General features: G+C 37.9%; 4 protein-coding genes, 1 pseudogene and 1 gene segment (V, D, J or C); 5 read left to right on the top strand and 1 right to left on the bottom strand.

The window, feature by feature from the left end:
* Window positions 1-9,814: 9,814 nt before the first annotated feature.
* Window positions 9,815-20,346, top strand: LOC120300472 (vomeronasal type-2 receptor 26-like). The gene is made up of 6 exons (XM_039326545.1): window positions 9,815-10,603; window positions 12,834-13,061; window positions 14,202-14,328; window positions 15,521-16,427; window positions 19,882-20,173; window positions 20,269-20,346. Exons 1-6 carry the CDS (start codon window positions 9,815-9,817, stop codon window positions 20,344-20,346), a joined length of 2,421 nt encoding a protein of 806 aa, XP_039182479.1.
* A 123-nt stretch (window positions 20,347-20,469) lies between these two features.
* On the top strand, window positions 20,470-24,440 carry LOC120300468 (annotated as a pseudogene).
* Window positions 24,441-29,430: 4,990 nt separating this feature from the next.
* LOC120300463 lies at window positions 29,431-30,669 on the bottom strand. The segment is given in 2 exon segments: window positions 29,431-29,819; window positions 30,566-30,669. Coding segments are annotated over 2 exon segments (435 nt in total).
* A 7,427-nt stretch (window positions 30,670-38,096) lies between these two features.
* On the top strand, window positions 38,097-45,740 carry LOC120300456 (vomeronasal type-2 receptor 26-like). The gene is made up of 5 exons (XM_039326509.1): window positions 38,097-38,318; window positions 39,172-39,888; window positions 43,295-43,522; window positions 44,093-44,219; window positions 44,812-45,740. Exons 1-5 carry the CDS (start codon window positions 38,097-38,099, stop codon window positions 45,738-45,740), a joined length of 2,223 nt encoding a protein of 740 aa, XP_039182443.1.
* A 5,129-nt stretch (window positions 45,741-50,869) lies between these two features.
* Window positions 50,870-57,488, top strand: LOC120300453 (vomeronasal type-2 receptor 26-like). The gene is made up of 4 exons (XM_039326496.1): window positions 50,870-51,646; window positions 53,923-54,150; window positions 55,305-55,431; window positions 56,560-57,488. Exons 1-4 carry the CDS (start codon window positions 50,870-50,872, stop codon window positions 57,486-57,488), a joined length of 2,061 nt encoding a protein of 686 aa, XP_039182430.1.
* Window positions 57,489-60,488: 3,000 nt separating this feature from the next.
* Window positions 60,489-68,247, top strand: LOC120300451 (vomeronasal type-2 receptor 26-like). The gene is made up of 5 exons (XM_039326484.1): window positions 60,489-60,718; window positions 62,057-62,348; window positions 62,673-63,473; window positions 65,863-65,887; window positions 67,319-68,247. The coding sequence occupies exons 1-5, from the start codon at window positions 60,489-60,491 to the stop codon at window positions 68,245-68,247; spliced, it is 2,277 nt and encodes a 758-aa protein (XP_039182418.1).
* The last annotated feature ends 1,065 nt before the right edge of the window (window positions 68,248-69,312 follow it).

Below are 69,312 nucleotides of genomic sequence, written 5' to 3'. Positions count from 1 at the left end.
TATATTTTTAAGCTCTGGCACCAACATATCACTCTTCTGAGGCATTTGAAATGGTTTCACAATAGTTTTAAATATTTTGAATGACCTTATCAATACTGGTTATTAAACAATGTTTTCCTCTCGTGGCGCATCACTTGAGTGGCCATATATTTCTTCTAAATTAGTAAATAAAATAATAAATATATTAAAGCTGGACTGGTAATAAAAGTTCCAATAGTTATTGTCTTATTGTTTTCTCAATGGGAACCACAGCTGAATTTTATACAATTTCAAAATTGAAACCTATCACTTTAAACAAATATTTAACGTTTTTGATAAAGGGGGATTTCGTTGTCAATAATTTTGGTACACATATTAAAAGAAAGATTTAAAGTAGATAATAAAATTTTTGCAATGATATAGCAGAAACCAGAATTTGGACTGTGTAAAAGTGATTAATGTGTCCTGGCTAAAGTGGATCAGTTTTTTTTTTACATTATTATTTTTTTTAATTGAAAATTTTATAACTTTTTACAATAAAATACCTCCCCCCCACCCCTATGACCCTCCCCCTTCCTTCCCAGAGCTGAATACAGGGTTAAAAAAAACATAGAAATTAAAGGAACATCAATCAACTATACATACATCCCAAAAATTTAAAGTACTTTAACTCCAATACATAGAAACAAGAAGTCCAACCATAACATAACAATAAGAAGAAAAAAGAAAAATACCCACTTTAAACTATAAATTATTCAAAAGCTAAATAATACTTTCTAATCCCATATTTATTCTGTAGAGAATTTACCCATCTTTTCCACACCGAGATATCCTATCCATTTTCACTCCTTTCCTTATCCCCTCTATTGCATGCCCAGGAATTCCCCACAACGGTATTCTAAAATTTAATCTATAATATTTCTTCCAGACACGCAATAAAGCAATTCTTAAAACATGGGACTTAAAAACTCTATCCACCCTTTTATTATAAATTAAATATGCATGCCATCCAAATAATAAATCCCATCCCTCCAAAAAAAGTATATTTGAATTTGTTAAATTAACCCAATCACTAATCAACGTTAAAACCACCGCATCATAATACAATTTCAAATTCGGCATTTTGAGTCCTCCTCTCTCTTGAACATCTTATATAATTTTAAGCTTAACTCTTGGTTTTTTCCCAGCCCAAATGAATCTATTAATACCCTTGTGCCATTTTTCTAAATTTACCTCTTTCTTTAAGATAGGTATCATTTGAAACAAAAAAAAAAAGAAATTTTGGCAGAACATTCATTTTAACTGCAGCAATTCTCCCTAACAAAGATAATTGCAATTTTTTCCAATCATTCAAATCCTTCTACATTTTAAGCCATAACATTTCATAATTGTTTTTATACAGTTTTACATTAGAAGCAGTTATATAAACCCCCAAGTATTTAACCTTTTTTACAATTTCAAAACCTGTCAAATTAACTAAGATCTCCTTATCCGAATTAGTCATATTTTTAGATAATATTTTAGTCTTGTTATTATTGACTTTAAAACCAGAAACTTGCCCATACTGATTTATAATCTGTAACAACTCCAATATCGAATCAGCAAAAGCTCTTAATTTATAATCTTTCTTATTAATCATTATTCCCTTTATTTTAAATGATTCATGAATTTTAATCAACAAAATTTCTAATGTTAAAACAAGCAACAAAGGGGACAATGAACATCCCTGTCTTGTACTCTTTCCGATTTGAAAAACATCGGATAAGCCTCCATTAATTATAAGTTGTGCCGATTGTTTTTGATAAATACCTCTAAGAGCTTGCAAAATTTTATCCCAAAAATTCATCTCTTCGACCAACCTTAACATAAATTGCCAATTTAACTGATCAAAAGCTTTCTCAGCATCTAAAAAAATCAAATCTGCAGGAATCTGATTATTTTTATCCAAATATTCTATTAAGTTAATGATTTGTCTAACATTATTCTTCATATATCTCCCAGTTATAAAACCTGTTTGATAAGTATGTATCACTTGGTTCAGAACAATCATAAGTCTATTCGCTAAAATTTTTGAAAAAAATTTATAATCTATATTCAAAAGAGATATAGGTCTATATTTGTCATATTTTATGACAAAATGTACTCAAAACTTTGGACAAAAAATACGGAGGAAAAAAATGGGAAAATATGTGGTTAAGGGGATAAAAATTTCATTATGTTGCAGTTCAAAAGAGAATGTTTATAGGATGATGTACCCTCCATACATAACTCCAAAAAAAGGTTTGAATGTAAAAAGATATATAAAGTTTATGTTTGAAACAACAACTTGACTCCAGAAGTTCTGGGTGCTCCAACACTGGAGGTTTTTTTTTTTTTTTTTTTTTTTTTTTTTTATTAAGTTTTATAAATTTTACAAGAAAAACAAGAACAATACAAAACAAAAAACAACATATACAGAAGAAAAAGAAAATTAAACAATACATATAAAAAAAAAAAAAAAACCCCACCCCACACCCCTCCCAAAAACCCTCCCTTCCCCCCCCCTGAGCTTCCCAGAGCAGAATATAGGCTTAAGCAATAAAAAAAATAAAAATTAAATTAAAAACTTTATATTTATATATACAAAAAAGATATCTATAATATATATAAAAATAAAACTTATGAAAAAGCTATATGATATTTTTGTATACCCAATCTAAATTGTATAAATTTTATCCATTTGTCCCAAACAGCAAGGAACTTCTCTTGCGTTTGTTGCTTTAAGAAAGCCGAAATCTTTGCCATTTCCGCCAGATAAGCTACTTTAAAAAACCATTCCTGCAATGTAGGCAAAGATTCCTTCTTCCAATATTGTCCAACTAACAGCCTTGCGGCTGTGATCAAATTTAACATCAATACAACCTCCTTTGTATCACAATCTGTAACAATACCTAACAAAAATAATTGCGGAGTAAATTTTACCCTCCTTCTAAAAATTCTCTGGATATTCCACCATATTTTAATCCAAAATGCTTTTATCTCTCTGCATGACCACCAAAATATGATAATAGGAAGCCTCCTTATAACCACATCTCCAACATTTGGGTTGCACGTCAGGGTACATATAAGACATTTTTTGTGGATCAAGGTGCCATCTATAAAACATTTTATAAAAATTCTCCACTTAAGTTCTGTGCTTGAGTAAATTTGACATTTCTCACCCAAATAGTTTCCCAGGTGTCCAATGAAACTGGCTCACCAAAGTTCTGCGCCCATCTAATCATACAATCTTTAATTAGTTCCGTTTCTGAGTCCAATTCAACTAAAAACCCATAAATTCTCTTAATGTGGGTTTGTCTTTGATCCTTCAGTTGCTTAATAAGATTTTCATCTTCTCTAAGAAAACCCACCTTACAATCCATCTTCCATCTATCTAGTAGTTGCCTATATTTGAACCAAGAATAAGTAAAATTTTCTTGTGCTAATTCTTCCCGTGATTTTAATTGCCAGTTTTGTCCATCCCATTTAAGTAAATGTCTGTAAGACACCATATCCATTTTAACCCCTCTTTTTATTCCTTCTATCGCATGCCAAGGTATAGCCCATAATGGTACTTTAAAATCACTTTTATAATATTTTCTCCAGATCCTAAGTAAAGAAATTCTTAAAATATGAGATTTAAAAGCCCAATCTATTTTTTTATTAAATATTAAATAGGCATGCCACCCATAAAGTAAATCCCATCCCTCTAGATAAAGTATCTCAGAGTTTGTCAAATTTACCCAGTCACTAATTAATGTTAAAACCACCGCATCATAATATAATTTCAAATTTGGTACCTTGAGTCCGCCCCTCTCACGGAAGTCTTGCATAATTTTGAACTTAACCCTTGGTTTTTTCCCTGCCCAAATAAATTTATTGAGACCCTTCTGCCACTCATTTAAATTAATCTCATTTTTCAAAATTGGTAACATTTGAAACAAAAAAAGAAACTTGGGTAGAATATTCATTTTTATCACTGCAATTCTTCCCATGAGGGATAATTGCAGCTTTTCCCAATTCTTCAAGTCTTTCTGTACCCGACCCACAACCTTTCATAATTATTTTTAAATAGTTTTGCATTAGAAACAGACAGCATCACCCCCAAATATTTTACCTTATTAACAATCTCAAAACCCGTCGAGTTAACCAAAATCTGCTTCTCCTGACTCGACAAATTTTTAGGTAAAATTTTAGTCTTATTTACATTAATCTTAAAACCCGAGACCAAACCATAATGGTGAATCAACTGTAATAAGTTTACTACAGAATAATCAGGTTGCGACAAAGTAACAACCAAGTCATCCGCAAAAGCTCTCAACTTATATTCTTTTTTATTAACATATATTCCTTTAATTTCCTGAGACTCTCGAATTTTAATCAATAATATTTCCAATGTTAAAACAAACAACAATGGCGATAAAGGACACCCCTGTCTAGTACCTTTCTCTATTGTGAAAACCTCCGACAAACCTCCATTAACAATAAGTTGTGCTGTTTGTTTTTGATATATTACCTTAAGGGCTTGTAATATGTTTTCACCAAAATTCATTTCTTCCATTACTCTTAGCATAAAATGCCAATTCAGTTGGTCAAATGCTTTTTCAGCATCTAAAAATATGAGCCCTGCAGGAACTTGGTTGTTCTTATCTAAGTATTCTAATAAGTTAATAATTTGTCTAACATTGTTTTTCATATACCTTCCTGTTATAAACCCTGATTGAACACTGGAGGTTTTTAAGAAGAAACTGGACAGCCATTTGTCTGAGATGGTATAGGGTCTCCTGCTTGAGCAGGGAGTTGGATTAGATGACCTCCAAAGTCCCTTCCAGCTCTGTTATTCTGTAACATGGACAACATGAAGAATTATTTTATCATGCCTGGCAGATTTTTTAAAAAAATGTCAAAAATTTCTGGGTTCAAGTTATACAAAGGATTTTAAAGATCGACTTTCAACTGAAACTAGTTGGGTAATATAGAAAAAAAAAATAGAAAAAACCCAAGGAAGATTATTTTTGTAAATGAATATTGCTGTAAAACTATTGTATGTGCAAACACAGAAAGACTCTGAAATACCCACAATGATGGAATGATTAGTGAAGATGACCAAAAAAAGAAGTTCTGCAAAGACTGGAGAAAGACAACAGCTAATTTCATTTATAAGTGATTGGTTTTGTTTGCTAGAATGCAGTGTTTGCCTTTTGCCAAATATAATGTGATACATTCAGGCCCAAAAGTTCGCTTTTCGTCCCATCCATCAAGAAACTATTCTTCCAGTAGCTCTTATGGAACACCTGTCTCACTATATAGCACTAATTTATTCCCCTTTCTACAGTATCTCCTTAATTCTGTTGGTGCATTGGAAAACTTTCTCTCTGTGATGATTCTGCCTTCATTCGTCCCTACATCCCACAATGCATCCTGAATATACAAGGGTAGAGGTGGCCTCACTCTTTTGTTTTCTCAATAAGCCATGACAATGATAGATAAGAAATTGAATACTGCATCCAGTTTTGATCACCACAATGTGAAAAAGTTGTTAAGACTCTAGAAAGAGCAACAAAGATGATTAGGGGACTGGAGGCTAAAATGTATAAGGAACGGATGCAGGAACTGGGTATGTCTAGTTTAATGAAAAGAAGGACTAGGGGACAAACAACAATAGTGTTCCAATATTTAAGGGACTGCCACAAAGAAGAGGGGGTCAACTTATTTTCCAAAGCACCTGAAGGCAGGACAAGAAGCAAAGGATGGAAACCAATCAAGGAGAGAAACAATCTAGAGCAGCGGTTCTCAACCTGTGGGTCAGGACCCCATTTGGGGTCGAACGACCATTTCATGGGGGTCGCCAAACAATGCAGTCCGCCATTTTTTCCACCATTTCCCCCCTCTTTTCCTTAGCTCTGCTACTCCCTCTTATTCTATTGCCTTTCAAAAGACAATAGAATAGACTCTCTTGAACAGAGTCTAATTCTATTGGCCTTCAAAAGCCAATAGGAATTGTCCAGGGCTATCTCTGCCCTGCTGAGCCTGCCAAAAGCCCCAGTCTGCAAACGGTGCTACAAGGGAACAGTCTGAAGAGCTTCCCTCCCTGCTGAGCAACTAAAAAGTAAGTAAAAGAGGACCATGGGTGGGAGGTGGGAGGCCAGTGGGCGCAGGGAAGGTTGCTGGCACGCATGGGGCAGGGCAGGTGCCTTACCTGCCTTGGGCTGGGCCAGCTGGTGGCCCAGCCAGTGGTCGGCCTGTGCCGCTGCTGCCATGGCTGCCCGGGAGCGCCTGGGCCTGCCAGCCACCGCCCCAAATGGGTGGAGGCCAAGGTAAGCCTAGCGGGGTAGCAGCGGGAGCAGGAAGGGTTGCTGGCGTGCGTGGCGCCCGGCGGGTGCCTTACAGGTGCCTGAGGCGGCTGCCCGGGAGCGCCTGGGCCTGCCTGTCGCTGCCCCTTGCCGGCTATGCCTCAGCTGGTGCAGGGGACAGCACCACGCATACACAGCGCTCCCAGGCCGGTAGTCCTCGACTTACGACTGGGGTCGCGGCTATTAAAAGGTTGAAAACCACTGATCTAGAGCTAAGGAGAAACTTACTGACAGTGAGAACAATTAATCAGCGGAATGACTTGCCTCCAGAAATTGTGGATGCTCCATCACTGGAGGTTTTTAAGAATAGATTGGATGACCACTTGTCTAAAATAGTACAGGGTCTCCTGCCTGAGCAGGGGATTGGACTAGAAGGCTTCCAAGGTCCCTTCCAACCCTGTTATTCTGTTATTCTGAATTAGATTGACCTAACTTCATATTATTTAGATCAATATTTCTATTCTTAGTTGAAATTATTAAATCTAAATTTTGATCTATTTGAAGACATGTCCAGGAACGCATTCTAGTATTATTCCTGTTTGAAGAAAACCAAAGTTTCAAACTCAGTTCTCTTATTAGATATAAGACCAGAAGAAACGGTTCCAACTAATTGTGGGACATAAGGATCAGCAGAATATTGACTTAGCATTTCCCTTCAGGTTCAGAGTTGTTTACCTTGGTCCAACTGCACCCATGGGCTATGCTAATCTGTTCATATTTAATCAATGTGATCCTCTTGGAGCCCATCTCTGACTGGTGTCCCATTAGGGAGGCCATCAAGGACAACACACACACAAAAAGAATATCTACTTACAATGTGTTATCCCTAATACACAGCAGAGTTAATTGTTTCTCTTATAATTGCTGCATACTTATAATTAGTTTCGTTGATCAGACCTTCAACAATTATCCACAAGATAACAAGACAGAAATCAGTATGTGATGTGCAGTTGAGAAAGAGTTTATAATATACAAGTATCCTTCAACTGGTTTCATGGAAAAGAGGCAAGCCCAGGCTTTGTCCATGTGAAACTATCCAGTTCTCCACTGTTTTGGACAGAAATGGCTTCAGATCATTGAACTGCTTTGTGGAGTTTTTAAAATTTCTTTCTGTGTTGGTTGTGCCATGTAATATTGAGATAGGTTGCTGCTTTCTCTTTAAAACAGGTGACAAAGCAGAAATCAGATGCAGAAGACTCTTTTCTCCAGGAAAACAAATCTGCAGGGATGGTGAAATTCCTGGCACTGTTTCTTTTTCTATCCCTTGAAGAGTGCGAAAGAGTGACCACAAAGTGCCCTCAAACCCAATTCTTCACTGTTCCTCATGACTGGTATCAGCCAGGGACACTTCTCATTGGTGGGATGGCATCTCAAGTCATTTATGTATTTAATGAAGTTTCCTTCAAAAATATCCCTTCACAAGATATCGGCTTTGATCTTCCAGTGTAAGACACTCAACCTTCCCTTCCTAAATCAAGTACTACTCAACTCCTAGAAATAGTCATGTATAGTAAATAAAAATGTAAAACATGTTATTTCTCCCATCCCTGTTACAGGGTATCTTCAGGTGGTCTTATTTCCATCAATGTCATTTTTCTAGACTGCTGACAGTCACCTACTACTTTGATATAAACTTTAGTCTCTTGCTATTATTCCTTCTTTCTTGAAAAATATTAATTCAATGTTATCTTCACTTTGTTGCACAGGCAGTATTGTGTTGAATTGCAGAGAAAGTGAGGAGTTTTGATAAATTGGAGAAAGCAGTGTTCCATGGCTCGGAAGACTATATGAAACCTGGAATTATGGATGAAAAAGACTTTAAAATTGACATAGATTAAAAAAGAATGGAACAGAACAGAATAGAACAGAATTCTTTATTGGCTAAGTATGATTGAATGCACAAGGAATTTGTCTCCTGTGCATAATTTGCCTCTCAGTGTACAAGCAAGCCACAAGTGTTAAGATTGATTAGCAGGAACTTAATTAGTTAAGACTGATAGCAACCAGACTAACTATTTCATGCTTTCCTCTATGAAGAAATTAACAAGTTATTCTATTCTATTCTATTCTATTCTATTCTATTCTATTCTATTCTATTCTATTCTATTCTATTCTGGATAAAGAGAGAAAGGGAGAGAAGGAGAACATTAAAAATTGTGATAAAGACACATTTTTCTTTTAGAAAAATGTTTCCTATAGCTTAATAATAGTAGGGCATGGTTTAGTTTTTGGAAAGTCATTGACTACAGGATTGGAAATCTTTTCCCTGAGAATTGCTCATTTGGTTTGTGTGTTCAGGAAAGACTTTTCATATCACATGTATTGTGGTTGGAGGTATTTCACTGATTTTTAAATATTGATTCCTATTCAGTTGAATTTCATAATGCATATATTGAAAGCACTCTCACTTTATCTGCTCCCCTCTTTTCCATCCATTAAGATGGAAACTAATCAAGGAGAAAACCTGCCTAGAACTAAGGAGAAATTTCCTCACACTTAGAACCATTAATCAGTAGAATGAGTTGCCTCCAGAAGTTGTGGGTGCTCCAATAGTGGAGGTTTTTAAGAAGACACTGGACAGCCATTTGTCTGGGATGGTATAGGGTTTTCTGTCTGAGCAGGGGGCTGGACTAAAGGACCTCCAAAGTCCCTTACAACTCTGTTATTCTGTTAGTCTTAACCTTAATTCATCTTCATAATTCTGATCACATTGCATCAGCCCAAGAGTTGTGCTGGTCAAGATGATTAATTTCATATGTAAAAAGCCTTGCAACTCTATTTGCAGGATGCTGACCAAGTTCTACCAGAATTCTTTGGCTTTGGCATTTGCTGTAAATACAATCAATAAGTCACCAACAATTTTGCCAAATATCACAGTGGGATTCCACATCTATGACACCTACTATGATCAGAGGATGACCTATTACAATCTTCTCAATTTGCTCTTTAAATTGCACCATTTTCTTCCTAATTATGCATGTGGACTCCCTAAAAACTTAATTGCTGTTCTGGGAGGTCTTGCATCTGACACCTCTTTTCACATGGCAGACATTTTGGGACTCTACAAGATTCCACAGGTGAGGATGATGCATATCTGCAGGGACCAGCTTTTGCTACTTTTATTAATGTTATATTCATCACACGGGTGGTTTTTAAATATAAAAGAGAAGCTAGAAAATAAAAGAAATTAAGCTTAGACAATTTGAGAAGTAAGGACTCCTGGGAGGATTAGAGAGGTTCAGAACCCTTCTTTCTAATTCAAGTTGTTCATATTTCTCCATCTCTGTTAAATAGGTAAAGGCAAAATTTTTAATTTTAGCAAAGGGAAATTGAAAGGTAGGAATTTCATTTCTGCAGGTATGATTGATTTATGAAAATGCACCATGCACTTTACCTTTAAGCTCACATATGGATCATTTGCTCCCGAGGACACTGTAAAACCCAAGGATCCTATTTTTTATCGCATGGTCCCAAATGATGAAAACCAGTACATGGGAATTATCCGTTTGCTTCTACACTTTGGCTGGACATGGGTGGGTCTTTTTACAGGAGATGATGATAGTGGAAAATATTTCTTGCAAAGCATGGAAGCATTGTTTTCCCAGTATCGAATCTGTTTAGCCTTCGTTCAGGTGTTTCCACGCCAAGGCCGTGTCTTGTCCAGTGATGATATGGGTACATTTGGAAATCTCCATGTATCTGTTATGGATCAGAGGGCCAGAGCATTTATCATCTATGGAGATACCATGAATCTTATGTGGTTAATTAACTATAATATTCTTCTAGTTTCTGATCATGCATATTTTGGGAAGGTGTGGATCATGACAGCTCAGATGGTATTTGCAGTAACAGGAGTGACCAGACGGATGGATTTTCAAATGTTCCAGGGTGCCATATCCTTGGCAATTCATTCCAAACAACCTCAGGAATTCCAGATGTATTTTCAGAAGAAAAATCCATACAAGCCTGAAGGTGATGGTTTTGTCCAGTTGTTCTGGGAACAGGTTTTTGAATGTTCATTTCCAAATTCTGGGGAATCATTGGAGCAGGATGAACTATGTACTGGGAAGGAGAACCTGGCTAAGCCTCCTCAGTCTGTTTTTGAAGTGAGAATGAATGGCCACAGCTACAGTATTTACAATGCTGTCTATGCGGTAGCCCATGCTCTTCACGCAATGCATTCATCAAAGACTAAATACAGAGTAAGAATGGGGGAGCAAAGATCTGAGTTTGAAGACATGCAACCTTGGCAGGTAATATTCCCATAACAGAATGATATAACCAAATAACAGAGTTGGAAGGGATATTGGAGGTCTTCTAGTCCAATCCCCTGCTCAGGCAGGAAACCCTATATCATCCCAGACAAATGGTTGCCTAATCTCTGATAATTTCAATGATCCTGCTGCCAGAAAATAACTAGCATATCAATGTATCCAATCATCAATGAAATATACATTGATGATTAGAATTAATAATTGCATCCTGGGGACTTATGTCCATTATTTGCTTTTATAACAAACCAAATGCTTGCCTTATTAGAGAAAAAATATTTTGATCACTAATTAATAAAGGCAGTCTTCATTATCGACCACAATTGGGACTGCAACTTGGATGTTAAGGAAAACAATCAATATGATCTTACTTCAACTTTCCTTTGCTTTACAGACTTCTGAAGGTTGTAAATTTGAGAACTGGTGGCAAAGTAATATTTTAGCATTATTGTAACTGTAAATATTTAGTAAATGAGGCAGTTATTAATGAAGACTGTAATCTGTAATCACTATCAGCTATCATAGATAAATATTTGTTGTCCAGCAGCTATATTTTAATGAATGGTTAAAATAGAATGTAATAGAATTGAAAATAGTGAAACAATATTTTAAAACCTTATAGAACTAGGAATAGAAAAGCAGTATAGGGAAACAGACTGAATATATGAATTAATAATACAAGATAATATTAAGCCACCCAGAGTCACATGATGGTGAGATGGGAGGCAAATAATTTTAAGAATCAATGAATAATCCAGAATTTTGGTCTAACCAGTGGAAATTTCCAATTTGTACATTTATCTGCCGAATGAGAAAAAAACAAAGTTCTGGGGGGGGGGGGAATCTCTGACTTTTTTATGCAATGTCTTCTCACAGTATTTTTTTTTTTGTTCTGTTTATTAATCTTGCAAGAAAAATAAACCAAAATTTGATGGAAATTTACTACCATTTTCCTGTCTTCCTTTCCCCCTCCTTTCCTGGTTGCCAACAATTTCACTTCACAGAGTCTTAAGCGCACAAATGGTGTTAAAAATGACCATCTCTTTCAGTTTTATTATAGAAAATTAAAAATAGATCGGACTCCAAAAGGATGTAGAACAATTTGTTTGCTCTACAATACCCAAATTTTGAGATAGATGGGTAGATGGATAGATGGATGGATGGATGGATGGATAGATAGATAGATAGATAGATAGATAGATAGATAGATAGATAGATAGATTCCTCCTAACACCAATTAAAGTCCTGTGGCATTTATGGAGGAGAGAGAGAGAGAGAGAAAGAGAGAGAGAGAGAGGGAGGGAGGGAGGGAGGGAGAGAGAGAGAGAGAGAAAGAGAGAATCCATTCTTAAGGCCATAGCAGCCCATGTCAGCAGAAAACAATTATATATTAAGAACATTTCTCTAAAATATCTTATTAACAGAATGGCTTTCACTTTTATAAGCCATCTGTCACTCTGTTACTGGAAATCAGGAATTGGGAGGAGACTTATATCTTAACTCGCAAGAGAGGATTGTCTATTTGTGAATAGAAGGGAATAACTCTTAAGATCTAAGTGAAGTATTGCATCCATTTCAATTTCTGAGACAGGGTTGGGGCTACAGCTTAAATTTCTTGCCTGCTGGACTTAGCTATTTTCGTACATTGGTCCTTCCTTCCTTCCTTCCTTCCTTCCTTCCTTCCTTCCTTCCTTCCTTCCTTCCTTCCTTCCTTCCTTCCTTCCTTCCTCCCTCCCCCCTCCCTCCCTCCCTCCCTCCCTCCCTCCCTCTCTTCTAAATTTATCCTTTTTTGAACTTATAATTCTATAGACAGCAATGGTAACTGGAATTCATGTGTATGGTGCTTGCATTTGATAAATCACTGATATAACAATCACAGATAAAAGCAACAATATGTATCAGGGTCAAAGACTGTCCATAAATTGCATCAAATTAAATTGCCCACAAAATTAATTAAAGTATCTACTTCATCTGTACCCAAAGATGTTTTTGAGTTTGTCCCATTGTTCGATAATAATGAAATTCTGACAGCGTAGCTTGATGGTACATAGCAGAATTTGGCAATTAGAAAGAGATCTTTGAGATCATCCTATCATACATAAAATAATCTCCTAGAATAAATTGTGTTGAATTTAATTGCTTCCAACATGTCATGAAATGACATTGTACACTTAATTTTATTATCCCTCTACTATTTTTTCCCTCCTTCCAGTTACATGCATTTCTTCAAGGGATATCATTTAACAATTCAGCAGGAGAGAACATTAATTTTAATGGAAAAAGAGAAATTGTTGCTGGATTTGATATAATGCACATGATTTTATTTGCAAATAACTCCTTCCGTAAAGTCAAAATTGGATGGTTGGAACCAATGGCTTTTGAAAGAGAACAATTCTTCATAGATGATGAAATTATTGAATGGCCAAGCTCCTTTAATCAGGTATGCATTCTTAGATTTCCTTGACAGATTTAACTTCAATAAGACAAACCATTGGTGGTTACACATTTCCACTACTGTAAACTTTGTCCATGCCAAAAGATATAGCAGTGGGGTCTAGGACAATTCACCATGGTTGACTAGCCCCAGCTGTCTCACTCTGGTTGTCAATGTCCAGCTTGAGTATCCAAAATAAAGTCCCGGATTTTTTTCATTTCTGAAGTTCTTGCTGTTTTATTGAATACATGACATAGCATAGGTGAAGGAAAACTAACTCTAAAATCCCAAGATATCTACCCAAAGCATATAACAATGACATTCCCAGCCAAATCTCCCAGCTGTCCATGTGGTGCATGTAAACCCCTTTCTGTTGTTTTGAGAACCTTCTGTTATCTTCATCCGCAAGGTTAGAATGTCCTCAAAAAGTTTCCACACGTCTGTGTTTCAGCAAATGTCTGCAGAACTGGAGAGGTTTCATTTCTCTAACTAGCCCATTCAAAGCCTCGTCTCTCCCTCTCTCCCTTACTCTAATGACAAGATGAAAACAATAAGGCACATTATGGCTGCCAAATTTTTACTGTTGACATTGGTTAATTGGCAACAGACAAATCTCCAAAGGACAGCTCACTGTGGGACAATTCAATGTAGGATAATTCAAGAGAGGGACAAGTGAATTGCAGCTGGTCTTGTCTTGCTTTAGGTTTGAACCTTCTCAAGTTAGAAGTCTTCAAGGCTGGGGTGAGCTGCAATTCTATTTGTCCCTCTCTTCATTTATCCTGTGCTGAATTGTCCTCCAGCAAATTGTCCCATGGTGAGATGACCAGGATGAGTTGGCCAGGGTGAGTTGGCCAAGACGAGTTGTCCATTCTGATTGCAGTGCTAGTATAAATTCAGTATTGTTATTGCTTTATTAAATATTACTATTATTTCTAGTAACAATATTTTGAAAGCAATATATATTTAAATAGAAACATAATACAATTTGAGTCCACTTTAAAAAACATGCTTACATTATAGTATATACTACACATATGCTCATCTATGCTGACCAATTACCTATTTCCTGATTTTCAGTTGTGTATGCCCCCCACAATAACTAAATGCTATCAACTTCCTTACAACTCTTTTGATTTTTATGGACAGGTATGTCCTATTTCTGTGTGTAGTGACTCATGCCCACCGGGGTTTCAGAAACGAAAGAAGGAAGGGCAGAAATTTTGTTGCTATGACTGTTCACCTTGTCCAGAAGGAAAGATCTCAAACAAGACAGGTAAGTGACGTAGAATTGATTGATTGACTCCCCCTCACAAACTCCTTTTGTTTCCCTGCATTATATTAGGCCCAACCCCCCAAAAAATCAGCTGGGAGTTACTTTCTGGGGAGGGCGTACTTTTGGAAAAAAAACAGTAAAATAGTTGTGAAAGTCATCCAGATATTCTATCTACTTCTACTTAAGTATGATAAAATCTAGTAAATTATATTGTTGTCGTCGTTGTTGTTGTTGTTGTTTTTGGGTTTTTTTTTTTTTTTTTTTTTGTAGCATTTGTTGAGATTCTGATATCACTCTGAGAGTCAGTCTGGTATTCCATCACAGGTGGTGGCTTGTCTTTGAAAATAAAGACATGGAACTTTGATGGCTCCTCCATGGCATTCAACTGAGCTGTCTTGATTTGGCTTCCAATTCAATAACAGACACAGCCTAAGAGGCTCAACATACTCTTCCATTTTCTGACAGTCAGTATGATATTTTATTACAATGGTTCCTATATAACTGTCTGATTTGGAACAGTAACCAAAAACAATGAATAGTTAGGACTGTAGAAAAAGCAATCACAACCAGCCTGCCTTCATTGAGAATCTGTATACTGCATGAACCAAAAAAGAGGGCTGAGAAAATACTTATAGAACCCTCATATCCTAAACATAATCTATTTCAACTTCTCCCCTCAGGATGCTGCTTTAAACAATTAGACATAAATTTGGTTTTTTCCCCATGCTGTCACCATCGGATTGGATTCTTATGCTTTATCAGTTGTTGTTTGTAACTTACGATTAATGATTGTAACTATGATGTATCATCTATGATGTATTACTTGCTGCTAATATATACACTGTGAGTTTATGCACTGGAGACAAATTCCTTATATGTCAAATCACAGTTGGCGAATAAATCTATTCTATTCTATTCTATTCTATTCTATTCTATTCTACTCTACTCTACTCTACTCTACTCTACTCTACTCTACTCTACTCTACTCTACTCTACTCTACTCTATTCTATTCTATTCTATTCTATTCTATTCTATTCTATTCTATATTATTCTATTCTATTCTATTCTGTTCTGTTCTGTTCTGTTCTGTTCTTATTATGAAGTAAGCTGTTTTCATTTGGGTTCTGATCCAGTTAAAGTCTAATAGATACACTTATTTTTCTTGACAATTTTTCTCCCTTTTCTTTTCAGACACGGATGAATGTATGCAGTGCCAAGATGATCAGTATCGAAGCCAGAGCAATGACAGCTGTTTCCCCAAAATAATAACCTTTCTTTCGTATGAAGAACCATTAGGAATGGGTTTAGTCTCAATTGTCCTTTGTTTTTCACTGGTCACGGTCTTGGTGTTTATTACTTTTATTAAACACAGTGATACCGCCATAGTCAAAGCCAATAACCGAGAACTCACCTATATTCTTCTTTCCTCTCTCCTGCTCTGCTTCCTCTGCTCTCTTTTATTCCTTGGCCATCCCCACAAAGTCACTTGCCTCATTCGTCATGTTGCTTTTGGTATCATCTTTACTGTAGCAGTTTCTTGTGTGTTGGCCAAAACCAGCACTGTGGTTCTTGCTTTCATGGCCACTAAACCAGGATCCAATGTGAGGAGGTGGGTGGGAAAAAGTCTGGCCAACACCATTATCCTTTTCTGCTCTCTCATTCAAGCTAACATTTGCACTGTATGGCTTGCCATTGCTCCTCCATACCCCAGGTTGGACATGAAATCCCTGCCAAGCGAGATGATAGCAGAATGCAATGAAGGCTCTACCTTTATGTTTTACTTTGTCTTAGGCTACATGGGACTTCTGTCCATCATCAGCTTCATAGTGGCTTTCTTAGCTAGAAATCTGCCAGATGCTTTCAATGAAGCCAAATTCATCACTTTTAGCATGCTCATGTTTTGCAGTGTTTGGCTAACTTTTATCCCAACTTATTTGAGCACTAAAGGCAAATATATGGTAGCTGTGGAGATCTTTTCCATTTTGGCCTCTGGGGCTGCCTTATTATTCTGTATCTTTTCTCCAAAAGTTTATATTATCCTGCTGAGACCTGAGCTGAATAATAAGGAGGGATTGATAAGGACAAATAATAAACCAATGTAATTGCATCCTATTGCCTTATGTTATGATTGACATCAAATAACTCACTTTCATAACCAGTATATCTGCTAATCGTTTATTATTTGAGATCACCCAACAAATATATAAAAAAATAAATATAATAAAGTACTTTTCTTTAATTATATAATTGCAAGTTTCAACAAAGAACCACTTTCTAATGCAAAATTCTTTGTAAAATTATTCATTAGTAAATCCTACTGAACCTATAGAGTGACGACTGGGATGACACGTAAAGAATTAACTGTTGGATAGGAACTCTGAATTGCATTTTTTTTACCACTTGAGCTAACTGGTGGAAATTTTATTTGAACCCTTATTTGTTTCTATTGGTGAAAAGCAAATTTGAACAGAAATTATATTCATGTGTAAGTCAATTCCTTTGTTAAAAAGATTGATGAGTTTCATGCTGTCCTGCTACTTACTGTAATTAAGATGGTTATCTTTTTGACCTTTACGAGGATGTCATAATGTAATCTCTGATGGAATATTTTTAGGAAATATTTTTTCATTGTTAGCATTGCTGCTAAATCACTCATAACTGTAGTTCAAAAAATATCAAAAATAACTTTCAAAACTTTAACATGAATCTAATATTTTTGAAAATGAATTTATATTTCTGCCCTAGTGAGATGACCAATTGAGATTTGGTTTCTTAAGATCTGGAATAATATCTTACATGAGATTTTACTGGTCTCATGTGCTGCTTTTATTTGGCAACATTTAAATTGCTTTAGATTATATTTTTCATTATAACCTGAGTTGATTTACATATTGTTGATAGCTTTCTCATATTTCATTTCTAAAGAAGAGATGATACAAAAAAGTTATAATAAACAAGGAAATAAATAAATAATAAATAAATAACAGCATTTGTATATATTTCAGTTTATGTGTGTGTGTCAGTGTGTTAATGATTCTTCTGAGAAAAAATGTTTACATATATAGGAAACTTTATTGATTGATTGATATCAAATCCATACTGTACATGAAACCAGATCCAAAGACTTATTGTGTTTATTAGTTTTAGAATGAGAAAGAAATGTGCTTGAATCAGTAGTTGCTGAGTAAGGGTGCACTGCCTTTTGGTCTGTGAATAAAAAGATAAGTGGTTGCTTTGTGTTTTCAAAGATTTTAAATTTGGACAATCTAAACCTGAAATTTAATTTGTAGAATAACATTTCAAATAAGCAGATGAAAGATAGCTAAAATCCTAAAAATGAAATATGTTGATAATAAAAACCATGATAATGTCAAGATGAAGACAAGTCTGTTATGGTGGGTTGCTATGGTGTCATAATATCAGATGCACATTCCTAAGTCATGCCAATTGAGTGATAACATTATTACACATATATGATTTACCTTCCTTACACAACTTTAGATACATATATTATTTCAATTCTTATTTCCCAACTCTCTGCCTGAAAACAAACAGAAAGAAAAAGAAGAGATAAGAATGGGAAAAAAATAATTAGCTGTCAAGTATACGCCCTGAGGCCAAATTATGATCCTTGAAATTTTCAACCATTAATTTGCTTTGGCACAATGCCAACAACTTTCTGGAAAATAATACAGAAACCACAAACCATTTCTTCTTCAGCTTAAGATGTGATTAACAAATTCCCCCAGGTTTTATCTGTCATAGCCATAATCATGAGCAGAACAGAGACACAGTTCTGTAACACATAACTACGGTTCCTTCAAATTATTCTGCAGCATTCATTCAGGGACTAATGCATTCTCAAGGATGTTGATATTCAGGTTAAGGTTGAGACCCTTTTCCAAGCCAGGTCTTCACCCTTTCAGTGCAACTTAGGTGAAAGTGGCCAATGCAAGGGATGAGGCAGCAATGGCTACGTCCAGAGAAAAGGTCTTCTCATGGGCTCTGATGTTAGTAATATTGCTCCTGCTGTTGCCCCAAATATCATGCACAAAGTCCAGCAAGAACTGTCCTTTGCTTGAGGTGCAACCGGTTCCTCATGAATGGCATAAACCTGGGGATCTCAATATTGGTGGCATGGCTTCTCAAATAATTTGCTTTTTCCCTGCAGTTAACTTTGAGCGATATCCTTATGTGGACCTAGATATTGAACTTGCAGTGTAAGGTTATCTCTCTCCCTCTCACTCTCTCTCTCTCTCTCTCTCTCTCTCTCTCTCTCTCTCTCTCTCTCTCTCTCTCTCTCTGTATGTATTTTTCTTGGAATTTGAGCTTGGAATTTCAGTAATATGCTGGAATGACTAGGATGTGATTTGTGGATTTTTCCTTTTATAAGGCAAAATGGAAAACCACAGAAGATGAGATGGTCAGTCTTGGTTAGGGCTTAGATAGGGGGTGCCAGGGAATACAAAGGATAAAAGGTTAAAAAGAAAATATCTAAAGATCTGCTTCGGTATTATGCCAAGAAAACTTCATGGATGACTCCACACAGATAATCTGAACTTGACTGAAAGGCCACTGTATAATACCCCACAATTTTAATAAGAACAGCTGTATTCTCAATTTATATTATGTAATACTTCCGTCATCATTATTATCACTGGTTTCAAATTTTCACCACATCCTCTTTGTTCTTATTCATATTCCCATTTTATTGCTTCTTTGTTTCTTCTTTCATTCTTCTTTTTAATACAACCCATCTGAAATGATCTACATTAAAAGCACTTCACCACCATCCTTGATGGGGAAAATAATTAAAAGCATCATGAACTAGGGAAAATCAGCTATATGTAATTATTTAGATTTTAATATAAGTTACATTGCATTCAATTTTGGTTCTACTTATTCTGCCACTGCATACCTGATTCGTGCTCTGAGTTGCCTGAATCATGAACTGGGTGGCTGATAAATTTGATCAATAAATATATACATAAATGAATGGAGGTCATCCTTCCCATCCAACTCAAGGCCCAAATATAGCTTTTGGCATTGAACAAGTAATACATAAGCATGTTCAGTTCTCAGGTTTTGAAAATGTGTTCACCATATTTCATTAATGGTTATAAAAAGTTGCTTAGAAAGTTTTCTAAATCATAAATCTTCATGATTATTCAAAAGGAAAATAGCCTCCTTGCGTAGCTGGCCTCCATGAATTTATTTTGAGATGCTACCATATTCAGTAGTCGTCACCAGATCATGTAATAAATTAATCTTACTATTCAGGTACATGTTATGTTATGTAAAAGAATGCCTTCTCTGACTCTGTTCTATATTGCCTTCCAATTATATCTTTGATTCCAATGATACCCACTCTCATTGGATGATCCCTTTTTCTAATGCTTTGAAAATGAGTCAACAAGATCTCTCTGCCTATTTTCTCCAACTATTATACATTTTAATTCTTCTTCAACCCAGTATTTTTTTTGTAAACAAATAGTCTAGAAATTCTACTTCTTTCAGCCCTGCATTATTTGGCCATATACTTGTCTTTGCAGGATGGTGACAAAGTTCTATCAGCATGTTCTGACTTTGGCATTTGCTGTGAATGAGATCAATGAAAATGCAAACATCTTGCCAAATCTAACACTAGGATTTCACATATATGATAGCTATTATGATGCACGTATGACCTACTGGACCACCCTTGACCTGCTTTTCAAATCACAGAGATTCCTCCCAAATTACAAATGTGATCCAGAAAGACATCTTATAGCTGTCATTGGCAGAATGAGTTTGGACATCTCAACCCATATGGCAGACTTCTTAAATCTCTACAAGATTCCACAGGTAAAAACTAATGTTGACTAATATTTTTAATGTGCCATAATTGCATTCCTTTTCCTGTTATATTGGGTTAGGTTTAGGGTTATATTGATTTTAAGAAAGAGCAGGAAGAACTGATGAAGAGAGTGACTAATTCATGGATTGATTATCCAAATGTAGTTTCTGAAGTAAAGTAAATGGATGTTCCTTGTTTTTTTTTTCATGTATCATTTTTTTTAAAAAAATCTTACATTTCTTTTTAGCTTAGTTATGGTTCATTTGCCTCAGAAGACAAAACTTATCCTCTTTCCTTTTATTGCATGGTCCCAAACGAAAGTCTCCTGTATAAGGGTATGGTCCAATTGCTTCTACATTTCAGATGGACATGGGTTGGGCTCCTTGCTGTGGATGATGACACAGGCGAACAATTCTTGGACATCTTGGAAAAGATGTTGCATGAAAATGGAATCTGTTCTGCTTTCAGAAGAATGCTCCCTAAACAAGGTCTCTTTCTTCCACTTGATGAACTTGGAGATATGGCATCAATTATCTATCAAACATTCATGGATAGGCAAGCTAGAGCATGCATCATTTATGGTGAAAGTATGACTCTTCTGTGGCTGAGTACTTTAGTGCCTCTAGCAGATCTTCAATATGGAGCAAACATATCTCTTGGAAAGGTATGGATTACAACTTTCCAGATTGATTTTATAGTCACATCCTTCATTACTCGTAATTTTTTTAGAATTTTCCAAGGGACTATTTCCTTCTCTATTCATTAAAATAAGCCTCTAGGGTTTCAAGCCTATCTTCAGAACATAAAGCCTTTTAAGAAAGATGGAGGTGGCTTTCTGAAGAAATTCTGGGAGCAAGCCTTCGAGTGTTCACTTCCAAATTTGCAAGAAGCAGATGATGTTAATGGGATATGCAATGGCAACGAGAACTTAGGAGATCTTCCTAGCCCTGTTTTTGAGACGAGCATGACTGGTCACAGTTACAGTGTGTACAATGCAGTCTATTCCATAGCACATGCTCTACATGCTATGTTATCATCTAGATCTCCATACAGAGAAATAGTGGGAAGCCAAAGTTTTCATGATCTCCAACCTTGGCAGGTAATATTTCAGCAACAGTCCTTTATAAAGCTATAACTTGCTCCCACAGAACTGAAACAGTTCTTTTTGTCCAGGTGATGCATAGTGATTTTACTCATTGAGGTATCACATCACTCCAAGGTCTAGGAGAATTCAAAAGAGGGTTTGGTATATATGCAAAGGAACTACTTGTGATTTTCCGGTAATATAGCATAAGAGTTGAAAGATTTCTGCTTCGTATGATTGCCTAATGAAATCTTGAAGTAAGGTACAGTGTAATAAAGTCACAAACAAATTAAATGGATGTGAAAGAATGCACTGAGCTGTGTATCAATTCATGGAAATATCCAAGAGTAATTTGGAAGAAGGATAGAAGCTGTCCTTGCAAGTCTCATGAAAACGTCAGACTGGAGATGGCCAATTATTTGCAGAAAATAGCAGTGAAAGTTATGGCTATTTTGAATTACACATTTTCAAAGCCCCCTTTTCCAGTTCTGCATCACTATACAACACCTGTATCTACTGAGAATTCTTGCCCAAAATTCTCTATATTTGAAGTACCTCGGGAGATATCTCTTGAATCCATCAACTTCTCTTTTCCTCTTTCATCTAGCTCCACCCAGTTCTTTCAAGCACTGGGTTTAACAACTCAGTTGGAGAAACAGTGTCTTTTAATGAAAAGAGAGAGCTGGTTGCTGAATTTGATATTATCAATTTGATTATATTCCCCAACAACTCCTTTATTAGAATGAAAATTGGAGAACTGAATCCTCAAGATTTTGAAGAACAAATATTCACCATCCACGAAAATAACATTTTCTGGCCAGAGTTTTATAATCAGGTATGAGTTCTGATCTTAGAGATGGTCTTCATTTGTAATGTAAGGTATGGAAGACCTTGAGGAACAGGGGGAAGAGACAATCAGACATGACATGTAGGAGTCTACAGTGGCTCAATTGTTGGAGAAGGAAATTTAGGATGGATCTGTCCAAATATCTATGGAGAGTCTCAATCATTCATATCATGGTTGTCTCAAAGGTTCTTTTTCAAAAGGCAACTAGACTATGTTTTTCCTTGAGGAAGAAGCAAAACTTCATCCATTCTGATAGTTCTGATAATTCTTCATCAGTTAGAACTGATGAAACTTCTTGGATGAGAAGCAAAAGGTCTTCTTCCTCAAGGAAAAACATAGTCCAGTTTCCTTTTGAAAAAGCACCTTTGAGACAACCTACCCTAATGGATCAAGTATAGGAAGAAAATGGGACCATTTGGATTCTGAATTGTCATTTCCAAAATTTTAAAATATCAATCATCTTTTTTTTTCTGGTTAGACGATTCCTCTTTCTGTGTGCACAAATTCCTGCAAACCAGGTTATCATAAAAAAAAGAAGGATAGGAAGAAATTTTGCTGCTATGACTGTGTCCAGTGCCCTGAAAGAATGATTTCAAGATGGGAAGGTGGGTTGATTTTTACTACAAATGGTTTGTAGGAGGAATGTACATGGTCCAAAAATAGAAGTTATACAATAATTTGGCAAATGAAAGAAATAAAAATGCATTAGTTTTCCTTGAATGAACTTCTTTGTTTCCTCTTAATTAATTTTGGTTACTATAGAAGTTCATATTACTAACTCTTCAATAGCAACATTCTCCTAATATAGTCTTTCTCAATATGATGTTCTTCAGAATGTGTAAATTTGATAGATACGTGAAAGTAATTTGCCGGAATTTTTAAGACCAAGGAAAATCAAAAGTAGCATACTTAAATAATAATACAAGAATCTTTTAGAAGGCCATATTTATAATGGACGAGAAAGAAAGAGGAAAAGACAGCAGAAAATATAAAGACTGTAAATTAATCAAGTGGTTGTTCAAGCAGGAAACCCTATAAGATTTCAGATAAGTGGCTATACAGTCTCTTCTTAAAAGCCTCCAGTGATGGATCACCTACAACTTCTGAAGGCAAGTCATTCTATGGTTAATTGTTCTCACTGTCAGAAATGGATAGAGGCTTCCACAGAAAACATATTCATACAATCATATATTAATCCAAGTCTGTTTATCTCTTTTTAGACACGGTCAATTGTTTCCATTGTCCAGAAGATCACTATGCAAGCAGAACTAGAGACAGATGCTTTCCTAAAGTAATAACCTTCCTTTCCTACACAGAACCTTTGGGGATTATTCTCTCCTCAGCAGCCTTTTGCTTTTCTTTTACTACAGTCTTGGTACTTGGAATATTTATTACATACCAAAATACTCCCATTGTCAAAGCCAACAACCGAGATCTCACCTACATTCTCCTCCTTTCCCTCCTCCTCTGCTTCCTTTCTTCTTTGCTATTTCTTGGAAAACCTAACAAGTGGTGACCTGTTTTCTCCAGCAATCTGATTTTGGCATCGTCCTCTCAGTAGCTATTTCTTGTGTGTTAACCAAAACTATCATGGTAGTTGTAGCTTTTATGGCAGTGGTTCTCAACTTGTGGGTCGGTCGGGACCCCATTTGGGGTCAAACGACCATTTCATGGGGGTCGCCAAACAAGGCTGTCCGCCATTTTTCCCCCTTTTCTTTGGCCACGCCCCTGGCACCCAGTGATGTATAAGTGGTTGGGGGTCACCACAACATGAGGAACTGTATTATGGGGTCGCGGCATTAGAAAGGTTGAGAACCACTGTTTTATGGCTTCCAAACCAGGGTCTAACATGAGAAGGTGGCTTGGAAGAAAAGTTTCTATCTTCACTATTCTTGTAAGCTCCCTTATCCAAGCAGGCATTTGTGTAGTGTGGATGACAACTTCTACACCTTATCCAGATTTGGATATGCAGTCACTAGCCAAAGAGATCATAGCAAAGTGCAATGAAGGGTCTATCATCATGTTTTATTTTGTCCTGGGCTATATGGGATTTCTATCCATCATCAGCTTCACTGTAGCTTTCCTCGCCAGAAAGTTGCCAGACACTTTCAATGAAGCAAAGTTCATTACATTTAGCATGTTGGTGTTTTGCAGTGTTTGGCTGAGCTTTGTGCCAACGTATCTGAGCAGTAACGGAAAATACATGGTAGCTGTGGAGATCTTCTCTATCCTAGTCTCCACTGCTGGGTTACTTGGTTGCATCTTTTTCCCCAAATGCTATATAATCATATTGCATCCTGAACTGAACACTAAGGTACAACTGATAAAGAGGAAGAAGACCTGAGATTCCAGGTTACATTTTTTTCCTATGGGGAAGCCATTCAGCAGGAAGACTTAGATAGTCCAGTTTCATTGCTGGATTAGATATGTGCCTTCAACTGCAGTTATGTACTTGAAATTAGTATTCTTTATAAAGTACAAGGAATGAACTAAACTGTGGATGAGCATGGTCTTCTCTGCAGGAAAGCAATGAACTATATTTTAATTCACATACAGTAATGGTCCTTGCTTGGTTTTGATGGAGATCAACAGCATTTTAATGTAACTTTGGTTGAAGTGAAGTATGTTAAAGATGCATGAGATATTAAAACTATGGGTTTTAAGGAGAGTTCCCATGCAAAAATAAACATTTACAGCCTGGCTTATAAGGAGAAACACAAAGGGGGACATTAGAAACTGAATAGTTGTTTTCTCTTCTTTTTTCCCTTCCTCTTTGTCCCTTTTTTCTTCTTTATTTTCCAGTATTTTAATTGCAGTTAAATTTGCTTTATCTTCAATTCTCCTTTTTTTCAATATGTACAAAGAACATTAAGTGACAATACAGACTTCAAAGCTGAATGCTTAAGACAAAAATCTTTATTTGCAACAAATACTATAATGAAGTCTATAGAATTTTTTTTCAAAGTTACATTCACTTCTGGGTGGAAAAAATATATACCATATTTTCCAGCATATAAGGCAATCCAGCGTATAAGACGACCTCCAACTTCAGCACCGAGTTGCATGCCTAGAAAGTCATCTTATATGCAGGAAACTACCATTATTTCCGGCATATAAGATGACTCAGCGTATAAGATGACCTCCAAGTTCGGCGCCGATTTCAATGCTTTCGAAAGTCGTCTTATACGCCGGAAAGTACAGTAATTTACATTTATTAACACTAACATTATAAATATAATTTATATAGTTATAATAGTTTTTGTCTTTTTAAATCCTCAATGTCCTAAGTTATCCAGGCACTGGTGTGCTAATCATTTTAAACATCATTGTATAAATAGTATTGTGTCAAAACAATACAATGTAGTATGCAAGTTTCACAACAATATAAATAAATATAGGGCAATATTGGAAGAAGGATTGTTTGCCTACCATAGAAGAATGGACGCTTAAAGTGTCAAACTTAGCAGAAATGGCTAAGATTTCTGCTTATTTGAAGGATTATTCACAAGAAAGATACATTTCAGTTTGGAGAAAATGGATAGATTACATTCAGAATAAATATAGGACTAAAAAGTTTCATTTATTTTAAGAATAAATTTTAGAGTATTATTATTGTTATTATTATTAATAGCTTAGTATAGTGGAAATTTTATGATATTGTGTTGTTTAGATATTAGGATTTTAATTTGTTTATATGATTAAGTTTATTCTTAAATTGTGTTAAAAGAGAGTTAAAGCACATTATATTTGTTTATCTATATAGTTGGTTAATGTTAGTTAGATTATGATTATTATATTTATTACCCTGTATTCAGCTCTGGGAAGTGGGGGGGGGTGTCAGGGGGGTGGGTTTGGGATATATTTTGTATTTTTTTGTAAAACTTTTCAATAAAAAAACAATATAAATAAAAAGAAATTGCTTACAAAAAGAACTGCAGATTTTGATACATAGTGATTCAAAGTAATAATATTTAATCTTTAAAGAATAAAAATGCTGATATATGGATGTTCCCTTGTAACTACGTTGAGTAACTCCAATGTAGATGAAGTATATCAGACTTGCAACAATAGTCTGCCCCCACCTATTTGGTGTTTGAATGTTGGTGTTGTTATTGTTTTTGACATAGAGATGAGATTAATCAATAGAGTTAGCATATTTAGATTTCTTTTGCCTGGAAGATAATTTTTGACACGATTTCTTTCTCTTTTATTTTGCTTCTCTTTTTTTGATGATGGTGATGATAATCAAAGCAGTATCATTTTATTAACACTGTTTTATATTTAACACAATAGAAATGGAATAAAAATATGTGCTGAATGGATTTTATTTATTCTGTGGGTGCAATTTGAGGGAAGTTAACCAGATGATCCTCATTTGCAGGTTAATAATGGGAATGAAATACAAATTTCAGTGGGGAACAAAACACTTGCATAAAATATCTACATTTTGATATATTTCCTATTTAGCAGTCACTTCTTAGAAAATTAAACTAAATAAATCCCCCCTCATCGACACACTACAGTGATTTTGGAAAACACAGTTTTTGTGGTTTATAAATTTCATGAAGGAACAAAACAGTGAAAGAAAATTTTGGTCATGCTCCAAGAAAATGTTTCCCTTCTTCCTTCTACATTTTATTAACCTGCAGTCTAATGCAATTCCTCCATATTTCATTTTGTTGTTGTTCAATTGCTAAGTTGTTGTCCTACTCTTTGTGACCTTTGTGTACTCCATGGACCACAGCATGAGATGTGGATTTTTTCCTCAGACAAACATGTGCCATAGATTAGGCTGGATTCTTCCTGGTGCATCTGCTTCCTTCCAAATGCTAAAGAAAATGGAGTCTGGCTTCCCAGCATGCATTTGTTTTGGGAGTAAGGGCTGATGGGTAAAAATCCAAACAATACAGATTGGTATTTGCCCCCTAGCCACTAGATGGGTCTAAAGAACAAAAACAGTATATACACATATTATATGCTGGGGCCTGACAAATTTCTTGAGAAATTAAGTTCTCTTGAGGCCATTCTCAGTGAGTTTTCAAAGGAGCAACAAAGAAAATGATTACAATTTCAGAATATTAGAACTACAGAAACTAGTCCTCAGACTTGTATCATCTCCATGATCACATGATCAAAATTACTAACAAGGGGCAAAGCATCAGTGGAATTAAGAATTTCTATGTCTTCAATATACATAGAAAATTAGCAGTACCTGCTCAGCCAACAATCTTAGTGGCTGCAGAATTGTTCATTGCAATGTGAGGATTCCAATGTGAATTCAGATCTCCTCGTACAAAAATAGCTAGGCAAATGATTGAAGTCTTGAAAATGGGCCCCTTGTCGGTCAACAGGAGTGCGTATCAGATATTTAGGAGCTGAGGGCTTGGCAGCACAGAGAAAAAACAGCCAACAACTTAATAGCTGGCCATCAACAACTAACAGGCCATCTATATTAACAACATCTATAGATTATGCAAAAGAGACAGTCAATAAGCTCACAAGAAAAACAGACTCCAGCACCTCTCCACCAGTAATCAGTCCTCAGATCAGCAAAGATTAACTCCAAGGTCAACTTCAGACCATCAGTCAAGGAAGCAACACCCCAATCAAGAAACTGCCACAGAGCAATCAGTAAATAGCCCAATCAAAGAATCCCTAAGACTGCCCCCACCCACACAGACAGGCAAGACACCAGAATATAAACAGACAGCAAACAACACTCTTTACTAGCATTGATAGTGAAATGTCTGCAAGATAACAAGCTCAGAGATCACCAAGGACCCCTCAACTAAAAAGCCACACACAACCAGGCATCACATAAATACCGTATTTTCTGGCGTATAAGGCGACCCAGCATATAAGATGACCCCCAACTTTGGTGCCGATTTCTATGCCTAGAAAGTCATCTTATATGCTGGAAACTACCGTAATTTCCGGCATATAAGATGACTCGGTGTATAAGATGACCCCCAACTTCAGCGCTGATTTCCGCACTTTAGAAAGTCATCTTATACAACAGAAAATACAGTACTATGCATAGAATAACCCAAAGCACACATTCTGGTAGGCACAAGTTCCCAAGGATGGGCTCCATCACAAATCCAGAAATTTGAAAGACTAAACCTCTGGTCCCAGTGACCAATCCAGACTGGATTCTAGACCTTTATTGCTTTTAGTGATTATCTATTTCAGCTTTTGGGAAAGAAGGATCCTCATTAGTTAGCCACAGTGGAAGAAGACAGTTTTATTTGTCCCCTTCCTTTAATATCATAAGCCACTAAAATTGAAATAAGTAAACAGCACATAAAAGATGTAAACAATTGAATAATTGAAATTTACCATAATTGAATTATTGTAACATTTAAGCATTTCAATTTGCCAGAGAAAATGAAAGTTGCTGTGGAGGAACTTGGATACTCAGATTCTTGAAGGACCAAATGTATTTTGACACCAAGGGAAAACTATTTTTTTATTTTAATTTTTAATAATCTCAAGGAAATTGTTGAATAATGTGTCAATATCATGGCTGCAACCACAGATATTACTTCAGTCTTGGTCAGACATCATATTATAAAGCCTTATCATTGATGACATCGTGTAAGGGGTTCTATAGAACTTCCCCTCACCATCCATTCCAAAATAACTTTGCAATTCTAATTGTCTTCAATATCAACACATATTTCTCAGGCCTGCACATATTCTGTATGCCTCAGCTTAATCCCAAATTCTTCAGTTCTTTTTAATCCTTTTCTCATTACCAGGCTAGGTAACATCTTCAGCAGAGTTTAGGGAATGTCAGTGTTAGTGCTCCTCTGTTTATAAGGGCTTCAGGTGTGGACAAGTAAGGGTCTTGTGTCAAGTAAGGGTCTTGTGATAGGTCATGTGTGAGTCATCAGAGAGAGGGTTGTGATGGATCTTGTGATGGGGAGGTTACACCAGATCAAGGTCATTGGGAGGTGAACTGCTGGTGGGACAGGGAGAGGGGCTGGCATAGGTTGGTTGAGGGTTGGTGCTGTCTCTGGTTGGCTATGCAGTTGATTTGGATTCTGAGGGATCTTTTCTGAGGTAGTCTTTTTAGAAACTGTTGTTGTATATTCATTCCATTAAGTCTCTCTCTCTCTCTCTCTCTCTCTCTCTCTCTCTCTCTCTCTCTCTCTCTCTCTCTCTCTCTCTCTCTCTGTCTCTCTCTCTCTCTCCCCTCCCCAGATATACAAGTGAAGGGAAAATCTAATGCTCTGTTTTACTTCTTATAAAGAGTGGTGCCTATTAAAAACAATCATTTAGAATTACATGTATGAAGAGCAGGACTTTACTTCAGTCTTTTGTCTCCTAATTTATGAATCCAAATTCCTATTTCTGAAGCAACGTGAACAGCTGCTGTGAAGAAAGGAAGATTTATGTGCACTTCCTTTCACTGTGCCTGAACAGTAATAGACTGCTGTGTCTTCAGATTTGAGGTTGTTCATTTGCAGATACAGCTGGCCTTTGACATTGTCTCTGGAGACAGTGAAGCGTCCCTTCACTTTGTCTGAATAGTAAATACTAGCTGAACTTGGTTGTATATAAGAAATCCATTCCAATCCTTTCTCTGAAGCCTGTCTCACCCAAACCATCCACTTGCTGCTGAAGGTGAATCCAGAGCCTTGGCAGGACAGATGGAGGGACTGTCCAGGCCTTCTCATGTTCCCTCCAGACTCCACCAACTGGGCTTCAGATTGGACACCTGGAAAGAATAGGATAGGATAGGATGAGATGGGATGGGATGGGATGGGACGGAATAGAATAGAGTAGAGTAGAGTAGAGTAGAGTAGAGTAGAGTAGAGTAGAACAGAACAGAACAGAACAGAATAGAATAGAATAGAATAGAATAGAATAGAATAGAATAGCTTTATTGGCTAAGTGTGATTAGACACACAAGGAATTTGTCTCCGGTGCAGAAGCTGTTGATGTACATGCAAAGCAACAGAGTAATAATAATCATAATAATGATACCAATAAGAGGGGATAGTAGAGAACATAACAAGTATAATAATAATGTTACAGCCATACAACATGGGTTAACCGAGAATTAGGCATTTAGCAGACTGATGGCACTTGAGAGAAAAACTGCCTCTGGGTCTAGTTATTTTGGCATACAATGCCCTATAACAGCATCCTGAGGGGAGGAATTGAGACAACTTATGTCCAGGATGTGAGGAGTTTGTAGATATTTTCTCAGCCCTATTTCTGATCCATGCAATATACAGATCCTCAGTGGAAGGCAGGCTGGTTGCAACTATTTTTTCTGCAGTCCTAACTATACGTCAGACTGTTTAGTTGCTGTACCAAACCGGATAGTTATAGAAGCAACAATGACAGACTCAATAATTCCTCTGTAGAACTGTATCAACAGCTCCTGGGGCAAATAGGTTGTATAAGCATAACTGCAACCAGAAAAGAAGAATCCTTTTTTTGCATGAGAAAATTTACCTCTGTGAATTGTGAGCAAGAATGCCAAGCTTAGCCAAAAAGCCATCTTTGATCAGTCAGAGGAGAATTCTGTGAAATGCATTCAAACCTCCATAAACTCTAAAGGTTTCTGCATTTAGCCCGTAGAGAAAGCTGCTTCACTTAAAAAGGAAACTGTATCAGAATTTACATATCTCTACTAATAAAAGGACTTCTCAGTTCTTATTCTCCACATTTCTTTGATTGTAGATCAAAGAAATCATTGATCAAAGAGGTAACTCAATTCAATTATATTACTTTAACTACTAGGAATTGTTTAGTGGTTATTGATTATTTTTCTTTACTTTTTTGTTTTTTTAAAAAATGTTGTATTGCTTTTATTTTCTTAAACACTCTTCATAACAGTATGGACTGTTTAAAGGAATGCAGAAAAACAGATAGAATTTCCATAAAATGCCTATCAAAAATGAAATATAACATCTCAATACTGAATGGAAATGGGTTCAAACTCAATTCCATTATCCAGAAATTGAATAAACCAAATACTGTTGGTACAGCCCCATGATGGATTAAACAATGCTCAATAACACTGACTGGGATATTGAGATATTTTTTTAAAAAAATAATTATTCTAAACACGGCTTTACTTTACCATAATCTATTGGAAATGGATAGAAACATTTTTCTAATATTAAGGAATGGGTGGTAAGTGTGCTGGTAATCTATTTTTGAAATGTTTTCATGTTCTAAAAAGGCTTAATATTTTATCAACAACATATTGTCTGGGTTTCCAACATTTAACTTACCAATACATGTTAAATTCATTTCTCTCTATCTCATTTTTCTAGCCATTGGTAAAACATATCCCATATTCTAAAATATACTGAATCTTCTTTCTCTTTCATTTTCATTCATTTCAATGGAAATGAGTTGGAGAAAAAATATCATTTTTCTTTCTCAGTGGAGAAGTTCCAGGCACACTGACTATTGCTCACCAGCCACAGATGAGAATCATGGGAGATGGTGTCATATAAAGAGGGAAGGTTAGGCCTGTATTTACATAAACTTCAGGATAAAAGAGAAACAGATTTGATTGATAATACCACCAAGAGTTTTTGAAATACCTGAAGGGCTGTATGAAGGTTAAGTTCACAAGATTAAAAATCACACATACATGTGCCTAACATCTTATAGTTGTCTTTTTCTAAGAGATAGTTTTTTTTTTTTAAAAAAAAAAAAAACACAACTCAGAATTAATTGGATGAAAGTGTAGCCATAATGGATGACTTGTAAAACCCAGAAATTTGTTAAATTATATATGGTTATATTTTTTTACAGTGATCTATGGTCTTACCTTCTCATTTTGGTTTTCTTTTTGTAAAATAAATAATATCATGGTATAATATGTCATGTGTTGTTTTTCATCTGAGGTTGTTTTTACCTACTTTTAAGAAAAGCTAAGGACCAGATTATTTTTACCATGTCCTGACACATAAAATCATAGACCTCAAAGAGGGTGTGCTCACTTGAAAGATAAGAAGGACAAGTATAGAAAGTGGAAAGAGGGACACATAACTAAGTCAGAATATCAGCAAATAGTGCGAGCCTGCAAAGATGAAGTGAGGAAAGCTAAGGCTCAGAATGAACTAAGGCTTGCGACCAAAGTCAAAAATAACACAAAAAAAAAAAACTTATTTCAACATGTAAAAAACAAGAAAAAAAAAAAGAAAATTATTGGTCCATTAGTGGGTAAAAGTGGCAAGAAGGTGACAAGCAACAGGGAGAAAGCAGAACTATTTAATTTGTTTTTCGCACCTGTCTTTACAAAAAGGGAAAAAGCAGACCCATCTATCAAAAATAGTGCCATAAAAAACAGAATAGAAATATGTTAAGATAGACAAAACCTGTCCAACTATTAGAGTCATGTAAGCAGTGTGTAAAAATGACAAAGGGAGAAGGAAAAAAATATACACTGACTCCAAGTATGTTTATGAAGTCTTGAATACTGGTGGAAGAAGAAAAGAAAAGTTATGCTAGAGTGGCAGAAGGGAAGGAAGGAATTGGTAATAGAAGAAAGAAACAGGAAAGTTGTTTTAAGTTGGTTTGCACAGACTTGTGAATTGCATGCATTAAGCAGGGAGACTGCCATTAAAGTGGTCAGCCCAAACGTGTGAATTGTATGCCTTAACACAAGCCTTAGAATGTTGAAGGAATAAGAATGTACTAAAGATGGGAGGTGGATGTTGCAAGATGGGAGAGGGATGTTGAAAAGAAAAAAGAAAAAAACAACAATAATGGCTAGAACACAGAAGCAGCCACTGAAGGGGGGGGTCACAAGGGATGATTAATATTTTCTACAACAGGATGGTTGTATTTATACTTTAGTTAAACAAATATGTGATAAAATTAAAAAAAAAAAGCTTTACAACATTTAGTGGTGAGGCCATGTCAATATGGGCCTCAACTGGAAAGTTGTTTTTGTTTCTTTGAAATGGGAGGTTTTTGTTACATGAAGGTTCAAGAATGTCAATGAAGAAGAGAAAAAAGTTACTCAGTATTTGCATAATGTGGTGCAGGTTTTGTCTTCTATCTCAGTACAGGCCCAGGCTGCCTTACCACCTGTCTCTGGCCATTGTTCCTGGAGAGTGGATTCAGGTGAAAAGAACTGTCACCTAGAAATACCAGTCCTGAGTGGTCTCAACCATGCCAAGTCCTCCTGATTTAAGGAATCAAGGCATGAGTCCATGGAAAGTCCCATCATATCCTCTCCAGTGAAAAATTCCTCAGCTGGACGGCCTGAAAATGAAATTTCAACCTGTCTCACCTGTTGAATTGTTTCCATCTAAGTGGGAGAAAAACTTCAATGGATTGGACGTGTTCCTAGAACCTGGACTATGTGTTGAAAAGTTTTTCTTCTGCTGCTGTTGTTTCCTTAGTACTTTCATTGGTAGAAGGAAAGACCATGGGCCCAATATTTTAAGGAACATTGGGGAAAGAAGACTCAGAATATGAAAACTTGCTTGCACAGGAATCTAAAGAAAATATAGGAAGTTATGAACTGTTAAAAGTATAAAAGAATAAATTCAGGTGGAAGAGAAAAAGGGAGGATTGAAGGAAATAAAAGTTAAGGAAATAAAAGTTATTCTTTTATAAAATTATAGAAAAATAATTGTAGAAATGTAATGCCAATATATGAAACTGTCTCTTTAGTACAAATGTAATGCTGTAACACAAATGTAACAATGCAATGCCAATATATGACCAAACGTTTACTATATCCTGCCTAAAAATCTCCCGGACACAGGAACTTACTTGAGTAGAAATCCTACTATCAAAGAGGGGGATTTTGACCCAAGGTGAGAATTACAAATAAACAAGATAACAGCAGATGGACGGAAGAGGTCAGGTTAACAAAGTACAACTTCAGAGTACATCTATAAAGATGAAAGAGCTGTTTAGATGTGACATGCATTGTAGGGGGTATAAAATGCAGATCTTGAGACCAGGCCAGTGTGCTCCTGGAATCCAATCCATAGGGAAGGATCCAGGGGGCCGTGTTTGCAAACGCTCCTCTCTTCTATTCTTTTTCTTTTCTCTTTTATTCTGTTTATGTTATTCTCCAGTAAACCTTTGTTTTGTTAAAAAAAAGATAGACAAGAAAATGATAAGTGAGCACCTGTCCAGCCTAGATCAGTTCAAAGCACCAGGACCAGATGGATTACATCCCAAGGTTCTCAAGGAACTGGCAGACGTGATCTAGAACCACTGAACTATATTTTTCAAAGATCCTGGACCACTGGGGAACTACCAAAGGACTGAAAAAAAGCTGATGTAGTTCCCATCTTCAAAAAAGGGAAAAAAATGGATCCAGGAAATTACAGACCTATCAGCCTGACCTCAATACCTGGGAAAATTCTGGAAAAAATAATCAAACAATGAATCAGCAAACAGCTACAGGCAAACCAACTCATTACTAAAAGTCAACACGGGTTTGTCGAAAAGAGATCATGCCAGAGAAACCTTATTGCATTCTTTGACTAAATGACAAAATTAGTGGACCAGAGGAATGCTGTGGATACAATTTACTTGGACTTCAGTAAGGCATTTGACAAAGTAGATCACAACCTACTACTTGATAAGATAAGATGCGGGTTAGACTGCATCACCACCAGATGGATCCATAGCTGGCTGACCAACCGTACTCAGCATGTGGTCCTCAATGCAACCACATCTATATGGAGGGAAGTGTGTAGTGGGGTGCCCCAGGGCTCTGTTCTGGGCCCAGTACTCTTCAACATCTTCATCAATGATTTGGACAAGGGGATAGATAGGGAACTCATCAAATTTGCAAGTGACACCAAGCTGGCAGGAATAGCCAAGACTCCAGAAGACAGGCTTAGGATACAGGAGGATCTGGACAGATTTGAACACTGGGCACTATCTAACAAAATGAAATTCAATGGTGAAAAAAGTAAGGTTCTACATTTAGGCAAGAAAAACCAAATGCACAGGTACAGTATAGGGGGCACCTTGCTCAATAGTAGTGAGAGGGATCTCGGCGCCCTAGTGGACAATCATTTAAATATGAGCCAGCAGTGTGCTGCAGCTGCCAAAAAGCCAACACAGTGCTAGGCTCCATTAACAGAGGGATAGAATCAAGATCACATGAAGTATTAATACCACTTTAGAATGCCTTGGTAAGACCACACTTGGAATACTGCATCCAGTTTTGGTCACCACGATATAAAAAAGATGTTGAGACTCTAGAAAGAGTACAGAGAAGAGCAACAAAGATGATTAGGGGACTGGAGGTTAAAACTTATAAGGAAAGGTTGATGGAATTGGGTATATCTAGCTTAATGAAGAGAAGGATGAGGGGGGACATAATAGCAATGTTCCAATATCTCAGGGGCTGCCAAAAAGAAGAGGGAGTCAAGCTATTCTCCAAGGCGCCTGAAGGCAGGACAAGATGCAATGGATGGAAACTGATTAAGGCGAGAAGCAACCTAGAACTAAAGAGGAACTTCCTGACAGTTAGAACAATTAACCAATGGAACAACCTGCCTCCAGAAGCGGTGAATGCTCCAACACTGGAAATTTTTAAGAAGAAACTGGACAGCCATTTGTCTGAAATGGTATGGGGTTTCCTGCCTGAGCAGGGGGTTGGACTAGATGACCTCCAAGGTCCCTTCCAACATTATAATTATTATTACTACTTTTTCATATAACTTTATATTGAGGACTAAATGTAATAATTGCATCTTTAGCTACCTGTGGCCATAATAGCTTTCATGGGAAACCATAGTTGGAAAAGATATTATTTGTCAGCCCTATGTATGAGGGTTGCCAGGAAATTATTAAGAATGTTTTTTATCAAGATTAGCTGTAATGAAACAAGCTTGTAAACTTTTTTGTGCTTGATGTCTTCCTCCTTATTAGAGTCTGTGATTAGAGTGGCTTCTGTAATGATCCAATTGTCAAGCGCCAGGGAAATCAGAAGACTCAGACAGTTCAAATGAGTATAAAGATTTATAGCAAGCTTAAGCTCTCCACAAGAATCTGACCAACTAACAGTCAAGGGAAATGAGTGGGAGATAAGAAAGGCATTCAAGATGGCCTAGACCAGGGGTGTCAAACTGCCGGCCCATGGGCCGGACGCGTCACCAGGAAACCATGCCCACCCTATTGCTGGCAATGGGAAAAAAGCTCTGATACATCGTGTAACATCACATGAAGTCGTGAGTTTGACATGTCTAGCCTAGACTTGAATCTTTTGCAAGCAAGCAGGGACTCATAACTTATGATGCATTTGACCCCTCCTTTGGGTTCATCCTATACTAATTTCCAAACATTACCTGGCCTTTTTGGACTTTAAGAAATACTCTGAGTCAGGACCCCAGGCTTGCCATGGGCCGGGAGATGGGAAGCACACAGCCAGCAGCCGACTGATGCCCGTCGGGTCCCACGAACTGCCCGGCTCGTGACAATCAGCTGGGAGTCAGGTCAGCGTCAGATGGTCGGCAGGGAACCGGCAAGGCGGCGAGGAACGGCCCGGCTCCTGACTTTCAGCTGAGAGCTGGGTCAGCGCGTGCCTGCCAGCTGGGAGGCAGTGGACGAGGCAGGCGCCGCCCATCACCCGAACATCAGCCCGGCTCCTCAGACTCAGCTGGGAGGCGGCTTGGCTCCTTGCTGGCAGCAGGGAGCCAGCATGGCCACCAGACACCGCGGGTGCCTTCCTCCAAGGAGCTGGACATCAGAGACACTCCTCCTGCCAGCTGGACCTTGGGACTGGGCAAGCATGACGAGGAGGGAATTGTTCCTTATCTTGGCTGCCTCTCCCTTCCTCCAGGAGCAGGAGGGGGAAGGCAGAGCGCTGCCTGGTTGTCAGAGCACATGGCTGGGGCAGCAGAGGCTGTGTGGATGTATCTGGAGAGGGGAAACACAGGTGGGGCATTGCACCTAATATCCATACGTACTGAATGCTGGCTTGCTAAGTGGGGTGGGGTTGGTGGGTGGAGCACATCTATGTAAAGCACTGGGAGCAGTTCACTCCCAGTGCTGACTTTTTTCTTTTGCATTAAAGTTTGCTGGTCACCTGTTCCTTCTGTGTCTGAATTTCATCAGTAGCTAGCAGAGGACAGCTGACAGTAAGTCAGCACTCCCTTTGTTTTCCTGTTCCCCTCTTATTGCCTGTTGTCGTGGACTTTGACAAGATGGCTGAGGGTACACAGGAGGTTCCTACTGAGACAGTCGAGGCCGCTCCAGCTGGTGAAACAGGGCCTGAGCCTGAAGCCCATGATGTGCAGCCAGTAGTCAGGCCCAAAATGGTGGCACCGAGGCCTGCAGCCCCTGCGAGTGAGAACCAGGGCCATGTGTTTTCTGAAGCATCTGGGGAATAGTGGCACAGCCCAGCATTGGCCAATGTGGAGCCTGAGTGGGTGACAACACCAGGTCCTAGGTCCTCTTTGATGGACTGGCGGGAAAGACGGCTGACGGGAGATGACGAGGATGAGTGGAGCTATTCCACCACTCCTGGTCAAGATACTAATTACGTGTTGAGGGACCAGTTCAGGGAGGCAGGCTATCAGGATGCCCCCTCCTGGCCATGACGGATGGCCACAAGAGAGGAAGCCTCATGGCCTTGACCAGAGGCACCATGCAGACATCCTGACTTGGGACGGTAACATTTGGACAGCCTGTGGCTGCGACAACCTCCTGCTCCAGATGTCTCCATGGTAGGAGGGTCTTCTTTGGATGCACTGCAGGTCCAGGCTCAGTCTGCGTAGATGGATCGGTCAGCTCTTGGGTCATGGGGGTTGCCTGCTGGAAGGGGCTCCGGCCAGCAGGATGTGGGTTCCAGCATCCAAGGCCCACTGCCTGCAGCTGACACATTACGTGGCTCAGCCTACCCTATAGGACCCTGAGGTCAGGGACTGATGTGGGGTCCACCTCCCATACTGGTCATGTTTGACGGACATCCGGATTGCCTGGCAATGTTCCTAAGCCATGTGATCTGGATCAATATGCTCGGCTCTATCCATCTCAATGGGCCATGGTGGTGGCAGTGTCACCAGGACTGCAGGGTGAGGCAGTGGCATGGGCGGCGGACCTGTACAGCGATCATACCCGGGAGCTGGCTGACGCTGGGCTGTTCCTGGATGTGTTGCATGCCCACTTTGAAGACAGCTCCTGGGTTCAGCGCGCTGAGGCAGAGTTGCTGGCATTGAGGCAACGTGGTCATCATGCAACTGACTACATCCGTGACTTCTGCAGGGTAGCAGGAAGGCTGCGGTCCTGGCCTGAATGCTTACTTGTCCACCATTTCTGGGCAACTCTGGACTGAGAGCTGCACCAGGCTTGCGTGTTCCAGGGGGTTCCCAGTTGTCTCCAAGATTGGTTCCGGGTGGTTATAGATCTGGACATAGGTCTCCAGGATTTTCGGGGCAAGGCCGAGGAACCGCTCATACCAGGAAGATTGACAGCAAAGTTACAGGAGGAGGGGAGATGGGGTCCCTCTGCAGACGTGGTTCCCTCCGCCCCTTCCGTCAGGGCGCCATTCCACTTTTTCTGATGTAACCAGCCAGGCCACAGAGCAGAGGACTGTCCAGCCCCGAGTCCACAGGCTCCTTCCTTGGACCCTGGAAAGGCCACTCCAAGGGCTAACAGAACCCCTGACAGGTCAAGGGCGGCGCAGCAGCCGGAGGCAGTAACATCCCAGCGGTTGATCCCAAAGGAGGAGGAGGAGGCAACAGCAGCGACAAGGTATTGGCTGGTAGGTGACGACAGTGATGACAACATAGCCAATGATCCCATGGTAAGCGAGCCCATAATGCTCTTCGTTCTCCCTGTGACACTGACTAACCCGCAAACGGGCCAACAGAGAGGCTACCAAGCCCTCATTGATTCAGGGTGCACTCAGTGTTTAATAAGCAAAAGGGTGGTAGCAGAGAGTGGGATCAGAGTCCAGCAAGTAGCCCACCCCATTTGGTTCGAGCAAGTGGATGGGTTTTGCTGGGAGGGGTGCCAGCTAATCTTGTCACGGAACCCGTCCGGCTGGACAAGGGATCCCATTAGGAGGTTCTCCATTTCATAGTCGTCCCATCTATGGATTGAGGCAATGATTTTAGGTTTGGCATGGCTGGACAAATGGGGTCCTACGATATGGTGGGAAGGGGGTTACCGAAGGCTCCGTATCGGGGTGGGTCCTCAGGCCCCTACATGATTCTGGGGAAAAGAGGGCAGGGTATACGGACAAGAAGGCGAAGGCAGAGTTGACAGAATCCAGGGAAGATGTCCCCTTTCCGGAGGTATACAATGATCTTGCTGAGGTATTCAGTGAGCAGGAGTGCAACGTCCTGCCACCTCACCGCACTACTTATTGCGTGGTTGATATCCTGCCGGGAGCTAAGTTGCCCAAACCCAGGATGTACACCATGACACCCAGAGAGCTGGAGGACCTACGACGTTACATCGACCAGAACCTGGCCTGGGGATTCATTCAACCAGCTCAGTCACGAGTGGCCGCCCTGGTCTTATTAAACGAGAAAAAGGACTGTTCCCTACAGCTCTGTGTGGACTTCCGCGGGATTAATGCGGTGTGTGTGGAGCATCTATACCCACTCCCATTGATGAAAGACCTACTGGCCCATCTGGGTATGGGCCATGTGTTCTCAAAGCTGGACCTGTGTGAGGCTTACTACAGAGTCCGGATAAAGAGTGGAAATGAGTGGAAGATGGTGTTTAACTGCCCGCTCAGCAGTTACCAATTCCGTGTGATGCCTTTTGGCCCGAAAGGGGCCCCCGTGGTGTTTATGCAACTCATCAAGTGCACGAGCACTTGTACCGTGGGGTCCTTGTGTATTTGGACGATATCCTAATATATACGTCCACCTTGGAGGAACATGTCCACCTAGTCAGGTAGGTACTGAGGAAACTGTTGGATGCCCACCTCTTTGTGAAACTCTCCAAATGCTAGTTTCACTGGGCTCGGCTGGACTATCTGGGTTACAGGATATCAGGAGACGGCGTGGAGATGGACCCACACAAGGTGAGACCGGTGTTGTGGTGGCAGGCACCTCACACTTGTCGCCAGCTACAAAGTTTCTTGGGCCTTTTACCAACAATTTATTCCATCGTTTGCCACAGTAGCCCTTCCCCTAACTGACTTGTTATCTACGAAACACACAACGAGTAAGCCATAGCCCAGACAACCACTGGAGTGGACGATAGCTTGTCAGAAAGCATTCGAAGACCTGAAATCCCGGTTTGCCAAGGAACCAGTCCTACTCCATCCTGATCCTGAAAGCCCTTTCGTAGTCCAGGCAGATGCCAGTGATGTAGCTGTGGGGGCTGTGTTGTTGCAACGGAACAGCCAAGGCATGTTGCAGCCATGTGCATACACATCATGGAACTTTTCGGCTGCTGAGAGGGCTGGGCGATTTGGGAGAAGGAAGCCTTTGCGATGCAATGGGCTCTTTCAACGTGGAGGCATCTGCTGGAGGGGGCAACCAAGCCGTTTGAGGTATGGACTGACCACAAAAACCTTGAGGTTTTGCAGACGCTGAGATGCCTATCGCCTAAACATGTCTGGTGGGCCCAATACTTCCACAGGTTTCAGTTCACTCTGAAGTATGTGCCTGGAGGGAGGAACTTCCTGGCCGATGCATTGTCTTGCATGCCCCAATACCACAGCAGGTGGGAGGAGGTGGTACAGGTGATTATGCCACCCTACCAACAAGGGGTGGCTCGAGTGATTCCTCGCCAGTTGATGGGTGATCTAAACCAACAGCTACTAAAGGCCGTTCGGAGTGATCCCTGGTTGAAAGACCACCCCGGCCTCTTGACACAAAGGGACGGTTTAGCTTGGAAAGGCAATAAACTGTACCTACCAGAGTTACTGAGACACATGGTTCTCAAGCAGTGCCACGACGCCAAGCAAGTGGGACATTTCGGCTTCCTAAAAACATTACACCCCTTGCTGTGTACACCCCAGGAGCAGATGGCCTGAGTGGAAGGTTTGTGGGCTAAGGTTAAGGAAGCATTGGTAAAGGCAGGGGTGGAAACAAAGGCACAGGCTGATAAAAAAAGGGCTGAGCACAAACCCTTTCAGGTCGGTGATTGGGTATACCTATCGATCAAGTACCTACGTTTGAGGGTGCTCTGTAAGAAGTTGGGTCCTACGTACGTAGGGTCCTTCAAGGTACTTCAGGTCATAAACCCGGTAACCATACGGTTATGGCTGCCTCGGGCTTTCCGGAAGGTGCATCCTGTATTTCATGGGAGTTTGCTGAAGCCAGTAACAGGTTTTGCCAGGGGCCCGGTGGCCACCCCATCAGCCCGGTTTCCGGTGACCAGTTCAAGATACAAGAAATCCTGGATTCCTGGAGCCGCCATGGATGGGTCCAATACGTGTTGAGGTGGAAAGGGTACCCTCTGTCGGAAGCATCGTGGGTGCAGAGGGAGGATGTCCATGCCCCGTGACTGGTGCGGGCCTTCCATCACTAGCACCTCAGAAAACCGGGAGGAGGAGCCGTGGAAGGGGCCGATTGAATTGTCGCACGCTCACCTGTCTCTATTTGCCTTCCAGGAGGGGACCTGGTAGAGGGGGCTGCCTCTCAAGCCCCTGGGCTTGCCATGGGCCGGGAGATGGGGAGCACACAGCTAGCAGGGTGCCTCTCCCTTCCTCCAGGAGCAGGAGGGGGAAGGCAGAGTGCTGCCTGGTTGTCAGAGCAGATGGCTGGAGTGGCAGAGGCTGCTTGGGTGTGTCTAGAGAGGGGAAACATGGGTGGGGCATTGCACCTAATATCCATATGGACCAGATGCTTGCTTGCTAAGTGGGGTGGGGTTGGTGGGTGGAGCACATCTATGTAAAGCACTGGGAGCAGTTCACTCCCAGAGCTGACTTTTTTCTTTTGCATTAAAGTTTGCTGGTCACCTGTTCCTTCTGTGTCTGGATTTTATCAGTATCTAGCAGAGGACAGCTGACACCCTGACTCCTTTGGCCCAGACAAAACCTCTTGCATATTGTCATCAAGGTCATCTTCCTGACTCTGTGCATAAACCACATAAACCCATCTCCTCAATGTTTTTCATGTAAGACATGTATATCAATCAATTGGTGTATTCATGGCCAGCCCAATCCTTATTTATCTTTGAGGCATCTGTGCATTCTTCATAAGTGTCCACCTGTCTACCATTTAGAGCAGGAGAGAAGTGCAGAAGAAAATTCCCATAGGGTTGGGCAAAAAGCAAGTTGAGAAGTGAATCTTTATGTTTTTCCTATGAGGATTCATTCTACACATCCATTTTTGCCTAGGTGATCAATCTTGCATATTTCTGTTGGGTCACCTTGCTTATTCTTTGCACTAGTAGACTCCTTCAGTTTTACAGAATAACACAATTAAAAGGGACATTGGAGTCTTCTAATCAACTGCTTGCTCAAGCAGGAGACCCTATACTAGGGGTGTCAAACTGCTGGCCTGCAGGCGGATGCATCGTAGCGAAATCGCACCCACCCCATTGCCAGCAATGGCAAAAAAGTCATGATACGTCGCAACATGTCAGGTGATGTTGCAAGCTTGACACCCCTGCACTATACTTTTGTCCAATTTCTTCTCAAAAACCACTGATGATGGAGCACCCACAACTTCTGAAGGCAAGCCATTCCACCAATCAATTATTCTAACTGTCAGGAAATTTCTCTTTAGTTCTAGGTCGCTTCTCTCCTTGATTAGTTTCCATCCGTTGCTTCTTGTTCTGCCTTCTGGTGCTTTGGAGAAGAGCTTGGACCCCCCCCTTCTTTATAATAGCCAATATTGGAAAATTGCTATCATGTCATTTTTAGATCTTCTTTTTATTAAACTAGATATATCCAATTCCTACAACCATTCCTCATCTGATTTAGCCTCCAGTCTCCATATCATCTTTGTTGCTCTTCTCTGTACTCTTTCTGGAGTCTCAACATCTTTTTTTTTGTATTGTGGTGACCAAAACTGGATGCAATATTCCAAGTGTCCATTATAAACTGGCACAAACACTTCACATGATCTTGCATTAAGATCCTCTGTTAATGCAGCCTAGAACCACATTTGCTTTTTTGGTAGCTGTGGCACATAGATTTTTTTTATGATAGGACTAACATGGGTGTTCTCCTACATTATCTTCTACATAACAATTGTGCTTCAAAATTCTCATGGATTGACATTGTAGTCTCAATTATACTATTCCTCTATTCTTTTCCCTTTCTCACAGTTACATGCATTTCTTCGTGACATTTCATTCAACAATTCAGCTGGAGAGAACATGCATTTTAATGAAAAAGGAGAAATTGTTTCTGGTTTGGATATAATGCACACAAGGTTATTTTCAAACAACTCCTTCAAAAAAGTTAGAATTGGACAGGTAAAACCAACAGCTTTTGAAGGAAAACAATTCTTTATACATGATGAAATTATTGAGTGGCCTAAAACCTTTAACCAGGTATGGATTCTTAGATTTCTTTAACAGTTTTTCCCTCAGTAAAATTGGCCATCTTGGATAACAAATTTCCAATGCTGCAAAATTGGTCCATGCCAGTGTTGTAGTTCTAGTAAAAATTAAGTGTTGCCATTTTAGTAATGCAACATTTACTAGCAGTAATAATTTTAAATGATCATAACAGTGGAAAAGGAAAAACACAATTCTTAGCATTTTAAAAATAATGCAAATATTTTAATCACAGGAAATATGGATCAATCCTTAATTAAAAATAAATATATAATAATTTGTCACTAGAAAAAAATTGTAGGAAATACTATAGGACACTATGAAATGGGCTTTGCTATGAAAAACATGATGTGGACATTCTCCTGAGCTAAATAATTAAAATCCTAAAAGATACTATTTTCCTTAAAATATGCTTTTCCCATTTTCTTTTCAGGCAGTCAGCTGCCATTATTTTTATGCATGCTTGGTCATTTGTTTCCTGCCCTTCAGCTGATATATATTAAACCCACAAATCTAATTTTCTTAAATTTCCAAACAACTTAGACTCTTGATTTTTATGGACAGGTATGTCCTATTTCTGTGTGCAGTGATTCGTGCCAGCCAGGATTTCAGAAACAAAAGAAGGAAGGGGAACAATTTTGTTGCTATGATTGCTTACCATGTCCAAAAGGAAAGATCTCCAACAAGACAGGTAGATGACATGGAACCCACTATCATCTATCCTTAGAGACCTGTAAAGTGGTGCCATTCCACATGAGAGGATTGCCTTCATCCAGATCAGAGAAGTAACACAAATTGAGCTGGTATCAGAGTTTTGCAATAGGAAAAATTAATAAACATGAACTTATTATTGTTGACAATTTCTTGTGAATGTCAGAGTTTCTTTCTAATATAACTCATGCATAACAAAATCAGAGAAGTAATTGTTTTTTGTAGCATTTCTGGAATTGTCCTACATGCTCAGAATTAGTCTGGTATGACTTTCAAAATCAACTATGATGCTTCCTATCAGAGTTTCTCCCAGGTTTTATTTATGTACAACAAAATCAAAGAATAGTTATTTATAATTTCTTATACTTTCATGACATTTAATTTTCTTTTCTAAAATGGTTCCACATACATTTCCATTTTCTGACAGTCAGTCTGATATTCTATCACAATTGGTGAGTTGATATGGAAAATAAAGACTTACAACTTTGGTGTCATCATTTGGCTTCTGATCTAGTCAAGTTCTAATAGATACACTTATTTTTCTTGACAATTTTTCTCCCCTTTCTTTTCAGACACAGATGAATGTATTCAGTGCCGAGATGATCAGTATCAAAGCCAGAGCAATGACAGCTGTTTCCCCAAAATAATAACCTTTCTTTCCTATGAAGAACCATTAGGAATGGGTTTAGTCTCAATTGTCCTTTGTTTTTCACTGGTCACAGGCTTGGTGTTGATTACTTTTATTAAGCACAGTGATACAGCCATAGTCAAAGCCAATAACCGAGAACTCACCTATATTCTTCTTTCCTCTCTCCTGCTCTGCTTCCTCTGCTCTCTTTTATTCCTTGGCCATCCCCACAAAGTCACTTGCCTCATTCGTCATGTTGCTTTTGGTATCATCTTTACTGTGGCAGTTTCTTGTGTGTTGGCCAAAACCATCACTGTGGTTCTTGCTTTCATGGCCACTAAACCAGGATCCAATGTGAGGAGGTGGGTGGGAAAAAGTCTGGCCAACACCATTGTCCTTTCCTGCTCTCTCATTCAAGCTGGCATTTGTACTGCATGGCTGGCCATTGCTCCTCCGTACCCCAGGTTGGATATGAAATCTCTGCCAAACAAGATAATAGCAGAATGCAATGAAGGCTCTACCTTTATGTTTTACTTTGTATTGGGCTACATGGGACTTCTGTCCATCATCAGTTTCATAGTGGCTTTCTTATCTAGAAATTTACCGGATGCTTTCAATGAAGCCAAATTCATCACTTTTAGCATGCTCATGTTTTGCAGTGTTTGGCTGACTTTTATCCCAACTTATTTGAGTGCCAAAGGCAAATACGTGGTAGGTGTGGAGATCTTCTCCATTTTGGCCTCTGGGGCTGCACTGCTTGCCTGTATCTTTTTTCCAAAAGTTTATATTATCTGGTTGAGACCTGAGCTGAATAATAAGGAGGGATTAATAAGGACAAAGAATAAACCAGTGAAATTGAATACTCTTATATAATGTGTGGTAAAATGACAACATATTCACTTCTATGTGATTGACCCCAAGATGCTTTTCCAAGAGGCAACTGGATTTTTCCTTGAAAACATTTTGTGTCTTATCCAAGAAGCTTCTTCAATTCTTCAGATGATTGAGAATCTTCATAGATTTCTACGTGAATGATTTTTTTTCATAAATTTCTATATTATATTATTATAATTTAGTAGTATATTTTTAAGCTCTGGAACCAACATATCACTCTTCTGAGGCATTTGAAATGGTTTCAGAATAGTTTTAAATATTTTGAATAGCCTTATGAATACTGATTATTAAACAATGTTTTCCTCTCATGGCACATCAGTTTAGTGGCCATATATTTCTTCTAAATTAGTAAATAAAATAATAAATATATTAAAGCTGGACTGGTAAGAAAAGTTCCAATAGTTATTGTCTTATTGTTTTCTTAATGGGAAGCACAGCTGAATTTTATACAATTTCAAAATTGAAACCTATCACTTTAAACAAATATTTAACGTTTTTGATAAAGGGGGATTTTGTTGTCAATAATTTTGGTACACATATTAAAAGAAAGATTTAAAGTAGATAATAAAACTTTTGCAATGATATAGAAGAAACCAGAATTTGGACTGTGTAAAAATGATTAATGTGTCCTGGCTAAAATGGATCAGCTTTTATTACAATTTGAAACAGAAGAACAAGTGAAAGATTCTATGACAAAATGTACTCAAAACTTTGGACAAAATATACGGAGGAAAAAAATGGGAAAATATGTGGGTAAGGGGATAAAAAAGTTGTTAGGTTGCAGTTCAAAAGAGAATGTTTATAGGATTATGTACCCTCCATACATAACTCCCAAAAATGTTTGAATGTAAAATATATATATAAAGTTTATGTGGAAACAACGACTTGACTCCAGAAGTTGTGGGTGCTCCAACACTGGAGATTTTTAAGAAGAAACTGGACAGCCATTTGTCTGAGATGGTATAGGGTCTCCTACTTGAGCAGGGAGTTGGACTAGATGACCTCCAAAGTCCCTTCCAGCTCTGTTATTCTGTAACATGGACAACATGAAAAATCATTTTATCATGCCTGGCAGATTTATTAAAAAATGTCAAAAATTTCTGGATTCAAATATATAATTATACAAAGGATTTTAAAGATCAACTTACAATTGAAACTAGTTGGGAACCATGGAAGATTATTTTTGTATATGAATATTGCTGTAAACTATTGTATGTGCAAACACAGAAAGACTCTGAAATACCCACAATGATGGGTATTTGATTAGTGAAGATGATGAAATGATTAGTGAAGATGACCAAAAAAAGAAGTGCTGGCAAAGACTGGAGAAAGACAACAGCTAATTTCATTTATAAGTGACTGGTTTTGTTTGCTAGAATGCAGTGTTTGCCTTTTGCCAAATGTAAGGTGATACATTCAGGCCCAAAAGTTCTCTTTTGGTCTCATCCATGAAGAAACTATTCTTCCAATAGCTCTTATGCAACACCTATCTTACTATATAGCACAAATTTATTCCTCTTTCTACAGTATCTCCTTAATTCTGTTGGTGCATTGGGAAACTTTCTCTCTGTGATGATTCCGCCTTCATTCGTCCCTACATCCCACAATTCTGAATATACAAGGGTACAGGTGGCCTCACTCTTTTGTTTTCTCAATAAGCCATGACAATGATAGATAAGAACTTGAATACTGCATCCAGTATGGATCACCACAATGTGAAAAAGTTGTTAAGACTCTAGAAAGAGCAACAAAGATGGTTAGGGGACTGGAGGCTAAAACATATAAGGAAAGGATGCAGGAACTGGATATGTCTAGTTTAATGAAAAGAAGGACATAACAGTAGTGTTCCAATATTTAAGGGACTGCCACAAAGAAGAGGGGGTCAACTTATTTTCCCAAAAAACTGAAGGCAGGACAAGAAGCAAAGGATGCAAACCAATCAAGGAGAGAAAAAACCTAGAGCTAAGGAGAATCTTCCTGACAGTGAGAACAATTAACCAGTGAATGACTTGCCTCCAGAAGTTGTGGATGCTCCATCACTGGAGGGTTTTAAGAATAGATTCTGTTATTCTGAATTAGATTAACCTAACTTCATATTATTTAGATTAATATTTCTATTCTTAGTTGAAATTATTAAATCTAAATTTTGATCTATTTGAAGACATGTCCAGGAACGCATTCTAGTATTATTCCTGTTTGAAGAAAATCAAAGTTTCAAACTCAGTTCTCTTATTAGATATAAGACCAGAAAAAACTGTTCCAACTCATTGTGGGACATAAGGATCAGCAGAATATTGACTTAGCATTTCCCTTCAGGTTCAGAGTTGTTTACCTTGGTCCAACTGCACCCATGGGCTATGCTATTCTGTTCATATTTAATCAATGTGATCCTCTTGGAGCCCAACTCCGACTGGTGTCAAATTAGGGAGGCCATCAAGGACAACACACAAACAAAAAGAACATCTACTTACAATGTGTTATCCCTAATACACAGCAGAGTTAATTGTTTCTCTTATAATTGCTGCATACTTATAATTAGTTTCATTGATCAGACCTTCAACAATTATCCACAAGATAACAAGAGAGAAATCAATATGTGATGTGCAGTTGAGAAAGAGTTTATAATATACAAGTATTCTTCAACTGGTTTCATGGAAAAGAGGCAAGCCCAAACTGTGTCCATGTGAACATATCCAGTTCTCCACTGTTTTGGACAGAAATGGCTTCAGATCATTGAACTGCTTTGTGGAGTTTTTAAAATTTCTTTCTGTGTTGGTTGTGCCATGTAATATTGAGATAGGTTGCTGCTTTCTCTTTAAAACAGGTGACAAAGCTGAAATCAGATGCAGAAGACTCTTTTCTCCAGGAAAACACATCTGCAAGGATGGTGAAATTCATGGCACTGTTCCTTTTTCTATCCCTTGAAGAGTGCCAAAGAGTGACCACAAAGTGCCCTCAAACCCAATTCTTCACTGTTCCTCATGACTGGTATCAGCCAGGGACACTTCTCATTGGTGGGATGGCATCTCAAGTCATTTATTTATTTAATGAAGTTTCCTTCAAAAATATCCCTTCACAAGATATTGGCTTTGATCTTCCAATGTAAGACACTCAACCTTCCCTTCCTAAATCAAGTACTACTCAACTCCTAGAAATAGTCATGTATAGTAAATAAAAATGTAAAACATGTTATTTCTCCCATCCCTGTTACGGGGTATCTTGAGGTGGTCTTATTTCCATCAATGTCATTTTTTAGTCTGCTGACAGTCACCTACTACTTCGATATAAACTTTAGTCTCTTGCTATTATTCCTTCTTTGCTTTCTTGAAAAACATTAATTCAATGTTATCTTCATCTTGTTGCACATGCAGTATTTTGCTGAATTGCAGAGAAAGTGAGGAGCTTTGTTAAATTGGAGAAAGCAGTGTTCCATGGCTTGGAAGACTATATGAAACCTGGAAATAAGGATGAAAAAGAATGGAACAGAACAGAATAGACCAGAATTCTTTATTGGCTAAGTATGATTGAATGCACAAGGAATTTGTCTCCTGTGCATAATTTTCCTCTCAATGTACAAGCAAGCCACAAGTGTTAAGCTTGAGTAGCAGGAACTTAATTAGTTTAGACTGACTAGCAACCAGACTAACTATTTCATGCTTTTCTCTATGAAGAAATTAACAAGTTATTCTATTCTATTCTATTCTATTCTATTCTATTCTATTCTATTCTATTCTATTCTATTCTATTCTATTCTATTCTATTCTAATCTGGATAAAGAGAGAAAGGGAGAGAAGGAGAATATTAAAAATTGTGATAAAGGCACATTTTTCTTTTAGAACTGTTTCCTATAGCTTAATAATAATAGGGCATGATTTAGTTTTTGGAAAGTCATTGACTACAGGATTAGAAAATCTTTTCCCTGAGAATTGCTCATTTGGTTTGTGTGTTCAGGAAAGACTTTCAATATCACATGTATTGTGGTTGGAGGTATTTCACTGATTTCTAAATATTGATTCCTATTCAGTTGAATTTCATAATGCATATATTGAAACCACTCTCACTTTATCTGCTCCCCTCTTTTCCATCCATTAAGATGGAAACTAATCAAGGAGAAAACTTACTTAGAACTAAGGAGAAATTTCCTGACACTTAGAACCATTAATCAGTAGAATGACTTTCCTCCAGAAGTTGTGGATTCTCCAATACTGGAGGTTTTTAAGAAGACACTGGACAGCCATTTGTCTGGGATGCTATAGGGTTTTCTGTCTGAGCAGGGGGCTGGACTAAAAGACCTCCAAAGTCCCTTACAACTCTATTATTCTGTTAGCCTGAACTTTAATTCATCTAAATAATTCTGATCACATTGTATCAGCCCAAGAGTTGTGCTGGTCAAGATGATTAATTTCATATGTAAAAAGCCTTGTAACTCTATTTGCAGGATGCTGACCAAGTTCTACCAGAATTGTTTGGCTTTGGCATTTGCTGTAAATACAATCAATAAGTCGCCAACAATTTTGCCAAACATCACAGTGGGATTCCACATCTATGACACCTACTATGATCAGAGGATGACCTATTACAATCTTCTCAATTTGCTCTTTAAATTATTTTCTAATTATGCATGTGGACTCCCTAAAAACTTAATTGCTGTTGTGGGATGTCTTGCATCTGACACCTCTTTTCACATGGCAGATGTTTTAGGACTCTACAAGATTCCACAGGTGAGGATGATGCATATCTGCAGGGACCAGCTTTTGCTACTTTTATTAATGTTATATTCATCACACGGGTGGTTTTGAAATATAAAAGAGAAGCTAGAAAATGAAAGAAATTAAGCTTAGACAATTTGAGAAGTAAGGACTCCTGGGAGGATTAGAGAGGTTCAGAATCCTTCTTTCTAATTCAAGTTGTTCATATTTCTGCATCTCTGTTAAATAGGTAAAGGCAAAATTTTTAATTTTAGCAAAGGGAAATTGAAAGGTAAGAATTTCATTTCTGCAGGTATGATTGATTTATGAAAATGCACCATGCACTTTGCCTTTAAGCTCACATATGGATCATTTGCTCCTGAGGACACTGTAAAACCCAAGGATCCTATTTTTTATCGCATGGTCCCAAATGATGAAAACCAGTACATGGGAATTATCCGTTTGCTTCTACACTTTGGCTGGACATGGGTGGGTCTTTTTACAGGAGATGATGATAGTGGAAAATATTTCTTGCAAAGAATGGAAGCATTGTTTTCCCAGTATCGAATCTGTTTAGCCTTCGTTCAGGTGTTTCCACGCCAAGCCCGTGTCTTGTCCAATGATGATATGGGTACAAATCTCCATGTATCTGTTATGGATCAGAGGGCCAGAGCATTTATCATCTATGGAGATACCATCAATCTTATATGGTTAATTACCTATAATACTCTTCTAGTTTCTGATCATGCATATTTTGGGAAGGTGTGGATCATGACAGCTCAGATGGAATTTGCAGTAACAGGAGTGATCAGACGGATGGATTTTCAAATGTTCCAGGGTGCCATATCCTTCGCAATTCATTTCAAGCAACCTCAGGAATTCCAGATGTATCTTCAGAAGAAAAATCCATACAAGCCTGAAGGTGATGGTTTTGTCCAGTTGTTCTGGGAACAGGTTTTTGAATGTTCATTTCCAAATTCTGGGGAACCATTGGAGCAAGATGAACTATGTACTGGGAAGGAGAACCTGGCTAAGCCTCCTCAATCTGTTTTTGAAGTGAGAATGAATGGCCACAGCTACAGTATTTACAATGCTGTCTATGCGGTAGCCCATGCTCTTCACGCAATGCACTCATCAAAGACTAAATACAGAGTAAGAATGGGGGAGCAAAGATCTGAGATTTTGCAACCTTGGCAGGTAATATTCCCATAACAGAATGATATAACCGTGGAAGGGACCTTGGAGGTCTTCTAGTCCAGTGGTTCTCAACCTTTTTATGTCGCGACCCCCAACCGATCATAAGTTGAGGACTACTCAACCAGTCATAAGTCGAGGACTACTCAACTGGGGCAGCACTGTTTTCAGAATGGGACTTTTGGCGTGCTCAGCAGGGCAGAGACAGAGTAAAAGCACAGCTAAGGAAAAGGGGGAAAAATGGTGGACTGCGTTATTTGGAGACCCCCGTGAAATAGTCGTTCGACCCCAAATGGGGTCCCGACCCACAGGTTGAGAACCACTGTTCTAGTCCAATCCCCTGCTCAGGCAGGAAACCCTGTATCATCCCAGACAAATGGTTGTCTAATCTCTGATAATTTCAATGATCCTGAAAATAAGTAGCATATCAATGTATCCAATCATCAATGAAATATACATTGATGATAAGAATTAATAGCTGCATCCTTGGGACATGTCCATTATTGCTTTCATAACAAACCAAATGCTTGCCTTATTAGAGAAAGATATTTTGATCACTAATTAATAAAGGCAGTCTTCATTAACAACCACAATTGGGACTGCAACTCGGATGTTAAGAGAACAATCAAAATGATCTTACTTCAACTTTCCTTTGCTTTACAGACTTCTGAAGGTTGTAAATATGAGAACTGGTGGCAAAGTAATTTTTTAGCATTATTGTAACTGTAAATATTTAGTAAATGAGGCAGTTGTTAATGAAGACTATAATCTGTAATCACTGTCAGCTGTCATAGATAAATATTTGTTGTCCAGCAGCAATATTTTAATGAATGGTTAAAATAGAATGTAATAGAATTGAAAATAGTGAAACAATATTTTAAAATCTTATAGAATTAGGAATAGAAAAGCAGTATAGGGAAACAGACTGAATATATTTATTTATTTATTTATTTATTTATGAGTCTTATATACCGCTTTAAGTGCAAGCAATCTCTAAGCGGTGTACACCAGTAAGCAATGTATATATATATATATTTATATTGCCCCCAACAATCTGGGTCCTCATTTTACCTATACCGGAAGGATGGAAGGGTGAGTCAACCTTCAGCCGGTGAGATTTGAACCACTGACCTGCTGAACACAGTCAGCTAAAGTGGCCTGCAGTACTGCACCCTAACTGCTGCGCCACCTCATTCATATATATGAATAATACAAGATAATATTAAGCCGGACTCCAAAAGGATGTAGAACAATTTGTTTGCTCTACAATAGCCAAATTTTGAGATAGATGGGTAGATGGATAGATGGATGGATGGATGGATGGATGGATAGATAGATAGATAGATAGATAGATAGATAGATAGATAGATTCCTCCTAACTCCAATTAAAGTCCTGTGGGATTTAGTCCTGTGGCATTTATGGAGGGGAGATAGAGAGAGAGAGAATCCGTTCTTAAGGCCATAGCAGCCCATGTCAGCAGAAAACAATTATATATTAAGAACATTTCTCTAAAATATCTTATTAACAGGATGGCTTTCACTTTTATAAGTTATCTGTCACTGTGTTACTGGACATCAGGAATTGGGATGAGACTTATATCTTAACTCGCAAGAGAGGATTGTCTATTTGTGAATAGAAGGGAATAACTCTTAAAATCTAAGTGAAGTATTGCATCCATTTCAATTTCTGAGACAGGGTTAGGGCTACAACCTAAATTTCTTGCCAGCTGGACTTAGCTATTTTCGTATATTGGTCCTTCCTTCCTTCCTTCCTTCCTTCCTTCCTTCCTTCCTTCCTTCCTTCCTTCCTTCCTTCCTTCCTTCCTCCCTCCCTCCCTTCTAAATTTATCATTCATCCTTTTTTGAACTTATAATTCTATAGACAGCAATGGTAACTGGGATTCATGGTATGGTGCTTGCATTTGATGATCACTGATATAACAATCACAGATAAAAGCAACAATATGTATCAGGGTCAAAGACTGTCCATAAATTTAATCAAATTAAATTGCCCACAAAATTAATTAAAGTATGTACTTCATCTATACCTAAAGATGTATTAGAGTTTGTCCCATTGTTCGATAATAATGAAATTCTGACAGCGTAACTTGATGGTACATAGCAGAATTTGGTAATTAGAAAGAGATCTTTGAGATCATCCTAGCATACATAAAATAATCTAGAATAAATTATGTTGAATTTAATTGCTTCCAGCATGTCATGAATTGACATTCTACACTTAATTTTCTTATTCCTCTACTATTTTTCCCTCCTCCCAGTTACATGCATTTCTTCAAGGGATATCATTTAACAATTCAGCAGGAGAGAACATGAATTTTAATGGAAAAAGGGAAATTGTTGCTGGATTTGATATAATGCACATGATTTTATTTGCAAATAACTCCTTCCGTAAAGTCAAAATTGGATGGTTAGAACCAATGGCTTTTGAAAGAGAACAATTCTTCATAGATGATGAAATTATTGAATGGCCAAGCTCCTTTAATCAGGTATGCATTCTTAGATTTCCTTGACAGATTTAACTTCAATAAGACAAACCATTGGTGGTTACACATTTCCTCTACTGTAAACTTTGTCCATGCCAAAAAATGTAGCAGTGGGGCCTAGGACAATACACCATGGTTGACTTGCCCCAGTTGTCTCACTCTGGTTGTCAATGTCCAGGTTGAGTATCCAAAATAAAGTCCAGGATTTCTTTCATTTCTGAAGATCTTACTGTTTTATTGAATATATGACATGGCATAGGTGAAGGAAAACTAACTCTAAAATCCCAAGATATCTACCCAAAGCATATAACAATGACGTTCCAAGCCAAATCTCCCAGCTGTCCATATGGTGCATATAAACCCCTTTCTGTTGTTTTGAGAACCTTCTGTTATCTTCATCCCCAAGGTTAGAATGTCCTCAAAAGGTTTCCACACGTCTGTGTTTCAGCAAATGTCTGCAAAACTGGAGAGGTTTCATTTCTCTAACTAGCCCATTCAAAGCCTCATCTCTCCCTCTCTCCCTTACTCTAATGACAAGGTGGAAACAATAAGGCACATTATGGCTGCCAAATTTTCACTGTTGACATTGGTCAATTGGCAACAGACAAATCTCCACAGGACAGCTCACTGTGGCCTACTCACCATGGGACAATTTAATGTAGGATAATTCAAGAGAGGGACAAGTGAATTGCAGCTGGTCTGGTCTTGCTTTAGGTTTGAACCTTCTCAAGTTAGAAGTCTTCAAGGCTGCGGTGAGCTGCAATTCTACTTGTCCCTCTCTTCAGTTATCCTGTGCTGAATTGTCCTCCAGCAAATTGTCCCATGGTGAGATGACCAGGATGAATTGGCCATGGTGAGTTGGCCAAGACGAGTTGTCCATTCTAGTTGCAGTGCTAGTATAAATTCAGTAATGTTATTGCTTTATTAAATATTACTATTATTTCTAGTAACAATATTTTGAAAGCAGTATATTTTTAAATAGGAACATAATACAATTTTAGTCCACTTTAAAAAACATGCTTACATTATAGTATATACTACACATATGCTCATCTATATTGACCAATTACTTATTTCCTGATTTTCAGTTGTGTATGCCCCCCACAATAACTAAATGTTATCAGCTTCCTTACAACTCTTTTGATTTTTATGGACAGGTATGTCCTATTTCTGTGTGTAGTGACTCAGGCCCACCGGGGTTTCAGAAACAAAAGAAGGAAGGGCAGAAATTTTGTTGCTATGACTGTTCACCTTGTCCAGACGGAAAGATCTCCAACAAGACAGGTAAGTGATGTAGAATTGATTGATTGACCCCCCCCCCACAAACTCCTTTTGTTTCCCAGCATTATATTAGGCCCAACCCCGCAAAATCAGCTGGGAGTTACTTCCTGGGGAGGGCTTACTTTTGGGAAAAAACAGTAAAATAGTTGTGAAAGTCAACCAGATATTCTATCCACTTCTACTTAAGAATGATAAAATCAAGTAAATTATATTGTTGTTGTTGTTGTTGTTGGGTTATTTTTTTTTTTGTAGTATTTGTTGATATTCTGATATCACTCTGAGAGTCAGTCTGGTATTCCATCACAGATCGTGGCTTGTCTTTGAAAATAAAGACATGGAACTTTGATGGCTCCTCCATGGTATTCAACTGAGCTGTCTTAATTTGGCTTCCAATTCAATAACAAACACAGCCTAAGAGGCTCAACATACTCTTCCATTTTCTGACAGTCAGTATGATATTTTATTACAATGGTTCCTATATAACTGTCTGATTTGGAACAGTAACCAGAAACAATGAATAGTTAGGACTGTAGAAAAAGCAATCACAACCAGCCTGCCTTCATTGAGAATCTGTATACTGCATGAACCAAAAAAGAGGGCTCAGAAAATACTTACAGAGCCCTCATATCCTAAACATAATCTATTTCAACTTCTCCCCTCAGGATGCCGCTATAAACAATTAGACATAAATTTGGTTTTTCCCCATGCTGTCACCATCGGATTGGATTCTTATGCTTTATCAGTTCTTGTTTGTAAGTTATGATTAATGATTGTAACTATGATGTATGATCTATGATCTACTACTTGCTGCTAATATATACACTGTGAGTTTATGCACTGGAGACAAATTCCTTATATGTCAAATCACAGTTGGCCAATAAATCTATTCTATTCTGTTCTGTTCTGTTCTGTTCTATTCTATTCCTTATTTCTATTCTATTCTATTCTATTCTATTCTATTCTATTCTATTCTATTCTATTCTATTCTATTCTATTCTATTCTATTCTATTATATTCTATTATATTCTATTCTTATTATGAAGTAAGCTGTTTTCATTTGGCTTCTGATCCAGTCAAAGTCTAATAGATACACTTATTTTTCTTGACAATTTTTCTCCCTTTTCTTTTCAGACACGGATGAATGTATGCAGTGCCGAGATGATCAGTATCGAAGCCAGAGCAATGACAGCTGTTTCCCCAAAATAATAACCTTTCTTTCCTATGAAGAACCATTAGGAATGGGTTTAGTCTCAATTGTCCTTTGTTTTTCACTGGTCACGGTCTTGGTGTTTATTACTTTTATTAAACACAGTGATACAGCCATAGTCAAAGCCAATAACCGAGAACTCACCTATATTCTTCTTTCCTCTCTCCTGCTCTGCTTCCTCTGCTCTCTTTTATTCCTTGGCCATCCCCACAAAGTCACTTGCCTCATTCGTCATGTTACTTTTGGTATCATCTTTACTGTGGCAGTTTCTTGTGTGTTGGCCAAAACCAGCACTGTGGTTCTTGCTTTCATGGCCACTAAACCAGGATCCAATGTGAGGAGGTGGGTGGGAAAAAGGCTGGCCAACACCATTGTCCTTTCCTGCTCTCTCATTCAAGCTGGCATTTGTACTGCATGGCTGGCCATTGCTCCTCCATACCCCAGGTTGGATATGAAATCTCTACCAAACAAGATAATAGCAGAATGCAATGAAGGCTCTACCTTTATGTTTTACTTTGTTTTGGGCTACATGGGACTTCTGTCCATCATCAGTTTCATAGTGGCTTTCTTATCTAGAAATTTACCGGATGCTTTCAATGAAGCCAAATTCATCACTTTTAGCATGCTCATGTTTTGCAGTGTTTGGCTGACTTTTATCCCAACTTATTTGAGTGCCAAAGGCAAATACATGGTAGGTGTGGAGATCTTCTCCATTTTGGCCTCTGGGGCTGCACTGCTTGCCTGTATCTTTTTTCCAAAAGTTTATATTATCTGGTTGAGACCTGAACTGAATAATAAGGAGGGATTAATAAGGACAAAGAATGAACCAGTGAAATTGCATGCTCTTATATAATGTGTGGTAAAATGACAAACAGATCAACATATTCACTTCTATGTGATTGACCCCAAGATGCTTTTCCAAGAGGCGACTGGATTTTTCCTTGAAAACATTTTGTGTCTTATCCAAGAAGCTTCTTCAATTCTTCAGATGATTGAGAATCTTCATAGATTTCTACGTGAATGATTTTTTTCATAAATTTCTATATTATATTATTATAATTTAGTAGTATATTTTTAAGCTCTGGAACCAACATATCACTCTTCTGAGGCATTTGAAATAGTTTCAGAATAGTTTTAAATATTTTGAATAGCCTTATGAATACTGATTATTAAACAATGTTTTCCTCTCATGGCCCATCAGTTTAGTGGCCATATATTTCTTCTAAATTAGTAAATAAAATAATAAATATATTAAAGCTGGACTGGTAATAAAAGTTCCAATAGTTATTGTCTTATTGTTTTCTTAATGGGAACCACAGCTGAATTTTATACAATTTCAAAATTGAAACTATCACTTTAAACAAATATTTAACGTTTTTGATAAAGCGGGAATTCGTTGTCAATAATTTTGGTACACATATTAAAAGAAAGATTTAAAGTAGATAATAAGACTTTTGCAATGATATAGCAGAAACCAGAATTTGGACTGTGTAAAAATGATTAATGTGTCCTGGCTAAAATGGATCAGCTTTTATTAAAATTTGAAACAGAAGAACAAGTGAAAGATTCTATGACAAAATGTACTCAAAACTTTGGACAAAATATACGGAGGAACAAAATGGGAAAATATGTGGTTAAGGGGATAACAATTTCATTATGTTGCAGTTCAAAAGAAAATGTTTATAGGATGATGTACCCTCCATACATAACTCCCAAAAAAGGTTTGAATGTAAAAAGATATATAAAGTTTATGTTTGAAACAACGACTTGACTCCAGAAGTTGTGGGTGCTCCAACATTGGAGGTTTTTAAGAAGAAACTGGACAGCCATTTGTCTGAGATGGTATAGGGTCTCCTGCTTGAGCAGGGAGTTGGACTAGATGACCTCCAAAGTCCCTTCCAGCTCTGTTATTATGTAACATGGACAACATGAAGAATTATTTTATCATGCCTGGCAGATTTGTTAAAAAAATGTCAAAAATTTCTGGGTTCAAATATATAATTATTACAAAGGATTTTAAAGATCAACTTTCAACTGAAACTAGTTGGGAAATATAGAAAAAAAATAGAAAAAACCCAAGGAAGATTATTTTTGTAAATGAATATTGCTGTAAAACTATTGTATGTGCAAACACAGAAAGACTCTGAAATACCCACAATGATGGAATGATTAGTGAAGATGACCAAAAAAAAAGAAGTGCTGGCAAAGACTGGAGAAAAACAACAGCTAATTTCATTTATAAGTGACTGGTTTTGTTTGCTAGAATGCAGTGTTTGCCTTTTGCCAAATGTAATGTGATACATTCAGGCACAAAAGTTCTCTTTTGGTCTCATCCATGAAGAAACTATTCTTCCAATAGCTCTTATGCAACACCTATCTTACTATAAAGCACTAATTTATTCCCCTTTCTACAGTACCTCCTTAATTCTGGTGGTGCATTGGGAAACTTTCTCTCTGTGATGATTCCGCCTTCATTTGTCCCTACATCCCACAATGCATCCTGAATATACAAGGGTAGAGGTGGCCTCACTCTTTTGTTTTCTCAATAAGCCATGACAATGATAGATAAGAAGTTGAATACTGCATCCAATATGGATCACCACAATGTGAAAAAATTGTTAAGACTCTAGAAAGAGCAACAAAGATGATTAGGGGACTGGAGACTAAAACTTATAAGGAACAGATGCAAGAACTGGGTATGTCTATTTTAATGAAAAGATGGACTAGGGGATACACAACAGAAGTGTTCCAATATTTAAGGGACTGCCACAAAGAAGAGAGGGTCAACTTATTTTCCAAAGCACCTGAAGGCAGGACAAGAAGCAAAGGATGGAAACCAATCAAGGAGAGAAACAACCTAGAGCTAAGGAGAAACTTCCTGACAGTGAGAACAATTAACCAGTGGAATGACTTGCCTCCATAAGTTGTGGATGCTCCATCACTGGAGGGTTTTAAGGATAGATTGGACAACCACTTGTCTGAAATAGTATAGGGTCTCCTGCCTAAGCAGGGGATTGGACTAGAAGGCTTCCAAGGTCACTTCCAACCCTGTTATTCTGAATTAGATCAACCTAACTTCATATTATTTAGATCAATATTTCTATTCTTAGCTGAAATTATTAAATCTAAATTTTGATCTATTTGAAGATATGTCCAGGAACGCATTCTAGTATTATTCCTGTTTGAAGAAAATCAAAGTTTCAAACTCAGTTCTCTTATTAGATATAAGACCAGAAGAAACTGTTCCAACTCATTGTGGGACATAAGGATCAGCAGAATATTGACTTAGCATTTCCCTTCAGGTTCAGAGTTGTTTACCTTGGTCCAACTGCACCCATGGGCTATGCTATTCTGTTCATATTTAATCAATGTGATCCTCTTGGAGCCCATCTCTGACTGGTGTCCCATTAGGGAGGCCATCAAGGACAACACACACACAAAAAGAGCATCTACTTACATTGTGTTATCCTTAATACACAGCAGAGTTAATTGTTTCTCTTATAATTGCTGCATACTTATAATTAGTTTCATTGATCAGACGTCCAGATCCACAAGATAACAAGAGAGAAATCAATATGTGATGTGCAGTTGAGAAAGAGTTTATAATATACAAGTATTCTTCAACTGGTTTCATGGAAAAGAGGCAAGCTCAGGCTTTGTCCATGTGAACCTATCCAGTTCTCCACTGTTTTGGACAGAAATGGCTTCAGATCATTGAACTGCTTTGTGGAGTTTTTAAAATTTCTTTCTGTGTTGGTTGAGCCATGTAATATTGAGATACATTGCTGCTTTCTCTTTAAAACAGGTGACAAAGCAGAAATAATATGCAGAAGACTCTTTTCTCCAGGAAAACATGTCTCCAGGGATGGTGAAATTCCTGGCACTGTTCCTTTTTCTATCCCTTGAAGAGTGCCAAAGAGTGACCACAAAGTGCGCTCAAACCCAATTCTTCACTGTTCCTCATGACTGGTATCAGCCAGGGACACTTCTCATTGGTGGGATGGCATCTCAGGTCATTTATGTATTTAATGAAGTTTCCTTCAAAAATATACCTTCACAAGATATTGGCTTTGATCTTCCAGTGTAAGACACTCAACCTTCCCTTCCTAAATCAAGTACTACTCAACTCCTAGAAATAGTCATGTATAGTAACTAAAAATGTAAAACATGTTATTTCCCCCATCCCTGTTACAGGGTATCTTCATTATTTCCATCAATGTCATTTTCTAGTCTGCTGACAGTCACCTATTACTTCGATATAAACTTTAGTCTCTTGCTATTATTCCTTCTTTTCTTTCTTGAAAAACATTAATTCAATGTTTTCAATGCAGTATTGTGTTGAATTACAGAGAAAGTGAGGAGTTTTGTTAAATTGGAGAAAGCAGTGTTCCATGGCTGGGAAGACTATATGAAACCTGGAAATATGGATGAAAAAGACTTTAAAATTGACATAGATTAAAAAAGAATGGAACAGAACAGAATAGACCAGAATTCTTTATTGGCTAAGTATGATTGAATGCACAAGGAATTTGTCTCCTGTGCATAATTTGCCTCTCAGTGTACAAGCAAGCCACAAATGGTAACATAGATTAGCAGGAACTTAATTAGTTAAGACTGACTAGCAACCAGACTATTTCATGCTTTTCTCTATGTAGAAATTAACAAGTTATTCTATTCTATTCTATTCTATTCTATTCTATTCTATTCTATTCTATTCTATTCTATTCTATTCTATTCTATTCTATTCTATTCTGGATAAAGAGAGAAAGGGAGAGAAGGAGAACATTAAAATTGTGATAAAGACACATTTTTCTTTTAGAACTGTTTCCTATAGCTTAATAATAATAGGGCATGATTTAGTTTTTGGAAAGTCATTGACTGCAGGATTGGAAAATCTTTTCCCTGAGAATTGCTCATTTGGTTTGTGTGTTCAGGAAAGACTTTTAATATCACATGTATTGTGGTTGGAGGTATTTCACTGATTTCTAAATATTGATTCCTATTCAGTTAAATTTCATAATGCATATATTGAAAGCACTCTCACTTTATCTGCTCCCCTCTTTTCCATCCATTAAGATGGAAACTAATCAAAGAGAAAACCTGCCTAGAACTAAGGAGAAATTTCCTGACACTTAGAATCATTAATCAGTAGAATGAGTTGCCTCCAGAAGTTGTGGGTGCTCCAACACTGGAGGTTTTTAAGAAGAGACTGGACAGCCATTTGTCTGGGATGCTATAGGGTTTCCTGCCTGAGCAGGGGGCTGGGCCAAAAGACCTCCAAAGTCCCTTCCAGCTCTGTTATTCTGTTAGTCTTAACCTTAATTCATCTTCATAATTCTGATCCCATTGCATCAGCCCAAGAGTTGTGCTGGTAAAGATGATTAATTTCATATGTAAAAAGCCTTGTAACTCTATTTGCAGGATGCTGACCAAGTTCTACCAGAATTCTTTGGCTTTGGCATTTGCTGTAAATACAATCAATAAGTCGCCAACAATTTTGCCAAATATCACAGTGGGATTCCACATCTATGACACCTACTATGATCAGAGGATGACCTATTACAATCTTCTCAATTTGCTCTTTAAATTGCACCATTTTCTTCCTAATTATGCATGTGGACTCCCTAAAAACTTAATTGCTGTTGTGGGAGGTCTTGCATCTGACACCTCTTTTCACATGGCAGATGTTTTAGGACTCTACAAGATTCCACAGGTGAGGATGATGCATATCTGCAGGGACCAGCTTTTGCTACTTTTATTAATGTTATATTCATCACACGGGTGGTTTTGAAATATAAAAGAGAAGCTAGAAAATGAAAGAAATTAAGCTTAGACAATTTGAGAAGTAAGGACTCCTGGGAGGATTAGAGAGGTTCAGAATCCTTCTTTCTAATTCAAGTTGTTCATATTTCTGCATCTCTGTTAAATAGGTAAAGGCAAAATTTTTAATTTTAGCAAAGGGAAATTGAAAGGTAGGAATTTCATTTCTGCAGGTATGATTGATTTATGAAAATGCACCATGCACTTTGCCTTTAAGCTCACATATGGATCATTTGCTCCTGAGGACACTGTAAAACCCAAGGATCCTATTTTTTATCGCATGGTCCCAAATGATGAAAACCAGTACATGGGAATTATCCATTTGCTTCTACACTTTGGCTGGACATGGGTGGGTCTTTTTACAGGAGATGATGATAGTGGAAAATATTTCTTGCAAAGCATGGAAGCATTGTTTTCCCAGTATCGAATCTGTTTAGCCTTCGTTCAGGTGTTTCCACGCCAAGGCCGTGTCTTGTCCAGTGATGATATGGGTACATTTGGAAATCTCCATGTATCTGTTATGGATCAGAGGGCCAGAGCATTTATCATCTATGGAGATACCATGAATCTTATGTGGTTAATTACCTATAATACTCTTCTAGTTTCTGATCACGCATATTTTGGGAAGGTGTGGATCATGACAGCTCAGATGGAATTTGCAGTAACAGGAGTGACCAGACGGATGGATTTTCAAATGTTCCAGGGTGCCATATCCTTCGCAATTCATTCCAAGCAACTTCAGGAATTTCAGATATATCTTCAGAAGAAAAATCCATACAAGCCTGAAGGTGATGGTTTTGTCCAGTTGTTCTGGGAACAGGTTTTTGAATGTTCATTTCCAAACTCTGGGGAACCATTGGAGCAGGATGAACTATGTACTGGGAAGGAGAACCTGGCTAAGCCTCCTCAATCTGTTTTTGAAGTGAGAATGAATGGCCACAGCTACAGTATTTACAATGCTGTCTATGCGGTAGCCCATGCTCTTCACGCAATGCACTCATCAAAGACTAAATACAGAGTAAGAATGGGGGAGCAAAGATCTGAGATTTTGCAACCTTGGCAGGTAATATTCCCATAACAGAATGATATAACCGTGGAAGGGACCTTGGAGGTCTTCTAGTCCAGTGGTTCTCAACCTTTTTATGTCGCGACCCCCAACCGATCATAAGTTGAGGACTACTCAACCAGTCATAAGTCGAGGACTACTCAACTGGGGCAGCACTGTTTTCAGAATGGGACTTTTGGCGGGCTCAGCAGGGCAGAGACAGAGTAAAAGCACAGCTAAGGAAAAGGGGGAAAAATGGTGGACTGCGTTATTTGGAGACCCCCGTGAAATAGTCGTTCGACCCCAAATGGGGTCCCGACCCACAGGTTGAGAACCACTGTTCTAGTCCAATCCCCTGCTCAGGCAGGAAACCCTGTATCATCCCAGAAAAATGGTTGTCTAATCTCTGATAATTTCAATGATCCTGAAAATAAGTAGCATATCAATGTATCCAATCATCAATGAAATATACATTGATGATAAGAATTAATAGTTGCATCCTTGGGACATGTCCATTATTGCTTTCATAACAAACCAAATGCTTGCCTTATTAGAGAAATATATTTTGATCACTAATTAATAAAGGCAGTCTTTATTAACAACCACAATTGGGACTGCAACTCGGATGTTAAGAGAACAATCAAAATGATCTTACTTCAACTTTCCTTTGCTTTACAGACTTCTGAAGGTTGTAAATATGAGAACTGGTGGCAAAGTAATTTTTTAGCATTATTGTAACTGTAAATATTTAGTAAATGAGGCAGTTGTTAATGAAGACTATAATCTGTAATCACTGTCAGCTGTCATAGATAAATATTTGTTGTCCAGCAGCAATATTTTAATGAATGGTTAAAATAGAATGTAATAGAATTGAAAATAGTGAAACAATATTTTAAAATCTTATAGAATTAGGAATAGAAAAGCAGTATAGGGAAACAGACTGAATATATTTATTTATTTATTTATTTATTTATGAGTCTTATATACCGCTTTAAGTGCAAGCAATCTCTAAGCGGTGTACACCAGTAAGCAATGTATATATATATATATTTATATTGCCCCCAACAATCTGGGTCCTCATTTTACCTATACCGGAAGGATGGAAGGGTGAGTCAACCTTCAGCCGGTGAGATTTGAACCACTGACCTGCTGAACACAGTCAGCTAAAGTGGCCTGCAGTACTGCACCCTAACTGCTGCGCCACCTCATTCATATATATGAATAATACAAGATAATATTAAGCCACCCAGAGTCACATGATGGTGAGATGGGAGGCAAATAAATTTAAGAATCAATGAATAATCCAGAATTTTGGCCTAACCAGTGGAAATTTCCAATTTGTTCATTTATCTGCCAAATAAGAAAAAAACAAAGTTCGGGGGGGGGGGAAATCTCTGACTTTTTTCATGCAATGTCTTCTCACAGTATTTTTTTTTTGTTCTGTTTATTAATCTTGCAAGAAAAATAAACCAAAATTTGATGGAAATCTACTACCATTTTCCTGTCTTCCTTCCCCCCTCCTTTCCTGGCTTCCAACAATTTCTCTTCACAGAGTCTTAAGTGCACAAATGGTGTTAAAAATGACCATCTCTTTCAGTTTTATTATAGAAAATTGAAAATAGATCGGACTCCAAAAGGATGTAGAACAATTTGCTCTACAATAGCCAAATTTTGAGATAGATGGGTAGATGGATAGATGGATGGATGGATGGATGGATGGATGGATGGATAGATAGATAGATAGATAGATAGATAGATAGATAGATAGATAGATAGATAGATAGATAGATTCCTCCTAACTCCAATTAAAGTCCTGTGGGATTTAGTCCTGTGGCATTTATGGAGGGGAGATAGAGAGAGAGAGAATCCATTCTTAAGGCCATAGCAGCCCATGTCAGCAGAAAACAATTATATATTAAGAACATTTCTCTAAAATATCTTATTAACAGGATGGCTTTCACTTTTATAAGTTATCTGTCACTGTGTTACTGGACATCAGGAATTGGGATGAGACTTATATCTTAACTCGCAAGAGAGGATTGTCTATTTGTGAATAGAAGGGAATAACTCTTAAAATCTAAGTGAAGTATTGCATCCATTTCAATTTCTGAGACAGGGTTAGGGCTACAACCTAAATTTCTTGCCAGCTGGACTTAGCTATTTTCGTATATTGGTCCTTCCTTCCTTCCTTCCTTCCTTCCTTCCTTCCTTCCTTCCTTCCTTCCTTCCTTCCTTCCTTCCTTCCTTCCTTCCTTCCTTCCTTCCTTCCTTCCTCCCTCCCTCCCTCCCTCCCTCCCTCCCTCCCTCCCTCCCTCCCTTCTAAATTTATCATTCATCCTTTTTTGAACTTATAATTCTATAGACAGCAATGGTAACTGGGATTCATGGTATGGTGCTTGCATTTGATGATCACTGATATAACAATCACAGATAAAAGCAACAATATGTATCAGGGTCAAAGACTGTCCATAAATTTAATCAAATTAAATTGCCCACAAAATTAATTAAAGTATGTACTTCATCTATACCTAAAGATGTATTAGAGTTTGTCCCATTGTTCGATAATAATGAAATTTTGACAGCGTAACTTGATGGTACATAGCAGAATTTGGTAATTAGAAAGAGATCTTTGAGATCATCCTATCATACATAAAATAATCTAGAATAAATTATGTTGAATTTAATTGCTTCCAACATGTCATGAAGTGACATTCTACACTTATTTTTCTTATTCCTCTACTATTTTTCCCTCCTCCCAGTTACATGCATTTTTTCAAGGGATATCATTTAACAATTCAGCAGGAGAGAACATGAATTTTAATGGAAAAGGGGAAATTGTTGCTGGATTTGATATAATGCACATGATTTTATTTGCAAATAACTCCTTCCGTAAAGTCAAAATTGGATGGTTAGAACCAATGGCTTTTGAAAGAGAACAATTCTTCATAGATGATGAAATTATTGAATGGCCAAGCTCCTTTAATCAGGTATGCATTCTTAGATTTCCTTGACAGATTTAACTTCAATAAGACAAACCATTGGTGGTTACACATTTCCTCTACTGTAAACTTTGTCCATGCCAAAAAATGTAGCAGTGGGGTCTAGGACAATTCACCATGGTTGACTTGCCCCAGTTGTCTCACTCTGGTTGTCAATGTCCAGGTTGAGTATCCAAAATAAAGTCCAGGATTTTTTCATTTCTGAAGATCTTACTGTTTTATTGAATACATGACATGGCATAGGTGAAGGAAAACTAACTCTAAAATCCCAAGATATCTACCTAAAGCATACTGCATGAACCAAAAAAGAGGGCTCAGAAAATACTTACAGAACCCTCATATCCTAAACATAATCTATTTCAACTTCTCCCCTCAGGATGCTGCTTTAAACAATTAGACATAAATTTGGTTTTTTCCCCATGCTGTCACCATCGGATTGGATTCTTATGCTTTATCAGTTGTTGTTTGTAACTTACGATCAATGATTGTAACTATGATGTATGATCTATGATCTATTACTTGCTGCTAATATATACACTGTGAGTTTATGCACTGGAGACAAATTCCTTATATGTCAAATCACAGTTGGCCAATAAATCTATTCTATTCTGTTCTGTTCTGTTCTATTCTATTCCTTATTTCTATTCTATTCCTTATTTCTATTCTATTCTATTCTATTCTATTCTATTCTATTCTATTCTATTCTATTCTATTCTATTCTTATTATGAAGTAAGCTGTTTTCATTTGGCTTCTGATCCAGTCAAAGTCTAATAGATACACTTATTTTTCTTGACAATTTTTCTCCCTTTTCTTTTCAGACACGGATGAATGTATGCAGTGCCAAGATGATCAGTATCGAAGCCAGAGCAATGACAGCTGTTTCCCCAAAATAATAACCTTTCTTTCCTATGAAGAACCATTAGGAATGGGTTTAGTCTCAATTGTCCTTTGTTTTTCACTGGTCACGGTCTTGGTGTTTATTACTTTTATTAAACACAGTGATACAGCCATAGTCAAAGCCAATAACCGAGAACTCACCTATATTCTTCTTTCCTCTCTCCTGCTCTGCTTCCTCTGCTCTCTTTTATTCCTTGGCCATCCCCACAAAGTCACTTGCCTCATTCGTCATGTTGCTTTTGGTATCATCTTTACTGTGGCAGTTTCTTGTGTGTTGGCCAAAACCATCACTGTGGTTCTTGCTTTCATGGCCACTAAACCAGGATCCAATGTGAGAAGGTGGGTGGGAAAAAGGCTGGCCAACACCATTGTCCTTTCCTGCTCTCTCATTCAAGCTGGCATTTGTACTACATGGCTGGCCATTGCTCCTCCGTACCCCAGGTTGGATATGAAATCTCTGCCAAACAAGATAATAGCAGAATGCAATGAAGGTTCTACCTTTATGTTTTACTTTGTCTTGGGCTACATGGGACTTCTGTCCATCATCAGCTTCATAGTGGCTTTCCTGGCTAGAAATTTGCCAGATGCTTTCAATGAAGCCAAATTCATCACTTTTAGCATGCTCATGTTTTGCAGTGTTTGGCTGACTTTTATCCCAACTTATTTGAGTGCCAAAGGCAAATACATGGTAGGTGTGGAGATCTTCTCCATTTTGGCCTCTGGGACTGCACTGCTTGCCTGTATCTTTTTTCCAAAAGTTTATATTATCCTGCTGAGACCTGAGCTGAATAATAAGGAGGGATTAATAAGGACAAAGAATAAACCAGTGAAATTGCATGCTCTTATATAATGTGTGGTAAAATGACAAACAGATCAACATATTCACTTCTATGTGATTGACCCCAAGATGCTTTTCCAAAAGGCGACTGGACATCTTTGGATTTTTCCTTGAAAACATGTTGTGTCTTATCCAAGAAGCTTCTTCAATTCTTCAGATGATTGAGAATCTTCATAGATTTCTATGTGAATGATTTTTTTTCATAAATTTATATATTATATTATTGTAATTTAGTGGTATATTTTTAAGCTTTAGCACCAATATATCACTCTTCTGAGGCATTTGAAATAGTTTCAGAATAGTTTTAAATATTTTGAATAGCCTTATGAATACTGATTATTAAACAATGTTTTCCTCTCATGGCCCATCAGTTTAGTGGCCATATATTTCTTCTAAATTAGTAAATAAAATAATAAATATATTAAAGCTGGACTGGTAATAAAAGTTCCAATAGTTATTGTCTTATTGTTTTCTTAATGGGAACCACAGCTGAATTTTATACAATTTCAAAATTGAAACTATCACTTTAAACAAATATTTAACGTTTTTGATAAAGCGGGAATTCGTTGTCAATAATTTTGGTACACATATTAAAAGAAAGATTTAAAGTAGATAATAAGACTTTTGCAATGATATAGCAGAAACCAGAATTTGGACTGTGTAAAAATGATTAATGTGTCCTGGCTAAAATGGATCAGCTTTTATTAAAATTTGAAACAGAAGAACAAGTGAAAGATTCTATGACAAAATGTACTCAAAACTTTGGACAAAATATACGGAGGAACAAAATGGGAAAATATGTGGTTAAGGGGATAACAATTTCATTATGTTGCAGTTCAAAAGAAAATGTTTATAGGATGATGTACCCTCCATACATAACTCCCAAAAAAGGTTTGAATGTAAAAAGATATATAAAGTTTATGTTTGAAACAACGACTTGACTCCAGAAGTTGTGGGTACTCCAACACTGGAGATTTTTAAGAAGAAACTGGACAGCCATTTCTCTGAGATGGTATGGGGTCTCCTGCTTGAGCAGGGAGTTGGACTAGATGACCTCCAAAGTCCATTCCAGCTCTG

This window comes from Crotalus tigris, unplaced genomic scaffold, assembly GCF_016545835.1.
Source record: "Crotalus tigris isolate CLP2741 ecotype Arizona unplaced genomic scaffold, ASM1654583v1 scf7180000017614.5298720, whole genome shotgun sequence".
Lineage (NCBI taxonomy): Eukaryota > Metazoa > Chordata > Lepidosauria > Squamata > Viperidae > Crotalus > Crotalus tigris.
Note: the sequence above shows the minus strand (reverse complement) of the source record. Positions and strands in the feature narration are given on the sequence as shown.

Excerpts from the sequence above, each read along its gene's own strand:
- LOC120300456 (XM_039326509.1), top strand. The coding sequence starts at position 38,097 with ATGGTGGTGGCAGTGTCACCAGGACTGCAGGGTGAGGCAGTGGCATGG. Across the intron at positions 38,319-39,171 it reads ACATCCGTGACTTCTGCAGG|GTTTGGCATGGCTGGACAAA; the intron begins GTAGCAGGAAGG and ends CAATGATTTTAG. Across the intron at positions 39,889-43,294 it reads AGTGCACGAGCACTTGTACC|TTACATGCATTTCTTCGTGA; the intron begins GTGGGGTCCTTG and ends CCTTTCTCACAG.
- LOC120300453 (XM_039326496.1), top strand. The coding sequence starts at position 50,870 with ATGGTCCCAAATGATGAAAACCAGTACATGGGAATTATCCGTTTGCTT. Across the intron at positions 51,647-53,922 it reads AGATTTTGCAACCTTGGCAG|TTACATGCATTTCTTCAAGG; the intron begins GTAATATTCCCA and ends CCCTCCTCCCAG. Across the intron at positions 55,432-56,559 it reads AAAGATCTCCAACAAGACAG|ACACGGATGAATGTATGCAG; the intron begins GTAAGTGATGTA and ends TTTTCTTTTCAG.
- LOC120300472 (XM_039326545.1), top strand. The coding sequence starts at position 9,815 with ATGGTCCCAAATGATGAAAACCAGTACATGGGAATTATCCGTTTGCTT. Across the intron at positions 16,428-19,881 it reads AGGACAAATAATAAACCAAT|GATGGTGACAAAGTTCTATC; the intron begins GTAATTGCATCC and ends TTGTCTTTGCAG. Across the intron at positions 20,174-20,268 it reads ATCTCTACAAGATTCCACAG|AAAGAGCAGGAAGAACTGAT; the intron begins GTAAAAACTAAT and ends ATTGATTTTAAG.
- LOC120300451 (XM_039326484.1), top strand. The coding sequence starts at position 60,489 with ATGTCTCCAGGGATGGTGAAATTCCTGGCACTGTTCCTTTTTCTATCC. Across the intron at positions 63,474-65,862 it reads CATCAAAGACTAAATACAGA|ACAGCAATGGTAACTGGGAT; the intron begins GTAAGAATGGGG and ends ATAATTCTATAG. Across the intron at positions 65,888-67,318 it reads AATGGTAACTGGGATTCATG|ACACGGATGAATGTATGCAG; the intron begins GTATGGTGCTTG and ends TTTTCTTTTCAG.